The 72,089-nt window shown below is 44.9% G+C and overlaps 3 long non-coding RNA genes across 3 annotated transcripts; 2 read left to right on the top strand and 1 right to left on the bottom strand.

The window, feature by feature from the left end:
- Nucleotides 1–21,461: 21,461 nt before the first annotated feature.
- On the top strand, nucleotides 21,462–34,640 carry LOC119402472 (uncharacterized). Its single transcript, XR_005185808.2, has 3 exons — nucleotides 21,462–21,567; nucleotides 30,717–30,824; nucleotides 34,535–34,640. It is a non-coding gene; the product is annotated as an uncharacterized LOC119402472 (long non-coding RNA).
- Nucleotides 34,641–35,789: 1,149 nt separating this feature from the next.
- LOC119402473 (uncharacterized) lies at nucleotides 35,790–43,081 on the bottom strand. The gene is made up of 2 exons (XR_007417271.1): nucleotides 42,870–43,081; nucleotides 35,790–35,962 (listed from the first exon to the last, which is right to left on the bottom strand). It is a non-coding gene; the product is annotated as an uncharacterized LOC119402473 (long non-coding RNA).
- A 17,767-nt stretch (nucleotides 43,082–60,848) lies between these two features.
- Nucleotides 60,849–65,530, top strand: LOC119403037 (uncharacterized). The gene is made up of 3 exons (XR_005186083.2): nucleotides 60,849–61,012; nucleotides 63,454–63,673; nucleotides 65,374–65,530. It is a non-coding gene; the product is annotated as an uncharacterized LOC119403037 (long non-coding RNA).
- Nucleotides 65,531–72,089: the final 6,559 nt, after the last annotated feature.

The raw sequence follows: 72,089 nt of genomic DNA, 5'->3' as shown, positions 1-72,089 counted from the left end.
CAGATGTTTTCTAAGCAATGGTTTCCTAAACAATGTAAAAATTCACAGCGTTCATGTAAAATTAAAGTGCGCTGCAAGTCGTCATAACTCATCGAACCTTTAGTATAAACGCGCCCGATCTCACGTCGGTGATGATGTACTGGGCAGAATTCACGGAATATTCACGGTTTACCGATGAACCTCCGCAGCTTCGCCCACGACGCCCCTGACAACGACGAGCGACCCAGCGGTCGAGCCGACATCCTCGAAGCTCAACGACTCGAGCGACGCACTGTGGCACCACCTCACCCGAATCTGAACAGAGAGCAATCGAGAGACTGGCGCCGACTGCAGACGAACACGTACCCCAACCTACACACACTTTCTAAGATACACCCCTCCGAATATCGAGATGAATGCCCCTGGTGCGGAGGGATACCAACACTGACACACATTACATACAGCTGTACCTCGCGTCCTGTTGCGGCAAACTCCACGCTCATAAAAACACACACATTACCACACTGGTCGTGGGAGGCGCGACTCTCGGATCAGGCCTTGGGAAGCCAACTGGCAACCCTGGACCAGGCCCGGCGAGCTGCAATAGCCAGTGGAGCACCGGACGAAGGGCCCCACCCACTTTAGGTGCTAATTAAGGAATATTTAATAAAACGTTTATTCTCTCTCTCTCATCATCATTCACTCCGTGGATATGCTGTGATTTTTTTTTAAGTATTCAGATAATTTATGAGTTCTTGGTGGCCAATTCAGCCAAGACACGCGCGTTCTTTGCTTTTATAGATAAAGCAGTTAGTTAAACACCGTTTTGAGGATATATTCAAAGATGGAGATACAACAAAAAGTTTCATGTGTTCGCAAAATGGATGGGGCTGTGTGATGAGGGCATCACACATCAAATTTTTTATCCACGTTGTTTTTTATTTTTAGTGAAGATTTTGCCCATTTCGCTGTTCCACGTGCCGATGATTATAGCCCCTGTTTTTCCTGCATTGTTCTTTATTTTTGCTACTTGGTTTTCAAAATGAATTTCAATTGAGAGTCAGCACGTGTTCTAGCTTGTTGTTGACTTTTCTGTCCAACTCGTGAACGCTGCACGATATTCTTCATTAACACCAACTATCATAGCTTACCATCTGAATTTAGCGAGAAAGTAATTTCCTAAGATATTTTTCCAGAAGCAAACATCAGGCTAAGAACACTAAGAGAGAAACAGCACCCCACAACTGCGGTACTTTTTAGCGCGAATGATGTCTATTGTTATATGTTAACAGAATGATTCCTTCTCCTTGCAAATGCAGGAGCAATACATGGAGGACCAAGACGAGAAGGCTAGGAAGGCTTTGTGGCGGCCCAGACGAGAGCCCCTGTCTACCATAAACACTCATCCTGAAATACCTTCAAACTGGTTCGTCAAATCATACTTTATACAGGCAACTGCACGAACAGGAACCACTGCTTTGACTGAAAGAAGCACTTGTTCTTTCTTTTTGAATGAAATTAAATGAAAAAATTTATCTTACTACAAGATACTCTTCAATATTTCTCACATAAATTAGTACATTTGAATACGTAATCGCAGTCTAACTGCAATATTGAGGCAACGAGCATCACAGATAATATATTCCTTGTTCATGTAGCTCAGTATTTCGTCTCGATATAATTAAACAATAAATATTAAAGACATCAGAGCGCGCAAACAAGGTGCCTATCTCATTGCCAGTTAGAACATGAAATGTACCAAGACATGTCCTGTTTCTTCTAATGCCAGTGTCACAACTGTGCTTTCGTTAAAACCTACCCTTTCCTATTAGTATTGTGGTAATAATTATGTTGAAATCGTAACAAAGCGAGCTTCAGTTTGGATGGTGCCGTAGTATGGCGCTTCCTGCAACTATTACGTCATGCTGTAGGACTGCTGAAGTGTGATTATTGTTGGCCACGAAGCTTCGCCTCTATGTTGACGTGCTCTAGCTAACTTATGGGAACAAACCTGAGGTGGCGTCTTCGAATGAAGGCTCGTTTGTATTTTGAAGAACAGCCATTGAAATATTAGTTCCTGCTTCAGTTTTCTGGATAAGCAGTAAAGGGTGAGCTACGGTGCTATCTCACGTACGAAATTCACAGTGGAAGACGACACGGCAAGTGTTTAATGGCATCAAGCATAGGCGGAGTTCGAAAAAATGAAACGGGTATTTCAATTGTATGATTACTGTAGTTGCATGTTATGCTTTTTTAATAATAAAGTGTTCTAAACCTAAACCATCCACACAAGAGATGCGCTTGTTTAGCATCACGCTCTGGGTTGTTCACGTAAGCTACCTATTTTTGAAACGCTTTTCTGATTCTTATTAATGAGAAATAACAGGCTATAATGCCAAGGAAAGTATAGGGGATTTTTTGTTGTTGTAAATATGAAAGAAATATGAAGAAACTAAAATGGATTAAAGGTAACTTGCCGCCGGCAGGGACCGAACCTGCAACCTTCGAATAACGCGTCCGACGCTCTACCAATTCAGTTACGCCGGCGGTCATCGCCCCGACCATTTTGTTGGGTATATCTGTTGATTTAAACCTGGAACTGTAAGCGCGGCTTCGTTTGAGCTGCCGACTGTGGAAGCTCAAGCGAATGGGCAAGGCGTCGGCTATTTTAGGAGTGCTGTGTGTCCGTGTGTCTTCCTCTAGTCCGTGTCTATACTAGCGCTACCCTTCCAAGGCTATTTTAAGTTGCGCTAAGGCCTTGTTCACACTAGGGAACAGCAAGACACCGTCAACGCCTAAACGGGTGGAGATTATTTCCCGCGCTTGTCCACTCTTGCAGTCGCTGCAGCCTTCGTCACTTTTACCTACTCATCATTAGTGAATCAAGAGAATGAATGCCACTTGATTTTTGTTTCTTACTGAAAATTAGGGCTATGCAGGCTGAACACCAACAAGAAAAATAACTCACGGGTACTGTTATGCATTGCCTAACTATGACCATTTTTTACCATTTCTGTTGACGACGACCACAACATTGACGTTCACTTTTCCCATTTGCGGAGGCATATGAAGCTTTCCCCATAGTAGTTTTTACCATTTTGAGCTGTTGTTCACAGGAGATGCACATGAGTCGACAACGCGGTAGCGGCAACAGCGGATTCGCTCGGTTGGGACCAAACACGAGATAAGTTGGGGCACCTCACTGAATTCATACTGCACCTTCTGCTGACTCCCGTCTGCTCCGCAATATTTGCCCTAATGCGAGCTTCGTCGAGCCGCACGTGTTTTTGCGACTGTAGACTCCTTGGCCGTCATTTTCAAATTGTCGCCCGAAGCCGAGACCGTGTGTCGTTATGTTAATGCAACCAAAGTACGTCTTCCGCAGAGGCGGAAAAGTGTTCCGCTATCACCGTGGCGAACAAACTGGTATGAGAGCCACGGTGCTCGCCATGTGGTTTTCCGCCCATTCAAGCGTTGCATCGCGCGGATTTCCAGCGAGGTTTGCTGCTTTCGCGTGCTTTGAACTCTGGCATGACCTCTTCCCTTTGATGCCATCGGCAGTACATGACGATGTGTTTAATTCAATTGATTGGTGTTGCGACCACCGTAATAATTCCAAAGAGCAAGGTTTAGTCTGGAGTTTCGTAAGTATTGCGATTTTCCCGATATCAGTGTTTGGACCGCCCGGGACTGGAACCACCACCAGCAATTTTAACGCGATAGTGTTAAAGAGCTCGTATCGCAGAAATTCCGTCGTCGGTGTCGGCACCGTTGGTTGTGAGCGAAAAATCATCACCTTGTCCGTGACCGAAAAATCGAAAAAGCTGCAAATTAAAAGAAATAATATAAAAATGTTGGGTCCGAGTGAGAATCGAACCCAGGCCGTTCTGCGTGTCAAGCAGGTGTTTCTACAGCACAGCCACGCCTCTGCTTAGAGCTGCAACTGAAGGAACTTTCATGCTTCCCAAAATACGCGTCCTGTATACAGGCGTCACACCATGTCAATATCATAACGACTTCGTGGTTGAAAGACAGCCATCCATTACGAAGGCACACTCATTACTGCGCGGATTACCTTAAGACCACGTAGTGGGTCCATCGCAACTTCGAAACGTTTCTCGTCGCGATAAGTCCCCTGGTTTAAAGCATGCTACCCATTACAGGAGGCACACACCTTATTGCGCGCATTCTGTTAAACACTCGTAGTGTTCAAGTGCGCACTAGGGGCAGGATATCGCTATCGCGTTCAAACTCTTAAAGGCGAAGCTTAAGCGTTCCCCAATTTTTTTGGTGCCTTCTCGGATTCAATACAGTTCAACGCTTCTCTTTGTCACTATTTCAACGGTAATGTGAGACTCCTCCTCATATGATACACCTGCATTTGAGCATAAAAAAATGGATATATAAACGTGTACATAATAAATTTATTTGACTCTAACTTGCCAAGTGTTTTTCGGAAATATTAGAAAAAGAACTGCGAAAATGAGCACGCCTATCAATTCTCACTCATTCATGCTTGACGTGTAATGTCGCCAGGATTACTGACTGTAATACCGTGCAACTTCTTCCAAAATAATATCGCCAAATAACCGCAGACAAATGAGCATTTAGCTAAAACGAATGCTTAGCCGAGTTGGTTCATACTTAAAATTATAAACAGCGCAAAAAGACAAAAGACGTAGGGAGACGCGCACGCACAAGTGTTCGGCCTTTTTTGCGCTAGTAAAATCTTAAAGAAAACGAGTACTGAAGTTAAATACTTTGTTACTTGTTGTCTTCATCCAGGATGAGCGACTTCTTTCTGTATTCCAGAATAGGGTCCTCTGTGCGAGTTATTTTATTAGGACAGCTTTGTGCAATTTTCAGCAGCGGAGCTGTTGAGCTTTTCTTCAGGCCATGTGGAGTCACCAGAAAGTTATCATCATCATTATCATCATCATCATCGCCCTACTTCATATTTTGTTTGCGCCCCGAACACCTGCGCCCAGTTGCTATCTTCCTCTTCGACCTGTTGTTCATCTGATGCATCACTCTCAGAACGCGTGCACTGACTGTGCGGCGTGGGGTGCAACAATTTGATGCGTGAGATAATGAGTAGTGAGATAAAGATAGAGACAGAGAAAGAAAGAAGAAAGAAACTTTCTTCAGCAAGCCCGCGAGGCGGCGAAGAAGCAAGACCTCGACGTCCCCACGTGGGAGGGCCTAGGCCAAGGCACTTAAATTGCTGGTTCCTAATAAAGCTTATTCCTCCTCCGCGGCTAAAAACTTTCTTTATGAGGCGGGATTCGAACCCGCGTACCCACGATCTGAAAGTGAGCGTCATAACCAATTGGCTATCTAGGCACGCTAGTAGTGCAGACAATAGCCTTGTACAGTGTAGTGTATCAAGGGTGTGGGAAAGGGAATGAGGGTGGGGAGGAGTAAAAGGAGGAAGAGACACAGTAAAGCATAGAACACAATAAAAGTAGCAAAAAGAAATTCGCAGCAACGAAGGGTAGACAGAAAGAGAGAGAATACAAAAAAGAAGCATGTTAAAAAATGGGAGGAAAATACAATGTCATAAAAGCAGAGAAAGTGAAACAAGTTTCCCCTATGATCTCCTATATTCCCTTATGAAGCATTTTTTCTGCGTGGGTTATATATATATATATATATATATATATATATATATATATAATATATATATAATATATATATATATATATATATATATATATATATGTGTGTGTGTGTGTGTGTGTGTGTGTGTGTGTGTGTGTGTGTGTGTGTGTGTAGATGGAGAGAGAGAGATAGAGAGGAAACGGCATGGCGGCGCCGACGGTTACGGAAAAAAGCCAGTCGAGCGTGTCATATAATTGGCATCGCGAAAATTATAGCTTGTCAGGATCGGTGCAATTCCTCATGGATCCTACATTCAAAGCATGTGGTGGACTCGCATGCTGACCAGTTGCTTGAACCTGCAACAGGGCGCATTTGCTGGAGTACCAGGCAAGACCATAGCAAGCGCATTACGTTCAATAAAGTGGCGGATTGATTGAAATAACTTTATTTCTTAAACACGAGGGATAAAGGCAGCGGCAAGGGTTGGTCCCTATGCCAGGACTCGAGTAGCACGTTGCTGCACTCCCTTGCAATATCCTGAGGCCTTCTGTGTCTCCAAGTCAGCACGAGCAAGGACGGCCCGCCAAAGGCTTTCTGAGTAAGGTCCCCTGTCCCAGATGGGCGTTTCGTTTGGTTAGCCTAGACACTGGATTTCCGACATAATGTGGAAAGAGACGGCCACCCCCCATGCCATGGCCATTGACTGCAAGCATAAACGTCGGCAACACTGCGTGCCCCTAGTCCAAGTGCGGATCGGTGTTAGTCTGGATTTTTTCTTCATTTCCGAGCGTGTCCTACTCCGAGCTGCGGATGAGGACGCGCGTAGATTTGTCGTTCGCGGCGCTGATGCTCCAGGATGTCGCGCGGGTTGTGGTCTTTTCGTATCTTACTCGGGGAGTCGTCTGCTCAATTTGCTAGTTCGCCAGCTGATGTGTTTGCCCGTTCGTTTGCTGGGATGCCCGATTGCCCCGGACATCGTGTAATGTTGTGTGATTCACGCAGAACATCGCCTGGTAGCTTTGGACTTATGTGCGGTACACATCCGTTTATGAACATTCAGCACGATGATTGTGAGTCCGTCATCACCGCTATTGAGTTCCAGCTTGCATCAAGCTGTTCTATTTCCTAAAGCTGCTGCAGTTGCTTCAGCTGTGCTTGTGCAATGGGTGCACACTGAGGCCCAGATTGTTAATTGGAGTGTTTTGAGAATTTACTCTCGTTAGAATGTCACGATGTTCGGACTTTACGAAGTCTGCGTAAGTGGCGTCACGGTGCCCCCAGAATCTTTAGTGAGTTAGCATTAAGCTCCTACGATGTTCTGACTTTACGAAGTCTGTGTAAGTGGCGTCACGGTGCCCCCAGAATCTTTAGTGAGTTCGCATTAAGCTCCTAGAAAGCGTTATGAAGTTCGAGCGCTTGTAGTCTCTGAGTGAATGTGCTGGGTGGGAGTCCCAGTACGCTTGATACGCTATCCGTATGATCGCGCTCACGGCTTTTTTTTGCCATGGCTGAGCTCTTGATACGGTAGGCTATACGTGAACCTGCTGAACAAACGCATCTACTAGTCGGATGACCTGCGTTTCCGTTATACCTCTGACTTTTCTCGCCAATCTGTCATGCGAGCTTCTCAGCTTTAGGTGGTCGCTTTCAGCGCTTTGAGAGTGAAGTCTGCTCTGTTAGTTTCTTAAAGCCAAACACCTTGGACTCGAATTCCTTGTTTTTCTTGGATTTCCGTGTTGCCTAACCATAGACTAACGCTTTGATAATTTCGATAATTACGGCCACGAAACCTTATCCATTCGGATTTGTTTGGTAGGAGACACCTCTCCACACAGGGCATATTTCTCAAACTTAAAGAGGAGCTCCTAAGCAATATACATACGGAAGGGGAGCAGATGGTAGTAGCGCTAGACCTCAAAAGTGATTTCGCCAGCATGATGCACACACTCCGACTCGAAGAAACAGATGACGCGAATATGGGAAGAAAATGTATAATTACATGCGCTCTTTCCTCACAAATAGACAACCCACGACCGAAATCAAAAACATAGTCAGACAAATTCGGCATGCCAGGTGTGGGTACACCCTCAAGGAGCTATCTTCTCGCCCCTTTTATTCAATTAGGCATGGACAGCTGGCGATCCGATTAGAGCAAATTCGAGACCTAAAATTCTCGCTGTATGCGGACGATATCCACCTTGGACGACAACATGCCCTCTAGGGTACAAAGCAGTCTTACAAGAAGCAAGAGAAGCAGTAAAGTAAGGCCGGGCAAAATGCGACAAAAATTTGAAAATAGTGAATATCTTTTTTTATTTCACTCGTTATCATAAAATGTCAACACAGGAACTTTCTTTCGGGTACAAGGTATGTGCTACATAAATATAGCCATGCTGTGACGGTTCAAAATATTATTTTAAAAAGAAACAAAAAATGCACCACATGTCTCATTTTGCCCCAACCTGCAGGGCAAAACGAAACGCTGCGTCAGGCAACACGAGACAACTTGAAAAATTTTATCCTTTCAGGTCTTGCAGTAGAACCACTTCAAATTGGCTCCGTGGGCCGCCACGCAGTCTTCATGCGCCCAGTCTTTGCACTTCACGCATTGAAGCCACACATAACCCGGCGCTCTGCTGCCCCGAAACTACTGAAAGGCATTCAGTGCTTTTTTCATGTCGTTTGCCTCCCAGGAAACTCTAGATGATAGTCTCTTGTACTTCCGCACCATCTTTTACAAAAAAATATCATATATAATGAGCGTAAATAATTGGTTCACTTAATAAGAAACTCTCTAAGGCAATTCAATGCCTTTTTGTCGCGTTTTGCCCCTCTCACATGCCCGAATTAAAAAAAATTTCCCCTTTTGCCTACGGCACCAAACGAGCTAAACTTTTGGTGGCATGTAGCTAGTAGTATAAAGTAACAACATAAATAATTACATTGTTTACTGATGCCGGAGTAGCTTCATTCACGGATCCGAAAATTTGGGCCGAACAGAATTTCGCCCCTTTTTGGCGGGTCACGAACACACTGACATCAGCCGCGCAATTTTTCCCGCGCGAACGCTGTGAGCAATCATCAACTTTTACACATAAAATGACGAAAACTACCGGCCTCTATCGCTGAAATAGAGAAACAAAGAAAAGGTATTTTTTGTATTAGCTATAGAGGGCGGCAAGTCAAAATGTCGCGTTTTGGTCCCACGTCTCATTTTGCACCGCCTTACCCTAAATTATTTTGCAGAACAACGTGGTATGGAGTCGTAGAAACTTCGCAAAATGACATGATGATCCTTAAGATGCACGAGAGTGCGTCAGATAGTAGGCGGAAATAAAAGTATGGCAACCAAGCTGTGCGCAAGTATTTGCCTTTAACGCCTACGCTTGCTTCTAAAGACTTTGCTGTGTTGAAGGCATGAGTGTATACGCAGTGATTGATCTCATTAGAAGAAAAGGCTAAAAGGCGTTGCCTTAATGCGAAATTGTTTGCAGCTCATCTACAATTTGGCAAATTCCTAGAAGGGTCTTCTTTAAAGGGCCTTCTTCTTCAGAGATCTTCTTCAAATATTCGACACCGTAGGCATGTATGATAGCACGCTTGTGCCATTAGCAGTAAGCTAGAAAGATAGGCAAGTTGGAATCGACGAATTGTCGTAAAAAACAGCGCGAAGACGATGGAAAACACACAGAAAACGAAAGATGCAATGCTCGCCTTGTGTCTTTTTTCCTACGCGTTCTCCGTCGTATTGGCTTTGTTTTTTTTTTCAAATATGAAATTCTGACGCTCAAACGTACTGGCCACAATTACGCTTTAACAGTGGAGCTATTTAAGCTAGCCGTAATTTGTGCGGCCTTCTGTTATGTGCAATGCGGCCTACGCGAAAACTCTCATAAACGGGTATGTGCTAGAGAAGTTGGGTAAATGCCACTACGTGCCACTGGTCCACTAAAAATGAAGAAAACTATCGTCATCAAACGGGTATATCCCGCTGTGCGGCCTATCAGAAAACTGTTATCCTCATGAACGGGTATGTGCCACAGAAATTGGGTAAATCCCACTAGTCACCGCTGGTCTACTAAACATAAAGAAGGGAAAAGTTGGCCCAACAAATGACTACGAAGCGGCAACTGTGAGCCGAACCCCTATCCCCGCCCCCTAGCACGTGCAAAAAAAGAACGCTAGGGAACGGGAAAGGCAACGGCGGCGGCCAGAAGACTTCGAAGCGATGGAAATTCTACGCCAACGATGACGTGCCCGTACTTCTATGAGAGGTGCGAATGCTTGGCTTCAGCGCGAGATTCTGTCTCTGAAGTTTGGACATCCGTGTCCTGTCAGTGTCATTGTGGTTAAACTCGAACCTCTCAGCGCTGAGAAATCAACGTAGAAAACAACCTTGCCTCACCTAGCTAAAGCCTAACAACAACCTAGAAGCAACCTAGAAACAACATGCATCACCTAGCTAAGGCCTAGAAACAGCCTAAAACCAACGATCTTAGTTTTCAGAATCGTCCTTGCGCGGCTTAGTACAAGGTTCTCAAATTTTGTTTTATTTTGCTATCCCTCAACAAACGTTGAGCCACAGGGAACGGCAGTGACTGCGGAAACCGAGCGTCGAGTAAAGTATTTCCTTACTGGTGAGTATTGAGGGTGACCATGTTGCCATCTGGTTGGGACGGCAAACGACGTGAAAATCAAGCCGGTAAAGATGAAACATTTTTTCACTTGGTCGAGCTTGCACCCACGAAAGGAATACTGACAGCACAAGCACACTCGCTGTGCACTTATAACGGTGATCACAGTTCGTCGGTCGTCGGTAATCTGCTCACACGCAAAACGCGTCGTCTTTGATACTCAACTGATCGAAAATTCCAGCCTTATCGCTAGCGCTCGTGTTCGCTCTAGAATGAACTCGACTACTCGCGTCATGCGCGTAATATTATCAAAATAGTCTAAAATAATCTAGAAGATTCGCGTGCTTCTAAGGGATCAAGACTATCCCTTATTACTAGCAGAAGATCGTTAATCTAAACATCTGAATGAATAAAAGGGGAAACATCAAAAAGAACAAAATTATCCACATAGCTCAAAGATTTAAGTACCTTTGTACCCAGTAGTACTTCCGAGAGCTTCACACGAACGTGGGCTAAACAAAGGTCACTGAGCTGGGAAGCTAGGCAAGGCACAATGCAAATACCGTTTCCTTGCAGCTGTGCGCTATCCTCCTATAAAATAAAGGTACGCTTTTCGTAGTAGCGCATCGAAGGTTTAGGAAATGTCCACATGAAAGGTCATCTCTGCTCTAGAAGCTAGCTGCGCCATACTCACCAACGATATTTTTAAACAAAATAACAGTTTGTCATAAGGCACTGAACGAATCATTGACGTCAGTAGGCAAGGCCTGGAAGCATCGTTTGCTGAGGGCAGCGCGACCCGGACTGAGGACTGAGAGACACGTACACAAACAAGCGCTGACTGACAGTCCGGGTCGCGCTGCCCTCAGCAAACGATGCCCTCAGCAAACTACCAACTCGCCCAACTTGCCGTTTTGAAGGCCTGGAAGTAGCCTTCATGTTTACGTTTTATGAAATCAACAACGTGTTGATTTCACAACAAGGAATGGGTCACAGAGCAGTGAAATACCATGCTTTGCTTGCAGAAACAACGCTACTGGTTTTCTAACGGGTCTTACTCTGGGAGTATATTAATCTGAAAAAAAAGGCACACCTACTTTATGTGTCGTTGCTTCTAACTTTTTTTCTAGCTTCAAATGATTGCCATGCTTCTTCGAATCAGTTCTTATTTTCGGAAGGTACACATTTCTGTGGCTGTTAAACACCGCTGAGATCATTCCAACAGCCTTAGCTCTTTACTGGATGAAGGGAAATATGGCAAAGCCGCCTTCTTTGTCTGCTGGAAAGGCACACACGAATAGCAGCCAAAATAATTAATAGAAAGTTTGGAAACGGGCGGCATACAGCGACATACGACGTCAGCAAGTTCTGACACAACACGGAGCGTTTCCTCTTCTGGCACAGCCTCCTAGACCTTTCGAAGAAGATAATCTCGAAATCTCCGCTTTTTTTGTCTGCAACGCGGCGAAGAATCCGGTCAACTCGCCCGCCAGCGTATCAAGAACCTGCAGAGGGCCTACAGCCGTCACTGCAATCTTCAGTGACACCACATAGAATATCAACATCCGGCAACCATGTGTGGGGATTAACGCCGATACGCCGGCACAGATTTAGCGAGAATCTAAATATGTCTGATATTTCGGCGCATTTGACTGCGAGGCTATCCCCAATGGCATTACGAACTCCCAGTGGCGCCATGCACTACGTCAAATCATCCACGTCAAAGCATCCCTAAAGTCTTACTGCGTGCGCTGCCGAACTGTGGAAATTTATTGAGAGCTTATTGGTTAGTTTCGTTTGCATGTATTTTTACCTGACTTCTATTTTCAGCATCGGGGTGATGTTCCTTCATAGGTGGCATTGCTGTAGTGTTTATGTATTTATTTTTGTGCGATAGGGTTTCACGCACATGAGCTCTTGGCACCCCTTGGCGCGGGCTCCGAACCGTGTTTCTGGGGCTACTCCATTGTTTTAATTCTGGGCTAGTTGTTCACACCTAACACTGTGCCTTTATCCCGCGTTTTCAGTTCTGCTACTCGAATCAGTGTTAGCCATGAACCGGCTAACTCAGTGAAATGCTATTTTGGCGTTTCTTCGTAGTTCTCGGAGCATTTGTACATGCGACGTTCACCAACTTGATTACGGCGGCATTATTTTCTACCATCCCTTCGCCCTTTGTTTTGAGTTCCGCTGCTCAAAGAACTGTTAGCTGTGAGCCAAATAGCTTCGTTGAATACCATTTTATCAAATAATAGTTCCATCTGCAGCGTTGCTACTTGTTTCACACCTTTTCTACAAATATCATCAAATCTAGAGAACCGAGCTTCTTTATCTGCGTCCGATACACGTATCATACACATCACCATACATCCGATACAAATTCTATACGCATCAGTAAATTTTTTCTATCGGTAATGTTTTAATTCTTATTTCTGCCATACTTGTCCAACACCAATTTCACAAGTTTTAGACAGTTGCTGCGGACCCGTTTCGCATTACACATATCAAAAACTCCTTTATTTCAGTTCATCAGTAATTGTTGCAACATTTTATCGTTGCTGTCTGGTTCCTAGTGCTTCTTCTAATACAAGTTTTTGACATATCAAGGTCAGTGTATTTTTCTGTACATTAACGCTTCTTAAAATACTGTTCCAATTATGTTCTTAAGAGTTAATGCAGGAATAAGTCTTTTTATAATCCTTCCTTCCGGAGCCGGTCCATGCATTTTAGCTGACCGCGCACTTCACCATATTTGGAAGAAATAGCTGGAAATCATACGTCAATAAAAGACCAAAATTTAGCAACTCTTTGTCGAGTGTGCATCTTGCAAATGCCTGTATTTTTCACGATGTTGCACCATTTTAATTTACTGGTGCTTTATTATAATGTTTTGTGGCCGTAGCTTTTGAAATGCGTCTATCTATTCACTGCTGCCTTTAAACTACCTGACCCTTCTCTTACATTGGGTCACTTAATAAACACTTCAGGCTTCCCTCATTTGCCAGCAATTATCTAATTGCCTAATATGGCAGTGGTGAATATTATTTTCTTGCGCTCTTTGGTGGCACTTGCAGTCAATGTTGTATTGTTTACACATAACTCTCATGCAACAGTTATGTTTATCTATTCATTGCACATATCCTGCATTCTTTCACACTATCGAGAAAGCAGTATTGGCCTCGAGATCTTGGAGTGGCGACCTCTCGCGTGTGACGTCAGAGCGGGGGCTCCGCTCTCAACCGCGCTGCAGCAGCCGCTGCACCTGTATGCGGATCGTCTGCTTCAGGCGGGAACTTTGTCGAACGAACAGCCTCGCGACGGTCAACTAACGCCTGCAACGAATGTTTTCGAGTGTAATCTTGAACTTGTTTTAGTTGCGGCCCAATCGACAGGGCCAAGAAATCCCCCGGATGGCCGACGAGTGCGCCGATACCACCGGCCGCATTGCTGGTTAGAAAGTGAAACTATGTGTGAGTGTTCTCGCTCGTTATCTTGTTTCCGCCGTACGATACTTATTAGTTTGAGTGGTACTTTCGATATTTCAGTAAGCGTGCCCTTCTCCAGCATCTACAAGTATGTAGATAAAGCTTGTGAAAGGTAGCGGTGCTCCATCGAGGGTGAGGCAGTGTACGACGCAGGCCACGTTGTTGAATGCGCGGTCGAGGCCGTCAACGGAGATCGCATCACCGCCGCTGCTTTCGTCCTGCAAACAAGTGCGCAAGTGCCGCCTTGCTGCACGCACCCCTGCCGATGCCCATGATCGCAGTTTGTCCCGTAATGTTGGTTCAGTGAGAACGATATTACGTCGCAGTTCCTATTAATACCGCCAAGGGCCATCGCATGGGTATTAGAATATAACAAATAGTTAATCGCTGATTATACCACGCACAGGGCCACAGAGATTAACGTGGCAAAGGCAAGCTGGGTCCATTTCACGCCACGCGCAGCCTAACGAAAAGCTTAAATAGCTTGGTGGTTCGGGAGGAAAAGGAAAAAGGCACCTAATTTCTGTCTGCCTATAGGCGACACGGCGTAGTGCCTTATAGGGGTGGGCTAAGGTGGGATAAAAGAAATTAGTAGAAAGAAAATAGGAAAGGAAGTGAGCGGATGTCGACAGGCGCGACGAAGAGAGAAGAGGACAGGAAAGATTGGGGAGCCGGTCACAGGAGTTCACGGACGGGACCACGATTCAGCTAGGGGCACGATGCACGTCGGTGACGAGGCGGCGAAGGCCCCGCCGATAAGAGGCGCACGGCATGGCGGTCGAGGCAGCCGTCACAGAGCGTCGACGGCGAGAGGCACGAGCGCATCCTAAACGGGCGAGCGGGGCATCGCGGACGACACGTCCGTCTCGCGTGAAATCCTCCGAGCAACTCCCTACTGTAAGAGCTCCGCTTTTAAAAAAGGGTCTGCACTGCCTCAGGTGAAAACTTTTAGAGAATGTATACTAAACAGCGGCAACAGGTATCGCTTATGACATTATGATAAGCAGTCCGCTAGGCGCGCGCTTGCCTTCATAAGTAAAATACGTATGTACGCCATCCAAATGCAGCCGTAGTCTCAGATATCCTGCGCCGCTCAGATGAGCTCACGAGATGCGCTTTACTGCGAGGCGATTCGGAGGCCGCGTCGTCGGCTGTTTGTCTAGGGGCCTTCGCGGCAGGTTGTGGGACGGCACCACACCTGGTGTAAGTTGCCTATGCTTATAGCCTGCGTGCAATAAACGCCTTAAGTATTGGCGGGGCGCTTAAACAAGGTCACAAGCTTACCTAAGAGTCGCGCGTACGGTGGGTAGCAGAAGTCACTGTCCGCGAAGCGCTTGCTGCACACGGTCGATGAAGGCATGGAGCGCTTTCCCATTCTGAGCTTGCGATGCACTTCTTCTTCAGCTTTGGGTCCTTAGGGTAGTTGTGAAAGCTAACGCCTTTTTCACGAGCGGTCGAAGTACACTGAGGCACAGAGCATTACTTCACCATTGCGCAGCACTCGCCGCGGCGACAAGCGGCCGCAGTTCTAAAGAACCAAGAGTTGTAGTTCTAAATGAACGTTAAAAGCAGTCCCACGGTTGTTCGGACAGCGTCAGTAGCCACCATACGCAAGATAACCAATTGAACAGCTTTTTTGTTGAGATTTACCACAACGGTAGTTTCAACACGGCGCCGGGCCTACGTAGCAGACGAAAGCGCGCGAATCCCCGCTCTGACGTCATACAGTCGCCGTTCGCAGCGCCGCCATCGGTCGCACACCAGGCCAATATGCAAAAGAATGACTTAGTAAAGGGCTTTATTGACATAAACCCGATGCTGTCAAAGAAGCCCTCGTGGTCAGAATTAGTCCGGTAGCCTTCGCCCCACTGCCCCTCGTGTCCCAGCTGGAATTTTTAATCTTTGTTCCCATTCAGCTAAACATTCATTCGCGCCGCATCGGCATAACATGTGCTCGGAAAGCGACGGCAGAACGCGCAGCATCTTTAGTGGCAAGAATATTTGTCATATGATATGGTCATTGTGAGCAACCGTGCATGCCAATTGTTATACTTCAAGTTCCACTGCCACAGCTACTTCCACAGGCACTGTGCAAAGTAGCAGAAAAGCAACCTATCGTGTGCCTCCTCACCATGGTTTAGCGGTTCTGCCGTTGCACCGCGATAAAGTCAGATCACTGGTTCGATTTATGCAGTGGCGGTCACATGAAGGTGTTGTGCTAAAGCACTTATCTACCATGCATTGCATACACATTAAATAGCTCCAGGGGATGAAAATTGTTTCACACTCCCCTGCTTCGACGGTCCTCGCCATCAGACTTTGCATTTGGCATGAAATAGCAAAAGAATCTAATTATTGTGCTGCGCGGCTAAATCCTAGTGTCGTGATCCGAAATGCATCTCACAGAATTTGTCGAAAGTCTGTCGCCCGGCGGTTTAGAGTTGACTGACCTACTACTACCTTAGGGACATATGGAGTAGTTTATCTGCTAGCTCTCTAGTGACATTTCGATCATCTTCCGGTCGATATTTGCCTTAATGTCGTCATTTGGACGACATTAAGGCAAAGCGTCATTCGGACCTTCTTTTATCCAGCACAACTGTGGGACAGCTCTTTGTATTGGAACTCTAAGGTTTGAAGCGACAACCCCTTTCTTTTTCAATATTTTTTTTCCAACTTGACCTTTCAACCAGTCACCAAGGCGAATTGTCATAGGCTGTATGCGTGTCCAATATCTCTTCCGTGTAGGTTGTCACAACTAGCGTTATGTCCAGAACTAGGTTCTTGCCTTCTGCGAATTTGTGGACCATAAGTACCATGTAATGTGATCAATTTCATCATTTCTGCGTGTGAATGACACTACCTTTCCAAGAAAAATGTATCACCTGTACATGCACTCTGAAATCTGCCATAACACACGCGGACAGAATAAATGCCTAAAGATAGACACACAGCGCTTGACGGCCAGCTGTAAATTGCAAAGACCTCGGAGGCAAACCATTGCTTGACAAGTGCGCAGTAATTGCAAAAACCCCAGACCTGCGTGTTCACATCTTAAATGTACACGGCGCTTATTTCTTAGAATAGCTTGTGATCCCAGGCTTCCTAAATGTTCCCATTGATGTGAATATTGACGCGGACAAATATTGACATGGATATTCTAGGAAGTGGTAGCTTGCCTAAGTCGCAGCGTCGACCTGCCAGATGTTCTCCCAAGTGTTACTTTAATGTATGCGACTTCCTTGTTTAAACGCTGACGTCGAAGGAGTTATGCGCGCCTGCATTCAGCGCGTGGCCCTTAGGCGCCTTGTGTGAATTTCAAAAATCTATAGCCGTGCCAATAGATATAAAAAGGTCCTGCCCGTGGAGAAGCACATTATGAAAACCAAACAATCATTGATAAATTTTGCAATTTAAGGTTAACCTTTTCGTGATCGCGGAAAAATCCTCTGTTTTTTGGCATTCCAGTAAACATAGCTTTTTCCTGCCACGCAAATCGGTTTATGCTATTTATTTATTTATTTGATTTGTATACATACAAGCACAAGGACACAGAGAAAAGAGGGAGAGAGCAAGCTGGCAATTGCCACCAAGAGGGGCACAACGCCTGCCTGCTCTTTCGGGAGGAGAGAAGAGACAGAGGAAGGAAGTTAGGAGGAGAAAAAGAGGAAGCTAATGTGTACAGTATCAAATCATAGAGAAATAATTTGTGTTTCTAACAGTTTTGATTCGAAAGAAGAGATATTTTTGGTATATTTAAAAAAAAATGCCACACGTTTACGGGGAAAAGTATTCAACGACATCCATGACAGCTATATCATGAGCTCCAACTCATGATCTGTCATCCCTCTTTGCACTCATGCTATCCTATGCCAATTTTCGTAGGCACTGTGTTTAAAGTAACCGCCAAAAACGACCTATAGAGCACCCAGGCTATGGTGGTTTGATAGATAGATAGATAGATAGATAGATAGATAGATAGATAGATAGATAGATAGATAGATAGATAGATAGATAGATAGATAGATAGATAGATAGATAGATAGATAGATAGATAGATAGATAGATAGATAGATAGATAGATAGATAGATAGATAGATAGATAGATGCGGCGAAAGTGCCTTTGGTACCCCAAGAAATGCAACGCGACGCAGACGCCCCACTGGCACCCCTTCATGCTCCGGCGGAGCCAGCCGGCGTGTTTAATCTCTGCTTGAGCCTTCGTGAGCTTTCGCTCGCACATAGAACATAAAACGCGCGGAACCATGTTATCGATATGGACATCATACAGAACATGACGGTGACTGGACAAATGCGCGCTGAATGTCCATATACTTGCTATGGCGAAAGGAGATTCCAGGAGATTCCACGCATTGTCAGAATCACTTCCATGCGAAGCAGTGAGCGGGTAGGTACCTTTGTTGAACTTTTACCCAAGTTTTACTACGCTGATCGATTTGTTTGTAGAATTTAGTAGTTGTATACGTGTCGTTGGCTTACGATGCACGTTAGTTACAATGGCGTATGAAGGGTACCTTATTGCTGACTTAACGGTGGCGCTCACCTTATAGGACAGACGTTACAGTTATCCAACCGAAGTGGAAGCAGCGTTCGCTGGCCTATTCCTGCGTGAACGAGCAAGACTAGACCAAAGTTTGTTGCCTCATGGAGTACACATGTAAGCACTTCATTGCTAGATCACCAACTCTAACAATGGTATGTTTTGTCTTGTTTAGTCTACGCAAAGTGCATTTCAAATTTCGCAATGCTATTTTCGCTGTCGTGTGTTCACGAAATCTGTAAATCACCTGTGGAGCATACTGTGGACGACAGAAAGTTGTGCGAGTTGATTGGAATTCATACTTCAATAGGCGTGGAAAGGCAGCCACAAAAGAAAAGCGGGGCACGTTTGCTCTGCTGTCAGCATGTGTACTGAAGGACCAGCGCGAAATGACAAGGCATGCAGCGTGAAACACACCAAGCATTTTGTGCCTTGCGCAGTAGGCATCGTCTACACACTGCCCCTATCATGCTAGATGGTGTAGGCCGGGCAGACCGGAAGTAGCCTGAATATACACACTTGCGGGAGCACCACTGCTCCTTGATTGGTAGGCCTTTCAACACTTGGCGAAGTGCTGCAAGGACAGCAAGGAGACCTGACGCATTTGCCTGCTCAAAAGGGCTACAGTAGTTTACAGGCCTCAAGAGAAAACTCAGTGAGATATCACCAAAGCCTGTGATATCAGCCGGGAAGATTCTAGGTGCATAAGCCACCCCTCTATCAGCATACATGAAACACAGATAAGATCCCTAAGACACGTGCTAGCTGTTAACGTTCTGCTTTTAGGTAACAGTCCTTTATTGGTCGTCATGACGGGGAGTCACCGGCATAAGCGTTATATAAAAATATTTTAGTTGTTTGTAGTGCACCATTCTGGTTTTTTTTTCGCCTTTCTTTTGTGGCTGTCTCCACGCCTTTTCATATAATAATGCCATGAATCGTGGTATGCTGGTGCGCGCCATATAAGACCGTGGGAAAGGATTTTCTGGCGTACACGACAGACATGTCATGTTATTCATGTGACCTGTCAAGCATGTTTGTCACACGCGGATATATCAGTGACATTTTCGGTTTATATCGAGTGAACAAGGCGAGTACGAGGGAAACAATGCCTAACTGGCTAAATCGATCGATATAAATGGAGAATCGGCCTTTGGTTTCTAAAGAATCCGGTTACAATAGGTGCAAAAATAGAATACGGTTCTGAATATTTTGCATTTACCAAAAAGCTATTGCATTTCTTCGGAAGGTCAGCGAATGGTACCTTGCAAAAAACAAGAGACAAAACAATAAATTGTGCACAGCTCTATCGTGTGCACTATTCGTACATAAATCTGCATAAAGAGGCTCATCACTTTTTTAAGGGAACATACGCGCTCGTAATAGACGTGCAATGGAATGCAAACTTCTTGAGACCACGGGTACGGTGCCAAACTGAACCACTGTGCCTTCCAATGTCTTCATGGATAAGATCGGGAGCGTGAATAGCGCGCGTGAGCCATTTTATAACTTCCAGTCAGCCCTTTACTCACTCAACCGGGACTGCACGCCTTAACGTGAGACGAAGCGTGAGGTGCCACTTTTGCAGTTGATGTAGAAACGCCGAGCGATTACATCATGAAAGACAACTTCGCTTCAACGAATGAAAGATTTCGGTCAGAATACACATTGGCGGCTATACATGCTGTCGGACGCGTGCTTTGGTCGTTCCAAGAATATTTTCACTCGACTGTAATCGAAAGCATTTTGGTAAAGTTGTTATGGGGTGCGCGACGGCACGACTTCTCTTCGTTGATACGGCGTCGTATGGCGAAAATAAGAACCGCACAGACGCAAGAGCTCTTCGACTGAGTCGGCAACTAACTGGCGACCATCATTGCTCATAATATCACCAAGGGCTCTATGATGCAGTATGTCGGAAAACCGGAAGAATGTCGAAACTTCAAGAGCCACGGTCGTTTGCCCATCTGGTTTCAGCATAATACGCCACATTGTCCAAGTAGACTATAACCGAATGTTTTTTTGTTGGTGAGCCCGTGAGCTGATGCAGAAGACCCACACCAATCGTTTCGTGAAGGGATCATGAAGCTGCCACTGGGTAAAGCAGGCATACCGCATGATAACTAGGGTGTTTGAGTTACTGGCACTTGTCACAACTGGCGTGATACTTCGCTATCATCCGTCGCTTACTAGGCTAATTGAAGTTACCTTCATTTCGTGGTATGTTTGGTGAAACATACAATGATAGCGTCATCATGCGTAGCTTGGAGTGCAAGTGATCCAACTTCCTAGAAAGCACTGAGGCAAAGCTTGCTAATTATAGGAGTGCTTATCTAAGCTTTTCTGTGCTAAATTGCGATATATAAAAAACAACATGTGTTTCTCCTGTTTAATGTACACACAGTATCTGATGAAGTTCTCAATGTCTATTTGCATTGTCCTGAGTGAATAATCTGTGAATAACATGTGGCGTATACCGTGGCCTGCGTTACGCGCATATGAGCCACTTGTGACTCGCATACCATGGCCCCTGCTATGCCCGTATGCGCCATGTGTGAGTGTGGTAAATAGTTTCAGGACCTACAAAACACGGATGTTACGTTATTCATCTCGTGACCTACAAACCGTGTCCGCCATATATTCACGTTCTCCTGTGCCGATTTTGGCATTACAAAGCTAAGGAGACGACAACGAGAGCTCCAATATGTAGGCGGCTAGACAGACAGACAGACAGACAGACAGACAGACAGACAGACAGACAGACAGACAGACAGACAGACAGACAGACAGACAGACAGACAGACAGACAGATAGATAGATAGATAGATAGATAGATAGATAGATAGATAGATAGATAGATAGATAGATAGATAGATAGATAGATAGATAGATAGATAGATAGATAGATAGATAGATAGATAGATAGATAGATAGATAGATAGATAGATAGATAGATAGATAGATAGATAGAGAAAGAAAGAAAGAAAGAACGAAAGAAATGAACGGTGAAGGACCTTTTAGTTTGCAAAGAAATGTCACGCATTTAGAAGCCGGTTATTTTTCAACAGGAATGCGCCTTACTAGGCTTGATAAAAAGGGCACTAAAAGTCTCCACAGCTTTATCGTGCGTACTTGGCCGCGCTCATATCTTTATAAAAGAGCCCGTCGCTTCTTGACGGAACATACAGCTCCATGCGAGCCTCGTTAAATATGGGAAAGTTCTTAAGCTTATGCTTTTTGCTCTTAGTCACCGCATTTATAATTATGGTCACAATACAACACTACAACAGCTGTCTTGTCCTTGCAGGTAAGTGTTAATCTGCTCCTAATTATTCTCGTAATTCTCTTTCAGATGATAGTGGCAGTCAAGAATGCCCGCCTGTACGAGCGTTAGTTGAATAAACAACTTCACAAGCGTTGCTATTTTTGCCGATATTGTACGAATATTCAGCTACCTAGCTGTAAGTTCCCGAATGCGTAAGCGCGTTGAGGTGTGCGAAACAGAGCCGTATAATAAATGATGCTTGTTGAATACAAATTATGCTCATCGAGCTTACGTAAATATAATTATTCCGCTTTCCTCTATGACGCATGTGGAGCAGAACATGCCTTTCGAAAGAGGCAAGGCACGCATATTTTAGTCCAATGAGACCATATTTGTTATGTACCAATGGGGGCTGCATGGCAAGTTTAGTGCACTGCATTTTTAGTGTCCCTACATATCTAGGCTTGAATCCCCGTAATTTGTGTATTTTTTAGATGCGAAGTATCTTAAGGCGGAGCTCAATCCGGTGGTGGTGGTGGTGGTGGTGGTGGTGGTGGTGGTGGTGGTATGCGGCGTGACCACCCTTACTGCGCATGCGCATACCCTCTCCACACACCTCCTCTCCACTCACCCACTCCCTTCCCCACTTTCCCTCTTCCCTCCGCCTTTCCTCTCTTCCTCTGAAAACGGGCTAGACATGCCGAAATTCTCTCCTGCGCAGCGCCGCGATGAGCTCGAGCGCATGCGCGTCCCCTCCCCTTCTCTCTCCTCTCCTACGCTGCCCCCCTCTCGCCCGCCTGTCGACCGCGTTCCCCGCTCGCCCTGTGAGAATTAACGGCCAGGCTAGATGGAAGATACGACGCGCGTAGCGTCCCTCTTCGCGTTCCACGACGCGAGGTCTAGAGCATGCCCATCGAACGCCAACGGAACGCGATCGTGCAAGTGCTCCGGCTTCGCATCGCCTCATGGTCCCCTTTAGCGGGAGATGGTGTAATTTTCTTTTTGTTTCCTCTGCTGTTTCTTTTCACCTATTTTTATTTCCTATATGTCCACCTCCCGAAAGAGTGGGCAAGCGTTTAATCCATGGTAATAAGAAGTTTCAGCCTTCTTCTACATTTCCTGTGTGCCCTAGTGTGCTCGTAGACATTAATATTAAACATTGATCCCCCTAAGACTGTAATGAACACCGATTTTATGGCGTTCGCAATCTAACAACGAAATTTCACTTCTCCAGCCAGTATTCATTGGTCTCATTCTTGTGATCAATCTCAATTACCGAAACGAAGATAAACTCCAAACCCGAATTAACGGAATCTTTCGGGCAGTAAAAATTGACTAAATGAATAAATGAATGAATGAAAAATTCAGTGATTTATTTCTATGTCTATCTGAGATACGGCATTAGTGTCGCGTTTTCCGCGGACCGGAAACTGGGCCATATTTGCTCTTTTCCCAAAGCGTGCTCAAGAAGCGGCAAGGCATGCAAGGCGTGCAGCGCGAAATACGCCTAGCGCCGTTGGCGACGTGCAAAGACTGAGTCAATCATAAAGGTTATTGTGCGTTGCGCAGACCGGAAGTTGTCGGAATATACGCTTACGGGTGTAGAACAGATCTTTCATTGGTAGGTCTTTCGTGCGACTGGCCATCCACTGCAAGGACTGCAAAGTGATTTCCCAGGACATTTAACTTGCATATCCATTCGACATGTTTTTTTTTTGTTTTTTCCGGCTTTTTATATGATACGTAAGCATACTCAAAGTGCATAAAAGCGAAAAATCTATTCCCAAGAAACATTTCCAGTGCGCAAATATCATTTGGAAATGATCACGCCGGTGCTCCACTAATACTTAACACAACAGTTTCCGATTTCAAAGACGAAATTAGTGCGAACTATGGCCGTTGTTTCGACAATTTTTTGCTGTTCGTTTTAATACGCGTCAGCGTCCGTAACATCAATGCTTTCCTTATGCTATGCGCAATATAAAAAAAATCGAAAAAATGCAAGCACGGCCCAAAAAAGTACAAGATTTACCAACTTTGATGCACCCTGGGCCGTTTTGCATTTGACACAGAAATATAAAAAAAATGTCAAATATAGAACCAAGCATTTAGAACATTGCGGAGGAAGGTCGTCTTACTACACAAAATGTAAAAAAAAAACGAGGTAAATAAAGAAACAAATTTTTCGAGGAAGGTAATTTTCAAAATTAAAAGAAAAAACCCTGGTCCCACAGTTAACGAAAATTTTGCATCCAAGACTGCTTTTAGCTGAAACATGGAATCAGTATTGTGTGTCCACAGTTTCTTTGTTTACAAAATAATCGCGCCAATGTGGCCTATACTGAAGGTGGTGAATCCAGTTCCTTTCATTGTTATCAGCTTAGAATGTGCGTAAATCTAGAGTCACATTTATTTTGCTGCATTAGACCTTCGCTTTGGTGGTTTGCCTTCAACCAAAATGTATTCTCAGATTTTATTTACCTCTAGCGTGGGCGGGGGTGGGCTGGTGCCGCCATCTGAAGAGCTAACGCGAACACTGTTTGCAGCCTGCGCTCAGCTCCAACGCATTCTGCTTTAATTATTAATCGTATCACGCGCGTTTTGCTCTTCTTCATGATAGATGTTTTTTTCCAGGTCGGGCGAACAGCACGCTGAAATTTTCCCTTCTGTGCGTTGTTAGCATGCTCTCTGAACCAATCAATGACGCATCTCGCAGATTAGCGAACATCAAAAAGAAATTTCGCACACTGTCGCTTCCGCACATTGAACAAAGGCTGCCCGTGCTTTGTGTACCAGACACGTTGCTTGGTTGCTTCGGAATCGGTCATTATGCTGAGCTTTAACAATCTGCAGGGTGCAGTCAATAGGGAACCAGCGCTGGAGTTTCCGCGGCCGCCCTGGCGGTCAAAGCGCGCATACTCCAGCCGCTCCCGCGGACGAGAGTGGCGACTGGTTGAGGCGATGCGGGCGCGTATCGCCGAAACAAAACTGAAGGATGCTGGCGGTACTGTTGCGCATTCAACTGCCACAATACGTAGAAATGAGGGAGGACGTATCCTTCTATGTTTTTCCTTCTAAAACATATGAATATGAACGGATGCGGCGTTGCATCCCGGCAGTCAGGCGAGCACAGTATGTTCTGCTCTTGCTCTACTGTCTAGTGGCGTCGGGCTGGTTTCTAAACCGAATTGCGCGTGTCTGCTAGATTTATTCGATAGTGAGGGCCACCAGTGGAAACCGGGGTCAACGAGAGGAATTTAATCGGTGTTTTGTCGTAAAAAAACGTACATATTATGCAGGATGCAGCATATGTAGCAATTTTTTCATCTGACCACCACCAAGTTCATTTCTGATGCCACCGCGTGCAATGAATGATACGATAGGCAGGTAGTCTGCATCATTTGCAAACAGTTACGCAGAAGGAAAGCTGTCTGTCTACGAGATGTGTACGGGGGCAGGTTCGCCGAAGCCGCTGCAAAGTTATAAGAAATACGACCGCGATGGATGCCTCCGTTGAACTTTACTTGTGCTACAGACAGAGTTGTCACGAACAAATCAGCGGACTACTCAAAGCTTAGCTTATTGGAGTCAGCCGATGCGGTAAAGCTTCTTTGTGTATTGGCTGCCGCGGCGAAGTGCCATCGCAATTATGCCTCGATCGCTAGAAAAGGATCAAATATCTTGGATTTTTACTCGCCGTTTAATTCGCCTAACGTACTGTGTTAGTTTTTTCGCTTGCCTGTGCCTGCTTAGAATAAACGTGTTTGATCAACATCGACACTTGCTAGCGTTTTACGTGCCAAACAAGGTATGATTATGAGGCACGCCAAAGTGTGGGAATCAGGATTAATTTTGACAGCCTGGGGTTCTTTATTGTGCACATAAATCTCAGTACGCGGGTGTTATTTGTATTTCAACCCCATCGAAATGCGGCCACCGTGGCCGGGAATCTGTCCCACGCCCTCGAGCATAACAGCGCGACACCGTACATGCTTTGCTAGCACGGTGCTTTGCTTGAACGTCCGCGTGCATACATACCGCAGGCTGGGCATACATACCACGGCAGAAAAACGTTGACGCAGATACCCCTTGCCTCTTATTATTATTATTTTTTTTTACTGCAGTAGTGGGCAGCTGGTATCGACGCAGCACGTACTTATCAATGGAGGCTTGTGAGCCTGCACTAGCTTGTCACAAACACAAATCCCAGGACGCAACCAGAAAATGGTGACGACGGAGTCGCCACCAAGGCACAGCACTGTCTCTCTGACGCCGTATGCACAGACGTAGTCTGCTTTGTAGGACTTCTCTCCGTTTTCCAATGCTTTCCTGAGAAAGTAGCCTTCATACAAAGTTATTTTTTTCTAAACCATAGAGCAGTATTACTGGCGCAATGGCTGCTCGAGCTGTTCGCGCCAAAATGAAGCACGGGAACGGCACACGCGCGTGCGCTCACCGCGGTGCAGTGCGGCCGGTCGTTTGAGTGCGAGCGGCATGGCCTCCGAGATTAGCCGGCGGCGCGGAGGCCATGCGAGCGGCGGAGTTACGTCGCGACTCCCCGCCAGGCGCCCTTTTTCGGCGCGCCACCTATCCAGCGCTGGTCTCCCATAGGACATTCATCTCCTACAGCTGGGCCGCCTTCGTAATAGTGTGACATTTCAAGCGTAGAGAATCACAGCCACGGTATGCTTGCGCGGCTTCATATTTAGATTATGTTGCCCAATTGCTTGAGAAGGCCCTCCGCGCGTCAGTACTCATTTATTAACTCCAGTCGCAAAAGTTGTACTCACGCAAATTTTAGACATTTTCGTATTGTTGGTCGGAATAAAAGCACTGCTGTTCAGGACGCTAAAGAGGGTATCGTAATGCGTCAGAATCATTCAATATATTTTAATACCGTTACATGAAACGCCACCTCTTGTTTCGATGTGCACACTTTTAAAAAAATGTTACTAAAGAGTAGGTAAGCACATCTATTTCCTAGTTTCGAACCTATTTTCCTTCCTTCGCGACAACCCTTTACTGGCCAGCAGCTCGTAAATCTAGAAAATGTTGCCGTTATTAACCAGGGAGTGTTTCTTATTGCTTTTAACAAAGTAACCACTAAGCCACCTATGTTGCCAGACACTTCGTTCATGGCCCAGCATATCACGGCGTAACTGTGATAGTCTTATGCAAAATTTAGGCAAACTTTATTTTCTTGATTACATTGCAACAATCATTGTGCTAAGCGATGCAGACTTGTGGATAAACAGGACACAAGATAATGGACAGAAAACATCAATTATTCAACGATATTCAATGGCTGCTAGCAGGTACACGGTGTGCTGCGCCAAAATTGGAGCATAAACAGCCTTGGAGTTGCTGTTAGAACATAGACCGCGTACGCCGACGTCTTGAAAATCTCTGTATGCGTCAGTGTGTTCGTTCTTGTTTGTGGTCCATGAATACTTCTAGGCACGTTGTTGTGATGTGGACTTACCTTGTTTATTACCTAATGTAATTATCATTAGTTAGTGCAAGGAGCCAATGCCATGGTGTTATTTTTTTATTATTTTATCGTGTTAGAAACAACTTGATATACAGTCGAAACCCGCGATAACGAAATCCCGAGGGAACGAAATTCTCACCGCAACGAAATATTTTCGAAAAACCGGCGAACGCCCATAGGAGTCAATGTATTTCGTAACTCGCGACTACGAAAGATATTCATACCGCAGTCCCTGATTAACGAAATTTTTGAAACAAGAGTGCGCAAATAATCTATTCTCGCAACATTAACTGCATTCGAAAACAGCTGAAATACATTCATGCTACACTTAAATTGTACGAAACTATCGCTACAGCGCACTTAAGAAGCAGCCGCCATCATTGTTTGCAAAAAAAACGCAACAAAAACATAAAGCTGGAGACAATGGTGATGATGATGGCTTGACGAAACACCTGCTCGTTATCGCGGACTACGTAGCCGAATCCACATTCCTCATGGAGTTTCGCTTGTTCACTTGGCTCAGTGCTTGGCTTTGTCGGCTTCGCGCGCACATGGTCGGGTGTGTGGAGCCATTTGTGGAGCGTTCGCTTGGTCGCTTGGTGCAACTTGAACTGTGTGTTGCGATGGCTTCGTCCGATTTCGCTGCCTGCGAGGATGCCGCCTCCAACGAAAAAGCGGAAGTTCGTTACGCTGGAAGGTAAGGCTGCAATCATCAGTGAGGTGGAAAATGGCAGGAAAAAATCGGACATCGCCGAAGAATCCGGCGTTGCGTGCAGCTTGCTGTCCACGATTCTGCGCTGATCCAACGGAGCCGGAAGAAGGTTCGCCTGTAGGCGCACTCGATGACGGTACGGGTGACAGCGCAGTGCTGCCGTCACTGACCAGTGCAAGGGGCGAACTTTGTGCCGTGGCAAATGTGATTCCCGATCGAGAGGCATGAAATTGCTGCATGGTAAGGTCCGCCAAAGCAAACTTACTGACTTTCGGAAATAAAATGTGTTTTTTGTAAATTTCATGTCGTTTCTGCCGCATTCTCGCGCCAACGAAATTCCCGCAAGAGCGAAATTTTGTGCTTTCTCCGCCGATCTCGTTATTGCAGGTTTCAACTGTATCATGCACACGTACATAAAACCGAAATGGGCAATAAATCCTGGTTGGATAATAGTACTTCACCTGTGTTGGAACGGCTACTGAGTCGCTCGGGCGGCTGCTAGGAACTTAGTGACCATGTAACCGTTCAAGTTAGTACTTTTTCACCAGGTAGCGACTGTCACTACCTGCATTTTACTACCTTGACTTACTAAGACGTTAGTGCTATTTGTGACACGTAAATGGTTATTATTCAGTTAGTGAATATGCGAGCTTTTTTTTCTATTTCAAGTTGTGATCACAGCGCAAGGTAAGACACAAGAAAGAGATCAGCGAATTATTTTTTTCTGAAAGTGTAAGCGGTAGTGTTGCAATGACGTTAAAGGAGTCTCACGTAGGTCTACGTCACGGGCGGACAGCAACCCCCGATGCATTACCAACAGCTCTGTCGCCTTGTGTGAATAGCACGTCAGGCGCATAAACAACGATGAGTGAATTTCCCTTCTAGCACTTTACGCGATCTTGGTGAATAAAGTACAGTACCCGTCGCAGATTCAAATGCAAGTAGAATTTTAAAGGCATTAGGCTTGTGAACGTGGACCTCGTTCACAATTATAGATAACGGCCTTTTACTTTGCGTTGTCTCGGGCTACCGGCAGAGCAAGTGCAGAAAACAAGGTTGCCCATTCTTCTGTTAACAGTCGACGTGGTATTCCGAATATTCAGAGGATCGAAGTAAATAGGCAGAATCGGTTTGTTTTTGCCATGGTGATGATGGAGGCGTACCGCGAAAGGTTAATTTATAGGGTTCATTTGAATGCGTATTCAGATTCTTGGCCATTCAATTTTTATTTACTGTAATATATCGCTGCGGCGATTCTGCACCAACGGCTCGACTGCTTTAGGGAGCGAGTACGCTTTGGTCACGAGAAGTTAAATATCAATTTCTTTTCTCCTAGTAATCCTGCGGTATGTTTACTTGAGGATAAAAAATTTTGAATATGTGATTTCGCGTTCGCTGAGCTCACCTTTCCAATGCGAGGCCTATTTTTGCCACGGTCATAATAATCACCGAACAAGAACCGCTATGTAAATAGGCGATGCAATGCGCGCATATGAGGCGCAATCTGTGTAGTATTGCTGCCCACCACATGAATCACACCTCTCAGTTCCGAGCACGTAGCGGGCATTTAAACGCGCCTCGGATAATGAGTCTACCGTGAAGTGTATACTGCGTGCCGTAATTTGATTTCTGCATAATGAATGCCGTGTAGCTGAAATTCATTGACAAATATGAAATGTGAGCTGCACAACATTCACGACTGCCAGCAAGGTGAGGCAGTGGTGTAGGAGACTTGAAGGAGGGCACACAGAGGCTCATTCTGCAGACTGACAGTGAAGGAAGCGATTGTCCACCGATGATCTTGTTTAGCGAGCGATGAGATGATTCGACATATTGCGGCCTCACAGTTTTATGTGATGAGTGATTTTGTACTAAGTGATGACGACCTCGCTCCCTCTGCTTAACATATTCTTGCTCACATGAAACGCTGACTTGGATGGCGGCCGTTTGACTGGGACAGTGAGCTATAGACCCACGTACAGAACTAGTTGAATGCACAGGCTGCTACATTCTACATGACGGTTAGAGACGTTGGTGCCATGCTTCGACGAATGTCTCAGTAGAAGCGGCAACTATGTCGTGAAGTAGCCGGTATGTGTGTGTGCCTAGGCCTTTTAAAAGAAGCAGTTTTAATTTCGCACTTTCTTTCATTTCGAGACCGACCAGACCTCGAAAACTATGTTTTGAAGAAGCTCAAAGAACTCATAGCTTTGGCAAAGTCCCAGAAAAAAGCCCTTCGTGTTTTTTCAGGAACGTAAAAATCTCTCAGCGTAGCATGATCACTTAGGCAATTACACGTACATTATTTGCTTTCATAGAAAGAGCAGTTAGTTAAACATCATTTTTAGATATAGCTGAAAGCGAAGATACAGGAAAAACTCATTGACTGTTAGCAAGGAAGACTAGGCTAAAAAGAGACATGGCGTGCAAACACGGACACAAGAAGAGACACAAGAAAGAGACAACGAGACTGAACTTACAGCGAGACTTTCTTGTGTCCGTGTTTGCACGCCCTGTCTCTTTTTAGAATGAATACGTACCAACTAGCTCAGCTCTCTGTTATTCTAAGACTAGGCTATTTGATGAGGGCATGATACTTGAAATTTTTATCATTTTTTGTTAATGAAGATTGTCCTAATTTTTTTATTTCACGTGTAGGCGATTAGAGCATGGATGTCCTTGAACTTTTTTTCTTCTTTTCTTCCTTTCATAATAAATTTTACTTGAGACTCAGCACCTGGTGTCGCTAATTCTGCCTTCTGTCCTACTCATGAAGTCTCCACGAAATTCTTCATTAACCAAACCAAATATCTGACCCTATCATATGAATTTAGCAAGAAACTTTTTCCTACTATATTTTGCCAGAAGCAAACAAAAAGCTGAGGACGCTAAAAGAGAAGCAGAACCCGACAATTGTGGCCCTTCATAGTGCGAATCATTTGTACTGCTGTTATATTAAGACAATATTTTCATCTACTTGCAACACAGGAGGAATACACGGAGGACCAGGACGAGGAAGACTAGGAAGACTTTGTGGCGGCGCAAACCAGAGCGCCTGTCAACCATAAATATTCACTGAAAAATACTTTCAAGCTGGTTCGTAAGAGCATAGTTTATTTACGCAGCCAACTGCATTACAGGACCCACTACATTCACTGAAATAACTATTACCTCTTTCTTTTGGATTATACAAAATTGAATAATTTAGGATACTACATGATATTTTTGAATGTTTCTTATATTAATTGGTGCACTTGAACATGTCTTCACAGTCCATCTAAAAAATTGGGGCTCCAAGCGTCACAGATGATGTATTTCTAGGTTGGCTAGCTGAATATACCCGTTCGATATAATTAAACAAGAAAATCCTAAACACATAAGAGCACTCAAGCAGCATGGTTATTTCGACGCCAATCACATTACGAAATGTACCAATACATGTCCAATTTGATCTAATGGCAGTATCACAGCTGAGCTTCCGTTAAAACCCGCCCTCTCCTAATGGCGTTGTAATGATAGCTACGTTGAAATCGTAACGAGGCAAGATCCAGCTTCGACGGTGTTGTTGTGTGGCGTTTCCTGCTACTATTACGTCGTGTGTTAGGGACTTGCTGACATGCGATTCGTATTTCTTCAAAGAAACTCTTTTGATAGTTTGCGCTCATCTGTTGTTTCCCTCGCGCATCTATCTATCTAGCTCTTGTGTCTTCGCATAAGTTGACGCCACTCGCGCAGAGAGCGAGGTTCGTCAGCTTATGTAACTCTAGCGTAGCGAAAAGTATTTTCTTTTTTTTTAGGGGGGGGGGTTTAAGCGTACTTTATGTATGTTAGTGCGCGCGTTTGTATGTGTGTGCGTGTATATATACACGTGCAAAACTGAAAGATTTGGACGGGGGTTGGAAGGGTTGAACCCCCCCCCCCTCTGGCTGCTACAGTGGTACGAATTGTGGCACGACATCTTGAAATGCGTTTTCGTGGCGGCATTGGGGCATACCAGATGATATCGTAGACAAGGACCTCGTAAAGTATGCATGTCTCTATTACAAAAAGCTTTCAGGTTGCAATACGCTCAAACTTAGGTGTTTTGCATTCCATTATTCGTACTTTTTTGTATATATGTTTTGCGCTCCAACCTTCCAGATACCGAAAGCACGCTTCATGTGCCCTGGTGTTTTCGTGCTCAGATATAATTTGCTCTGTGATATTGGAGTATGGAAAATAATAAAAGTAACACCGATCTTTTGGAGAATCGGGGATTTACGAAAGAGCAGGTTTCGCTTCTCTCGAGTATTACTGATAAATAAATGGACAGGTCACTGCTAGTTACTATACACGTCTGAAGATTTTTTCTGCAGTAATAAATCGACAGAAACAATGTCTCTACAAACAAGTAAATAGCAACGTTTCTCGCCGCAAATGCCACAGGGGGCTTTTGCGTCATGGCTGAGAGTGGACGCCGTGAGCGCAGTGAAATTCAATGCGAGACATTGCAGCCACGTTACGAGGTTCTTTTTTAGTTCTTCGTGCATGTGTGCGATTAAGCTCATAGATGAATCGTACCGCTCGCTGGCGTTGCGGCATGAGCACTGCTCCTCGGCTAGAGCAAACGAGGTGGGCGGACCCAATATTCTCTGCGGTCGTCTGTCAATTAAACTGATTGACGCGCGAACTCGGGTATAAATTCGTTGATTATGAACAAGCCCCAGTTCAACTCGTGACCGTCATAGTGCCGGTGTGCCTGTCAAGTGTTTCATGCGGTGGACGCTAAGCAGCAGCTTCCTTGCATATAATATAATTTGGTCAGCTTGCACTATTTGTACAAGGCTGTAGCCATCGGAGGAGGTTGTGACCACCGATGTTCTTCCAGCTTTTTTCGTGGCTCGTCTGCTCAGTCTGCTTCGGAGTGAAGACCACGTCAGTTCGGTCTCAGTTTTTATGGTAATAATTAGCAAGGTCTTAATTGGTAGTGTTCTAGTAAACACGGCATTATTTTTCAGGTTTAGTTAGCAAAGAGTAATTAGCAAGGGGTCATGTAACAATATTTGTGTAACTAACGTAATCATAATTAGCACCATCCTAATTAGCATGACCTTAGCTAGAAAGGTCCTTTTAGGGGCGAAGCTCCTTAAGCTGTGGGTAGTGCGTCCTCGATGTATGTAGTAGCCACCTCTCGTTTAGTTCGTGGAGTGTCCGCTAGATGGCGGTACTTGTATATGATGAAAACACGGCTCAAGGGCCGGCTAGATAACTGAGGACGACGAAGTGGAAGCTCGAGCAGCAACCACGATTTCTCTGAGAAAGACGACGCTCGGGTCTTTGGTTCTTCGGACGTGTTCAAGGCCGGCTGATAACTAAGGACGACGAAGTGGGAAGCTCGAGCAGCAACCACGATTTCTCTGAGGAATACGACGCTCGGGTCTTCGGTTCTTCCTTCAGCGCCTGATGCTCACCACCCCTTCACGAAGCGGTTCTGCCAGTCCGATCCCGCAACCCGTTCCTGCAGTGGATACTCCTGTCCACCGCTACAGTCGCCGACTGCGAGGCCTTAGTCCCGAGGCCCTCCCTCTGGAACTTTCCAGCCAAGCCCTACATCAGGAGAAATGGCCACCACCGGCGCTTCACAGGTGACTGTTGAGCAGCCGATGCGAGATGTTATAAAGCTATACTTGTAGTATGATGAAATATGATGAAAAGATGTGATGTTATGAAAACATTTCACCGATCACAAAGCGTTGATAATGAAGGGACCACGGAAACCAACAATAAATGTTTGATGTTTAACATTTCTCACGTGTTTACTTTAATGGGGCGAATCACTCGTATTCACGGTTTACCGATGATGCCCTCCGGAGCTTCGCCCCACTCATCATCATTCACCCCGTGGATATGCTGTAATTTTTAGAATGGTTTTAATTAGCGCGCCCCTAATTAGCGTTGTGTTAATTAGAATGGTCTTTATGACCTCGGTCTTAACTTTACACGGCTTCATTAGCATGGTCTATCAATACGTAGATTAATTAGCTAAGTCATAGCACGTCCTGACTTAAGATGGCAGTCCCATCCAGTGGCAAGCGCTCGACATTTTAGTCATTGTTTACTGGTTTGCTCACTGGCGCACTGGCTTGTGCACTGTGCTTGTTGTGCCCAATGGATGAATATGAGTTGTATTGCATTAGAAAGTTTACTTTTTCCGCTTTTTAATGACAGCTAGTACTGTCGCCTAGTTTGGAGCGTTATTTCACGACAATGAAAACAGCGTTATCAAAAACAGCGTTTTTGCTTTTCAAGCCTCTGTTGTACTGTTAATGCGGCAATACTGTTCAACGCAACGACAAAAAGTTTGCTAAGCCTTTCAATTAAGCGTTATGCAAGGTTTCTGTAGAGACATATTACCAGTAAGTAATTAGAAATTGATGGAGGCTCCAAAAAATTGCGCGAAACAATAAAATTCATGACTAAATAACTTTTTTTTTCTGTTCTGTGTAGAACAACAATATTGAATGGGTTTCCAACCTACAATATACTTTATGTCTACGCGAACATGTTTTGTGTTCTGTTGAACAGTTCATAAATTTTTCCTACTTCAATTCGACAATTTATGGCTCTACTTGGTCAGGCATTACCGACGAAAGGAAAAAAAGTATCCAAGCTCTGAAATCTTCAATATTTAAGGAGCAAGCTTTTCTCTAGGTATCTATGAAGAGAAAATTGTCTTAAGTTAGAAAGTTTATAGGACAGCAGTGAATTTAGCTTATATTTCTGATTGCCAGGTTCGGTGCAAATTTACTTTCTTTTTTCTTTGACAGGCTAATTCAAAACAAGTATTACACATTAGCAGGGCAATGTGGCGTCTTGTACTTACCTGTACTCACCAACATTACGAAGCAGTGCTTGAAGCAAAAGATTTTCAAGAAATAATAAATCTCGGAAACATTTTTTGGTGGTGGCGCCATCTGTGAAAAAAAATCACAGCATATCCACGGGGTGAATGATGATGAGTGGGGCGAAGCTACGGAGGGAATCATCTGTAAACCGTGAAACTCTTCCGTGAAATGCGCCCAGTATATAATATAAAGAGTGTGAAACATCGTGTGTATATTAAACATCAGACTTTTATTGTACTGTTGGTTTACGTGGTCCCTTCATTATCACTTGTGATCGGTGAAATGCAAGGAAGAAGTCCGCTCCCGAGCGAAAGAGCGCCAAGAGCGACCGCATTCCCCCGCTCGCCCTGTGCGAATTAAAGGCAAGGCTAGAGGGAAGACAGGACGCGCGTTCCACGACGCGAGGTCGGTAGCATGCCCAACGAAAGCCAACGGAACGCGATCGTGCAAGTGCTCCGGCTTCGCATCGCCCTCATGGTTCCATTTAGCGTCCCAAAACCAAACATATTGCTCAAGGTGTGCCTTGCGTTTTTCGTAGAAATAATTCTTTATCATGTACATTAAGACGAAAAGTTGAAAGCTCACTAGAGTGTATCGCCCGCAAAGTATGTCTTTTAGTGTGATTTAAACTCTCGTACGGCAGGGTCCTCGCGCCGTTGCCGGTCCACCTCGCCCGTTGACGATCGGGCGAGGTGCTAAATACAACTACTACTACTACGCTTTAAGAAAAACATCTGGCGTTCTTTCGTTCTGCTTTTACAAAACATCTGGCGTCTTTCGTTGGTTTATTGCATCAATCAACGGCGTTTTGAACAAAAGTTTTATTGTTTAATCACGCACAGGAGAAATCTCACCAGGCGCTACCTTGGAGGTAAACAATGGCTGCTAATGGCAATAAGAGACAGAAGAAGTCGGCTTTTAGCTAACACTTACACTTCTACTTCTACTAACGTTTCCTACTGGAACATGCCAATGGCTGCTAATGGGGAATGAGAGACAGAAGAATTCGGCTTTTAGTTAACGCGCACGCTGCGAATTTTTTATTGTTCAACAACGCACAGGAGAAATCTCCCACCGGCACCACCTTGGAGGTCAAAGCGTAAGACTTGTTACTCATTACTACGATCACGACGACTACGAGGGACGAACGGGTGCCGCCTTAAGGAGCTTCGCCCCTAAAAAAAATATCAAGGTATTTCACGTCAGTTTCTACGTTCGTGGAAGGTGGTGATGCAAAACATCACTAAGGCGTCAAAACATGGATGGGTTATTTCTCCAGACTTCAGTATTTAGCCCAGTGGCTAAACCTAATCTCCACGTCTTCAATCCACAATGTAAGCTTTGGGGCTGCTGAAAAAAAAAAGAAAGAGAGGAACAGAGAGAAATAAAGTAGGGAATAAAGCGTGCTGCACAGTACATCGTGAATGCATAGCCAGAAGGTTAGGCTATTGTGCCGAGGATTCCAGGCATTGCTTGGTTGCTCGCCTTTGTACTCAGGTGGCTGTAGAAGCATTTTTGAAGTTCGCGAAGGAACTTGACCTTGCCTTCTCATGTTTTTGAGGCTCGTATGGCAATACCTAGAAACCTGCTTTCCGGAAACCACGCGATGAGGTGGCGAGTGCATGGCAGTGTGTGTTTGACTATTTCACGTGAGGTCGGTTGAGAGATAGAATTGGCAGCCAAACAATTTAAACTGAATGCATGGATGCTACGAGCGTCTCCTTTATAACCGGGCGGTGACAAGAGTGCCAGCAGGCTCGACAAATAAAGAAACTTTTTCCTTCTTTTTCATGTTGGCCTAATGCCTCTACTTCCCTCACATCTATCTTACTGCAGAAAAACAAAACGTAAATTCAGAAGAAACAAAGAGGCCAGTGTCGTCTACGTATCAAGGATCTCTACACACGTCAGTAAAAGGCAAGTCATTGACGTATATTTTGCATACAATGAGGCCCAGTGTTAACCTGGGGCAGGTCACTCAGTATTCGAGCGGCTGACGTATAACTTCTTATATTTACGCACTGCGGTCGATCAGAGAGACGCGAGCGCGATATTGAGGAAACGAGACCACGTGTACTCTACGTTGTAGATTTAGTAAAAGTGAGTCATAATAGAGCGACTCAAATTGTTTGCTGTGAGGAATCTAGATTCGGAGAAAACTTTCCCATTTCAACGTCTTTGAGAATGGGTTATATTTAGTGCGTAAAAGCAAGTATGATTCGTTATCAGAAGAAACAAAGAGGCTAGTGTCGTCTGCGTATCAAGCATCTCTACACACGTCAGTAAAAGGCAAGTCATTGACACATACTTTACATACAATTTGGCCCTGGATGGGTCACTTAGCATATTCGAGTGGATGACGTGTAACATCTTATATTTACGCGCTGCGGTCGATTGGAGAGATGCGAGTGCGATATTCAGTGAGCGACACCACGTGTACCATAAGTTGCAGATTTAGTGAAAGTGTGTCCTCATGGAGCGAGTCAAATGGTTCGCTGTGATGAATGAAAAATTCCGAGAGAACTTTCCCGCTTCAACATTTCTGAGAATGGTTTTTTTACACAGAGTTGTGAAGTTCAAGGTTGGCCGTGTGTCGTGGATATAAAGTTATCATGCCCGCCACCGTGGTCTAGTGGTTATGGCTCTTGACTGCTGACCCGAAGTTCGGGGGATCAAATCACGGCCGCGGCGGCTGCATTTTCGATGGAGGCGAACATGTTTCAGGCCCGTGTACTTAGATTTAGTTGCGCGTTGATGAACCCCAGGTGGTCGAAATTTCCGGAGCCCTCCACCACGGATGTCCCTTATAATCACATCGTGGTTTTGGGAATTTAAATGCCAGATAACATCAAAGTTATCATCGTCATGAACTGTTATGCGGCGTCATCTTCGCCCTCTTCATCATCACCTTCCTCTTCTGCTTTGCTTGCAGAACACATGCACCGATATCTCCGGCGTCGGGTGCAATTACTTTGATGGGTGAGAGTACGAGTACACAGAGAGAAAGAGAAAATGAACAGAATAAAAAGAGCAAAAGAAACAAATGATGAAAGAAAGAAAGAAAGGAAGAAATAAAGAAACTATTTCTTGGCGAAAAAAATTCCCTAGACGAGATTCGAACGTGCGCACCCACGATTCGAGTGAGAGCGTCTTGCCAATCGGTTTGGTGAAATGCCTATGATATGTTTTTTCCTCATGGCTAGGCATAGCTTATCGAAGACACTTATGGAAGAATGTAACGCAGAGACCACCATTTCTACAAGAACACACTTTATCGGAATGGATATTCACCTAATGGATATTTATGAGCGACTAGACATTACGGTGGACTGGTGGTATTCTATCTCCGATTTCACCTCACCACCTTTCGTTTTGTGCAAACTCTGGCTCTTCTACTGCACTTTATTAGAGCCGTCGGGAGTTTCCATTGTAGCGCTTGAGCGCTTATTGCGCTATGTCATTGTACTTTTATTTCATTCTCTCTGTGCCATCTTAATGTGCATTCTAATACTCACTTTGTTGATTACCATGAAAAAAATAATCTGTCAAGGTATGCTTGAGTAGAGCGTATTCTTCTTTATTGTAGTACAGCAATTTTGTGGGAAAGGAAGGTGGTGGTGAGAAGGAGAGATGTGAGGGCTAGGGGGAGGCAAAGAAGTACGGGAGATTTAGTGGAGAGGGGGTAGATAGAAACAAACAGAAACAGAGAAATAGATAGAAGGAAAGTGAAGAGACAGAGAAAAATAATGGCAGAAACCCGTGTACAGAGAGACAAAGCGAGGGAGACATATCAGAAAGGAGAGAGAGAGAACAACTTCATGAAATGCCTGCAGAGATGCTGAGGCTCCCTCCACGCAGGGAGGACGAGCTTTCATCGCGAAGCGGCCATTACGTCAGTCTCGAGCGTTGTGCTCTTCGAGGCCTTGCTCCCGAGCTACTCCCGCGGGTGCGAGAGGGCCGCGGCAAGAAAGATGAAAAAAAGATAGAAGCTGAGAGACCAGCTACATTAAAATACCGACAACGAAATAGACAAAGAGAGAAGAAGTTAGGAAGTAAGAGATAAACACAGAAAAATATAGAAGGAGACAGACCAACTACAGAAAGATAGAGACCGAAATGAATAAGAAACGGAAGAACTAGAGAAAAGATAGAAAGTGAGAGATAGACTACATGAAGATAGATATACAAACGTAGACATAGCAAGAAACAGAAAGAGACAAAGGAGAAAGAAAAGAGAAGAAAGAGGGACAAAGAAAGGAGACGGAGACGATTAGGGAGAGAGCAATATATATAAATCAGCATACACACAAAATAAAATAAGTAAGGTGGTCCAGCACCGCACTCCCCACAGGCTTGATACCAATAGTGGTACCAAGCCTGTTACCATTGTACCAATAGAACAGCATAGCAAGTACTGTTTGCCTTCTGGCGTAGAAAATTGGCATCTTCATAACCCAGCACGCGGTGTCATCGGTATCTTCCTCACCTTCGTGTTGTCTTAAGAGCGGATATGTTTAGGCATTCTTTAGGCATTGTGTTGTGCCGGATAGTGCCGATAGTAATTATCATCATCATGAACGGCTATGCGCTCGCTTCGTCCGTTTGAACTTCTGCTTCGCTCCCACATCACGTGCGCCGATTTGTCGTCGACATCTTATCCTTCACTACGAAAACACGTGTACAACTTTCCCCAGCATGGCTTCTAATAACCCTGAATGAAACCGAGAGACAGGAACAAATAAGTAATGAAAGAAAAAGTCTTGCCAAAAAAATTATACATAATCTCCCCCTACGGGCAATCGAAGGTGGGATGCGAAAGCATCGGCGGGGGTGCGCATCGAGTTTCCGTTTCTTTTATGTGACTTATGAAACAGTGGTTGTCGAGGCGTTTGAGTTACCGCTTGCCGACGCTGACGTTTACAACTGGCTTCCCGAGTCTTCCTCTGCTCCGCGGCGGTGGCGCTGCCGCTGCAACTAGCGCCGACGTTGTTCATGGCGTTTCGCACACCGTTGTACAAAGAGAGAATGACGGAAGCACAGCGAGTGCGCGCTTTCGCAGCCTCGCAGCTTCGAGATTCGCTCGCTGGCGTTGCCATTTACGTTCAATTTCGCGAGCGTCCATAGCAGCGTTGAGAAGGAGAGTGCAACGGGAGTGAGCGCGCGCCGCTTTATATAGGAGCGCACAGCTGTGGCGGAACGAGAGAAACGGGAGAGGAGAAACGAAGCGGAGGCAGCGCTCACGCCACCTCCTCGCGCTCACGCGAGGAGAAGGGGGAATAGTTGGCACATGCGCAGAATGGGTGCGGACGCCGCGGAAAAAACACTGCCCCTAAATAGTGCTGGTGAAACAGCGGGATCCGAAAGCGAGCGTCCTAACTACTCGGGTATCCAGACACGCTAGCAGAGCATAGCACAGACTTGTATAGTACAGTATTGCAAGGTGGCCGGAAAACAGAATTGAAGGTGAGGAGGAGAGATGTGAGGGGGAGGAGAGAAAGGAGAGTGTAAGGCACAGCATAGAGAGAAAGAGAAAAAAGGGATAAAAGACAGAAAGAGAAAGTGAGATTGAGACAGATTTTAGCACATGGTCGTAACGTTGACGAAGGCAGCACTCAGCGTTTTCAAGATGAAACTCTTCAGTAGGGCGAACCCGTGCCCGGGAAATGAAAACCAAAACTACAGTAACACACACTGTACACTGACAGCGGCGAACAGAGCGTCGGCCGCCGATAATTTGATGTACGGATAGGCGCGCCAGCATTTATGCATGTGGCATAGAACGCTCGAGTCTCGCCGGTGCAGGCTATATAAAGAGAGGCGGTATAACGTGGCAGCATGAAGAGAGAGAAAGAAATAAGACCAAGAAGGAGAAAGTAAGCGCGACAACACAACGAAGTACACAGAGACAGTAAGGAAAATATAGAGATATACAGAGACAAAAATGACAAAATAAACACAGAGGTGGAAGAAGAAACACAGAAGAAGAAAGAAATAGAAAAATAAGGTGAAACAAATAAGGTGGTCCAGCTCTGCATTCCCCGCATGCCTGGTACTAATAGTGCGAAACATCACGTAATAATTAGGCACGTCGTGTAGTGCCACGTAGACACGCAGCCACGGTGGTCTAGTCGTCATGGCGCTCGACTGCTGAACCGAAGGTCGCGGGATCAAATCTCGGCCACGGCGGCTGCATTTTCGATGGAAGCGAGAATATTTGAGGCCCGTGTACTTAGATTCAGGTGCATGTTAATGAACCCCAGGTGGTCGTAATATCCGGAGCCCTCCACTACGGCGTCTCTCATAATCATATAGTGGTTTTGGCGCGTTAAACCCCAGATATTATTATTATTGTACTCACAACACAAAAAATATTGTGCTTAGCTTTCCTGATTGTATAGGATTAGGTTGATTATCATGCTTACTGCTGCTCCAATGAGACACACATGGTATACATATTATGTGGCACATGTATATGTATTTTGCCAGGCAAATACTTCGGGATATGATGAATAAAGCTTCTCCGCTCTTCTGCGCCATTAAGCAGCATTTGCGCTCTCCTTCTCTATGGCTAAACCACACTGGCAAACGCCAGTCAGAGGCGCTATCAAACGGCTCCAGCGCAGTGTCAGACAGCGACAGCACAGCGAAGGCGAATAGCTGCGCGCGCGCCGGCGCCAGTACGTCTACCTCGGCTACGACGTCACTCCTCTGGAAAGCGCAGACCGACGGCAGCGAGTCGAGCGCGGCAGCGGCGGAGTGCGCGGGAGGTGCTGGCTCCATATGCGCCGGCTGTGTGACATCCCTGATCCTCACGCATGCGCAGCACGGCCGTTGAGGAGCCACGCGAAACTGGCTCGGCTAGGCCAGTGTAGTTAACGCTACAAAATCCCGCAACATCTTGCCACATCACTAAAAATACCGTAACATTTTCTCATGTCCCTAAAAGGTAGCACGTCGCGTAATAACTAGTCACTAGACATGTCCGCGCCAAAAACCACGTAACAGCTGCTCAAGTGACATGTTCCCACGAAAAACCACTGAACTGCTAGTAACGTAAATAAAATCACAACACCTAACATCTAGTCAAGTGTGATGTCTAGCCAGGTATAGCCATGTCAAGGCATACTTAGTACTATTAGCAAAAGCTTAACCGTTCAGCAAAAGCTAGCAATAGAAGCAAAACTTAGGTAGGTCGAACACTAGCTACGGTGATCGTTCCAGCTTTGCGCCATTAGTGCAAGCTGCGCATGTTTTTTTTTTCCACTTCTGCATCAAGCCCACCAGCTCTGCTGTGACCGAGCCTTGGGCGACATTGCGCAAGCTGCAGTAATTTTTTTAACGTAGCCTATTGATCAACCGCAGAAAATGCAGCATATTGAGTGCGCGCTCAATATGCTACAATGAGTGTTGCTATATGTGGTTTTGTCTGCTTTAATATCATCATCAATGTGCTCGAAAAACAAGGGGAAGAAGACATCTGTTTGGTGCGAGCGCGCCCTCATTGTGATGCACTTGGCTATGCTATATATTGTTTTGCCTACGTTGTATCATCATCAAGGCAATCGAAGAACAACGGCAAGACTTCTCTTTGGTGTGAGAGCGCGCTCAGATGGCAACGCTTCGCCTGCGTTACGCCAATCTACGACGAGTTCATACAATCACGGCCTACGACAGCCCGGCGGCCTTAAGTGCTCCGCAGTTAGCAAATTTTCAAGCACTTCTTATAAGCTGGCCATCTCAATATTCGTTAAATTGGAAGAGTTAAAAACTTCATCATTATCGGTTGTTTGGGCCTTCAACGAAGTGATATCTGAATTATTGGTACTGTTTTCCCAAATATTATTTGCATGTGGTAATATGTGTTCCTCGATGGCTTCTGGTCAGTCCAACGATGAACGTTTGTCTCTGCGTTGTAATATTTCCATTATCGGGATTGCTACGTCTTTCATGCATGCAAAAGGAGGTTGTCAAAGCCACATAGAAGCTGTCGCATTCACAACACGTTGCGCAATGAATTGTAATAATACGGCTCTGCGTAAGAGTGCACATGATCTGTATGTGACCTCACTGCATTGTAAATAATTTTGCAGGACGCCTCCAAAGCAAATTGTAGCTCGATCCAGCTTAGAATATTGAGCGATTCACACAGCTATAACTAAAGGATGGCTTAGGCAGAAAGTTCACGAATCGATGCCAGGGTAAGCATTCCTCCGATAAAAAGAAATGTGTTTCGAAATGGTGAAAAAAATTTGCTTACGTTTCCCTGATATCGCTGCCCACAAAGAGTCAACGTACACGATGAATCTCAGGTGCTCACATACACATCGCAGAATGGATTGCAACATCAAGAATGAATTCTCAAACATTGTTTGCCGTCTGAACCTACATGTGCGCACTGGATAGTTTTCTTTCCTTGGAATGTGCTTTTCATCTGAATGCGTATGTCGGCAATGCACTAGGCACTTTATTCTTAGAATAGACTGAGATCATTTGTTGGCTAACTTTTCTACTGACGTGGATATTGACGGAGGCAAACATTGACATGGATATTCTACGCAGTTCTAGCTTGACAATTCGAAGCGTCGACATGCCGGATGATCTCTGACGTGCTACATTCATTTATTCCCTTACTTGGTTTAGCGCTGGCTTCTAAGGAGTGATATTCATCTGCTTATAGCGCGCTGCTCTTAGGCGCCTACAGACAACAACCAAACTCCATACCTGCGCCATTAAATATAGAAAGAGGCCATCTGGTAAAAAGATAAAACAACCAAGCAGTCATTTGTAATGGTGATCATCCTAGATTAAAGAGGGTTTTTTTATCAGTACAAATTGAAGGTTTACAAATACCAAATGTTCGTAAAGTACTGCCCCAACGAGCTAAGAGAACGAATATTCTTGCCGAGTTCTGAACGCCAGAGCACATACCTTTTCAACACCAACATGATAACCATATAATAGCTTATGGCACCCATACATAAGTTCATAACTGTGAAAAGCTTACTCGGCGTCCGTTATATGCTGAAGCGCCATCAAGATTCGAGGAGAGAATGCTTGTGGATCGTGTAAACAAATATAAGCATCCTTCCCAAAGTCGGTGCTCTTCATAAGCATACTCACGCAACAGTATCCGAACACTTCTAATTATTCAAACAAGGTTTAACCTCTCAACAACAGATTCCTAGGTATTGTAAATTTCCCGGATATCGATATCTCATTGCGTCACGATCTTAGCAAAAAAGCGGTGCCTCGCTAACAGGGAAATCCTGAAAGCCTTCAATGCGCAAAAATTTTGATTTCGTCGTCTTTCGATTTTCGCCTTTGTTCCTCATTGATTTCTATCCTCCCAAGAAAATTGATGTTTGTTACCGCACTACTTGCAGTTACACTTTTTTTATTTGCTACATAAGCTTGCCCTTACGGCATAATATTTGTTTGTATATTTGTATTAAATGTGCGCCGTTAGGCCGGTGTTGTGTATGCAGTGAAGGAGTGTCACTGCAAGGGTTTTGTGAACACATTCCCCAAGACACTTGCCGTGACACTCCTTCATGTACACCAAGACCACTAGGATATGACCCATAATTTAATCATGTCGTTCATAACGTCTCTTTGGACTTTCCTGGTATAATATTCACGATAAAAATGATCCTTTCATTACACGTGGCGCACCGCTCGGTCCGTGGTGTGCGCGTATGCGCCACACGTGGTCGGAGGAAATTGTCTCACGACGTACGTGATTAGTCTATCCCGTCATAAATGCGAATCATTTATTAGCGAACCAAAGGCATTTTGGGCGTTTTTATCTAAGTATCTAACTATGTCGCTATCTAGTCGCCAACGTCTGGGTGCACTCGTCATCGGCTCCTTAATATGGCTTAGACCAAAATCGGTATGGGAGGGCAAAAGCTCCTGAAGAATATGACCGTCTGGTCAACACGTCAATAACGTGTAGACCTTAGTGCAAACTGCCAGCATTTATTTGAGCAAGAAAGACTGTCTTTCTCTTTTTTCTTCATTCTCTTTTTTTCTCCATCTCTGTTTACTCGCTCTCTCGACCATGTAGCAGTGAAGCAGAAGATTAGGAGGCGGGCGATGAAAAAGGATAAAGGTGGCACACACCGATTAACGATGACAATAATTTTCTATCTACGGCACACGGCCAACGTCGCCATTAACAGCTCTGCTGTCATAATGGAGAAACCACAGCCATGTATAGTGCAGTGTAGCAAGTACAGTGTGCCCTGTGGCGTAGAAGTATGGTGACTTCATATATACTCAGCACGCGCTGCCTGCAGTGTCTTCCTCACCTTCGTCTTATCTTAAGAGCGGAGCTCTTTAGGCATTTTGTGGCGCCGGATAGTGCGACCAACAATCATCATCATCATGAACCGGTATGCACTCGCTCCGTACTTTTCCCTCTCCCTCGCTCCCACAACACGTGCGCCGAGTTGACCTCTACATCATCTGCTACGCTACGCAAACACGTGCGCCAATTGCTCCAGCGTGGCCTCTAGTAACCATGATAGGTGAGAGGAAGGAACGAGTGCAGACGGAGAGACAGAAAGAAAGCGAGAGACGGGAACAAATAAATGAAGAACGAGAAAGTCTTGGCGAAAAAAATATTCTGGTGAAGTGGCGGGATCTCAAGGCGAGCGTCCTAGCCACTCGGGTATCAAGACACGCTAGACGAGCATAGCATAGACTTGTTTAGTACAGTGTATCGAGGTGGCGGGATAACAGAATTGAAGGTGAGGAGGAGAGATGTGAGGGGGTGAGAAAGGAGGAAAGAGAGAGTAAGGCACAGCATAGAGAGAAAGACAAAAGGAGAGACAGAGAGAAAGGAATATAAAAAACAGAAAGAGAAAGTGAGATTGAGACAGATATGCCACGTGGTTGCAGCATAGAGAAAAAGAGAAAGAGAGAAACAGAGGGAAAGAAAGGGATAAAACACAGAAAGAGAAAATGAGATTGAGACAGATATTGCCACGTGGTCGTGACGTTGACGAAGGCAGCAGCCGGCGTTTTCAAGATGAAACTCTTCAGTTCAGTAGGGCGAACCTGTGCCCGGGAAATGAAAATCCGTTTACAGCAATACACAGTGCACACTGATAGCGGCGAACAGAGCGTCGGCCGCCGATAATCTGATGTGCGGCTAGTCGCACCGACATTTATGCATGTCGCATAGAACGCTCGAGTCTTATCGCTGGAGGTTATATAAAGAGAGGCAGTATAACATGACAGTATAATGAGAGAGAAAGAAAGAAGAGCAAGAAGGAGAAACAAAGAGCTATAAGACAATAAAATACACAGAGACAGTAAGAAAAAGATAGAAATATACATGGACAAAAAATGACATAGAATAAACGGAGAGATGGAAGAAGAAACAGAGAGAGGAAGACAGAAATAGAAAAATAAAGATAAACAAGCAAGGTCAACCAGCTCTGCATTCCCCGCAGGCTTGGTACCAATAGTTCGGAGTGTCACGTAATAACTAGTCACGTGACCAAAATCACGTAACATCTTGCCACATGACTAAAAATCTCGCAACGTTCGGTCACGCGCGTAACAGGTAGCACGTCGCGTAATAGCTAGTCACGAGATATGTCCGCGCCACAAACCACGTAACAGCTCCTCAAGTTACGTGTTCCCACCAAAAACTGCGAAACTGCTAGTCACGTGACTAAAATCACAACAACACGTAACAGGCAGTCACGTTACATGTCTAGCCAAGTCTAGCCATGTCTAGGCATTCTTAGCACTATTAGCAAAAAACTTAGCCTTTCAGCAAAGCTTGGCAATATTAGGAAAACTTAGGTAGGTCGAGCACTAGCTCCAAGGATGATTCTAAGCCTTGCGCTATTAGTGCAAGCGGCACATTTTTTCCTCTCCTCCTTCCATCCCAGCAGCTCTGCTGTGACCGAGCCTTGGGCGATATTGCGCAAGCTGCCTATTTTTTTTACCATAGCCTGTTGAGCAACTGCAGAAACTGCAGCATATTGAGTGCGCGCTCAATATGCTACAGTGGGTTTTGCTGTATGTGGTTTTGCCTGTTTTAACATAATCACCAAAGTGCTCGAAAAACAAGAAAGTTTGAAAGTTTATTTAACATAACACATGTATTGGTTACAAAAAACACACTTTTGGAACCCAACAAATTTGTTAAAAGGTCCCTTTAGCAAGAATAGATCTCTTTGGCACGAGTGCCCTCCAATATGATGCACTTCGCTATGCTTTATGTTGTTTCTTCTGCGTTATATCATCAGCAAAGCACTCGAAGAACAACAGGAAGACTTCTCTTTGGCGTAAGCACCCGCTCACATCTATACGCCTTGCCTGTGTTACGCCCCTCTACGACGAGAGCATGCAATCACAGTCTACGATAGCCCGGCGTCCTCAAGTGCTCCGCAGTTAACACATTTTTAAGCAGTTCTTACAAGCTCGCCATATCAATATTCGTTAAATCGGAAGAGTCAGAAATTTCGTCATTCTCGGTTGCTTAAGCCTTCAACGAAGTGATAACTGAATTATTGGTACTCTTTTCCCAAACATTATTTGCGTGTGGTAATGTATGTTCCTCAATGCCTTCTACTCATTCCATCAATGAACGTTTGTCTGCGCATTGTAATGCTTCAACTGTCGGGATGGCTATGTCTTTCATGCATGACGAAGGAGGTTTTCGAAGCCATATTGAAGCTCTCGCATTCACAACACGTGGCGTAATGAATTTTGATAGCACGGCACTGCGTAAGAGTGCCGATGATCTGCATGCCGCCTCACTGTATCGTAAATAATTTTGCAGGATGCCTTCAAAGCAAATTGTAGCTCGATCAAACTTAGAAAATTGAGCAATTCACACAGCTCTGACTAAAGGGTGGCTGAGGCAGAAAGTTCCCGAATCGATGCCGGGATAAGGAGTGCTTTTGCAATGGCTTGCAAATTAAGAATCAATGCTCGAGCACTGTTTACCACCTGAACCCACTTGTGCGCACTGGATAGTTTTCATTCTTTGGAATATGCCATTCCTCTGAATGCGTATGTCGACAATGCGCTAGACACTTTATACTTAGAAAAGAATGTGGTCATTGTTTGGCTAACTTTCACACTGACGCGGATACTGACGGGGATACTGACGAAGTTCTAGCTTGACATTTCGGAGCACCGACATGCCGGATGATCTCTGACGTGCTCCTTTCATTTATTTGCGTTACTTGTTTTAGCGCTGGCTTCGAAAAAGTGATATTCATCTGCCTATAGCGCGCGCCTGTAAGGCGCCTACAGAGAAATACAAAACTCCAACACTGCGTCATTAAATATACAAAGAGGCCATCTGTTAAAAAATACCACAACCAACCAGTCATTGCTAATGGTCATCATTGCAGGTTAAAGAGAGAGTTCTTTTTTACCGGTAGAAGTTCAATGTTTACAAATACCAAATATGCGTAAAGTACTGCCCCAACGAGCTAAAATCAACGAACAATCTTGCCAAGTTCCAAAGGACAGAGCAAAAATCTTTTCAACACCGATATGATAAACATATAGTAGCTGATGGCACCCATAAGTAAGTTCGCAACACGGAAAAGCTTCCTTGGCTTCCGTTATATGCTGAAGTGCCATCAGGATTCGAGGAGAGAACGCTTGTGATTCATGTAAACTAATATAGGCATTCTTCCCAAAGTAGACGCTCTTCATAAACGAACTGACGCAACAGTATCCGCACACTTATAATTACTCAAACAAGGTTTAACATCGCAACATCCGTTTCCTAGATACTATAAATTTCCCCGGATATTGATATGTCATTGCGTCATGATCTTAACAAAATAGCGGTGCCACGCTAACAGGCAACCATGAAAGCCTTCAATGAGCAAAAATTATGACTTCATCGTGTTTGGATTTTCGCTTTTGTCCCTTGTATTGATTTCTATCCTCCTAGCATAATTGATGTTTGTTACCGCACTACTTGCAGTGACACCCCTTCATGTATCCTAAGACCACGAGGATGTAATTCCATAATTTAATCATGTCGTTTTCAATGTCTCTTTTTACTTTCCTGGGATAATATACACTATAAAGATGGTCCTTCTATTACACGTGACGCACAGCTCAGTGTGTGGTGTGCACGTATGCGCCACACGTGATCGGAGGAAATTGTCTCACGACTTACATGACTAGTCTATCCCGTCATTAAATGCGAAGCATTTATTAGCGAGCCAAAGGCATTTTGGGCGTTTCTATCTAAGTATCTACCTATGTCGCTATCTAGTCGCCCACGTCGGGGTCCTCTCGTCATCACCTCCTTAATATGGCATAGACCAATATGGGTATGGGAGGGCAAAAGGGTCTGACGAATACGACCGTCTGGTCAACACGTCAATAACGTGAAAATCCTTCGCCGTGCGAAGCTTTACGCGCCTTTGTGCTAACTGCCATCATTTATTTCAGCAAGAAATACTGTCTTTCTCTTTTTTCTTCATTCTCTTTATATCTCTCTCTCTCTATCTCTGTTCACTCGCTCTCTCGACCGTGAAGCAGCGAAGCAGAAGACGAAGAGGAGGGCGATGAAAAAGGGTAAAGGTGACACGCACCGATTAACGATGATAATAATTGTCTATTTGCGACACATGGTCAACGTCGACATTAACAGCACTGCTGTCATAATGGAGAAACCATAGCCATGTGAAGGGCAGTATAACAAGTACAGTTTGCCCTGTGGCGTAAAGAACGGTTTGTTTGTTTGTTTGCCCTAAGGATACTGGCTCATACCCACGAGGGGGATTGGCCGACTTCATAACCCAGCTCGCACTGTCTTCGGTATCTTCCTCACTTTTGTCTTCTCTTAAGAGCGGAGCTCTTTAGGCATTTTGTGGCGCCGGATTGTGCGAACAGTAATTATCATCATCATGAACCGGTATGCTCTCGCTTCTTCTTTTCCACTTCTGCCTCGCTCCCACAAGACGTGCGCCGATTTGTTCTTTACCTCATCTGCTTCGCTACGAAAACAATTTCTCCAGCGTGGCCTCTAATAACCCTGGTGGGTGAGAGGAAGGAACGGGTACAGACAGAGAGACAGAAAGAAAGCGAGAGACAGGAAGAAATAAATGAAGAACGAGAAAGGCTTGGCGAAAAAAATTCCGCTGAAGCGGCGGGATGTCAAGGCCAGCGTCCTAGCCACTCGGGTATCAAGACACGCTAGACGAGCATAGCATAGACGTGTATAGTACAGTATAGCGAGGTGGCTGGAAAAAAGAATTGAAGATGAGGAGAGATATGTGGGGGGAGGAGAGAAAGGAGGAAAGAGAGAGTAAGGCACAGCACAGAGAGAAAGAGAAGGGTAGAAAGAGAGAGATAGGAATATAAAAAAAAACAGAAAAAGAAAGTGAGATTGAGACAGATGTTGCTACGTGGTCGTGACGTTGATGAAGGCATCAGTTGGCGTTTTCAAGGTGAATGTCTTCAGTAATGCGAACCTGTGCCCGGGAGATCAAAACCCAAACTACAGCAACACACACTGTACACTGATAGCGGCGAATAGAACGTCAGCCGCCGATATTCTGATCTGCGGGTAGGCGCGACGGTATTTATACATGTGGCATAGAATGTTCGAGTCTTATCGCTGGAGGCTGCCCTAGTTTCAGAACCAACTCAAGTGTTCGCGCTTGCGAGCTCAGACCTAACAGAAGATTCAAAATTATATGGAAGCTTCCCAGACACTCGGGCGTGGTTTGCAAAAGGCAGTGGCTATACCTGTAACGGATCAGTTACATGGAAATACAAAAACGAGAGTACGTTGCAGTAAAAAGAAAAGAGATAGAAAGAAAAAGAAGTTATAAATAGAGAGAGTGACAGAGAAAGAAGGGCAAGAAAAAGAAAGAGCGAGAAGACAACGAAGTACACAGAGACAGTAAGAAAAAAAATAGCGACAAAAATCACATATAATGGACAGAGAGATGGAAGAAGAAGAAACAAAGAAGGGAAGAAAGAAATAAAAAAATTAAAAAGAAACAAGTGAGGTCGTAAAGGTCTGCATTGCTCGCAGGCTTTTTACCAATATTTCGAAGCATACCGTAATAACTATTAACGTGACCAAAATCACGTAACATCTTCCCACGTGACTAAAAATCCCGTAACATTTTGTCACGCCCGTAGAAGGTAGCACGTCCCCTAATAGCTAGTCACGAGACATTTCCGCGCCATAAACCACGTAACAGCTGCTCAAGTGACGTGTTCCCACCCAAAACCATGTAAAGCTAGTGACGAGACTAAAATCACAACATCACGTAACAGGTTTGTCACCTGACATGTCTAGCGAAGTCTAGCCAAATGTAGGTATACTTAGAACTATTAGCAAAAAGATAGCCTTTCAGCAAACGCTTGGCAATAATAGCAAAACTTAGATAGTTCGAGCACTAGCTCCGGTGAAGCTTCCAGCCTTGCGCCATTAGTGCAAGCTGCGCATTTTAGGAGCTGGCTTGCCAGGTACTTAACTGGGGCAATGTCCCGCGTCGTAAGCGTAACCTTTGTTCCATAGGCGACCGCTACAGACGCAGCTCGCGCGAAAGAGAAGTCTTCTTCATCTTCTTCTTCGAGCGCCTTGGTGATGATAACGCAGGTAAAACCACATATTCGCCTTTTCGGTCGGTTTCAAGATTGCCATAGCCGCAGCAGGTGTTGCACCCAAGGAACTTCCGGTCACTTCAATTATCACTCTCTAACACCGAAGCAGAAAGCATGCTTTTGAAGTTGTGCCAGAGTAAGGAAAGACTCTTTTTCCGCTTTCAGGTAAAAAGAAGGCGCTGAAAGTGAAGGACTAACTCTTATAATGTTGTGTGTGCAGCTCAGTAAAATATTTTATAAAATATTTGGCCAGACACAGGGAGAAAAGTGTTGAAAATGTGCCGGTTACTCGCTAAGGCTTTTGTTCCTCGCCAACGCTACTCGGCTACTCCGGCGCACAAAACAGGAAGTTGTCCAGCAGCTTTGTTTGTAAACAGCGAAATGGTCTATAGCATAGTCAATCGTAGTATGTGCACGCTCGCGCGAAAGAAAAGTCTTCATCCTCTTCTTCTTCGAGCGCCCTGATGATGACATTAACGCAGGCAAAACAACACTTCCTCGATTTCCTCGACCACACGTTCGGCCACAGCTGCAAGGCCTGTGACCGCGTGTGGTTCGACAACCACCTGACCACAATCGCTACTATAAAAACGTGTGACGTGATTATGTGACATAAGAGAAAGTGTATGGAACATTCACATTTTACCCCATTATCTCCGAGCCAGTTCCTCAAACATCATTCACTTTGTGGATATAGCGTGATTTTTTTTCCTCTTCTGCCTCAAGCCCACCAGCTCTTCTGTGACCGAGCATTTGGCAACATTGCGCAAGCTGCAGTAATTTTTTTTGAGCGTAGCCTATTGAGCAACTGCGGAAACTGCACCATATTGAGTGCGCGCTCAATATGCTACAGTGGTCTTTGCGATATGTGGTTCTGCCTGCTTTAATATCATCATCAAATTCCTCGAAAAACAAGGGTAGAAGGCATGTCTTTTGCGCTAGCGCGGACTCAATATGATGCACTTGGTTAGGCTATATGTTCTTTTGCCTGCGTTATATGATCATCAAGGCACTCGAAGAACAACAGGAAGACTTCTCTTTGGCGTCAGCGTGCGCACAAATGAATATCCTTGCCTGCGTTACGCCAATCTACGACGAGAACATACAATCATAGCCTACGACAGCCCGGCGGCATTAAGTGCTCCGCAGTTAACACATATTTAAGCTGTTCTTACAAGCTCGCCATGTCAATATTCGTTAAATCGGAAGAGTCAGAAACTTCATCATTCTCGGTTGCCTGAGCCTTCAACGAAGTAATAACTGAATTATTGGTACTCTTTTCCGAAACATTATTCGCATGTGGTAATGCATGTTCCTCAATGGCTTCTAGTCATTCCCTCAATGAACGTTTGTTTGCGCATTGTAATACTTCAATTATCGGAATGGCTACGTCTTTCATGCATGTCGAAGGAGGTGGCCAAAGCCACATTGAAGTTGTCGCATTCACAACACGTGGCAAAATGAATTTTGATAGTACGGCACTGCGTAAGAGTGCCCATGACCTGTATGTCACCTCACTGTATCGTAAATAATTTTGCAGGACGCCTTCAAAGTAAGTTGTAGCTGGATCAAACTTGAAAATTTGAGCCATTCACACAGCTCTAACTGAAGTGTGGCTGAGGCAGAAAGTTCACGAATCGATGCCGGGGTCAGCAGTCCTCCGACAAAAAGAACTGTATTTCGAAACAACGAAACCATTTCATTTACACTTCCTTGAATATCGTTGCCCACATAGAGTCAACGTACATGATCAATCTCACGTGCTCACATACAAATAGCAGAGTGGATTGCAACATTAAGAATTAATTCTTGAGCACTGTTTACCATCTGCACCCACATAGTCGCACCAGATAATTTTCTTTCCTCGGAATGTGCTTTTCATCTGAAAGCGTATGTCGGCCATGCACTAGGCCCTTTATTCTTAGAATAGACTGAGATCATTTGTTGGCCAGCTTTTCTACTGACGTGGACATTGACGGAGGCAAACATTGACATGGATATTCTACGCAGTTGTAGCTTGACAATTCGGAGCGTCGACATGCCGGATGATCTCTGACGTGCTACATTCATTTATTCCCTTACTGGTTTAGCGCTGGCTTCTAAGGAGTGATATCCATCTGCTTATAGCGCGCTGCTCTTAGGCGCCTACAGACAAAAACCAAACTCCATACCTTCGCCATTAAATATAGAAGAGGCCATCTGGTAAAAAGATACAACAACCAAGGAGTCATTTGCAATGGTGATCATCCCAGGTTAAAGTGGGATTTTTTATCAGTACAAATTCAAGGTTTAGAAATACCAAATGGTCGTAAAGTTCTGCCCCAACGAGCTAAAACCAACAAATAATCTTGCTGAGTTCCGAAGGCCAGAGCGCAAACCTGTTCAACACCAACATGATTAACATATAATAGCTGATGGCACCCGTAGATAAGTTCAGAGCTCTGAAAAGCTTACTCGGCGTCCGTTACATGCTGAAGCGCCATGAGGATTTGGTCGTGATCGCGGTGACGTGGGATCCATGTGTAGCGAAGTATAGTAGAGCTGTTGGAAATCGTGAATGCCCCGGTCATGTCTTCTGTTGATATAGCTGGCGACATGTCCAAACCTGGCTCGCGTGGTGAGGTATACGCCGTCGAGGCTGGTATATGCCTGGATAGTGCTAGACGACCAACATCAGTTGATGGCGCTTGTCGTTTCGTATACTGTCTTGCCGTATGTCGTCTACGTAGCCTAGTCTAAAAAGCGGCTGTCAGTCAATCTGGCATCGTCCTCTGTCAGCATGAGGCCATTACCCAGCCTCGTAATAAATGAAGATGACACTGCGTCGTTCTGGCGGACTAAGTGCTCTTTACGGTGCGATGATGTAAATATCACGTAACTTTCGTTCGTGTATTCTTCCGGGGTCGAGCAATGCTTCAATATTGCTTGCTGAATCATATGAATACAAATGTAGTGTTTATTAGACTGCTATAAAGCGGAGCCAACACTGAAACCACAGACGTCAATCTAATATGACGCCTCTATTGTAGTGCACATCGTAGGAGAATCATTTAGTGTTTACAGCTTTTTTTGCAAAATTACATAGCCAGCACCACAACTCCAGTTGACGTTGCACCGACATTACGCCTGCGTAGGCTGTTTTTTCAAACCAGTTTATAGACCTGGCGTGACTCTGTGGTAGAATACCTGATTGTCACGCAAATGCTTGGGTTCAATTCCTACTGGTATCCCAGTTTTTTATTCTTTCAATTCGTCGGGTCAGCGCTGCCGATGTCGGTTTTTCTTAACGCTCTCGCATTAAATTACCAATGTCTGTTCTCGCCGTTCCTGGGTAGATATAAGCTCTCAACCACCTGTGCCGCATATCCGTACATGGCGGCCCGTGGTAACGGATATGTGCCACTCGTATCTGGAGGAAACGGTTTGACGACGTACGCGGCAGGATTGCTACGTTATTCATTTCATGACCAGACAGTCATATTCGTCAAATACTCTTGCCCTCTCATGGCAGTTTGGTCTACACCAAATTAAGGAAGTGATCATGAGAGCACCCACACGTAGGCGGCTAGATAGATAGATAATAGATAGATAGATAGATAGATAGATAGATAGATAGATAGATAGATAGATAGATAGATAGATAGATAGATAGATAGATAGATAGATAGATAGATAGATAGATAGATAGATAGATAGATAGATAGATAGATAGATAGATAGATAGATAGATAGATAGATAGATAGATAGATAGATAGATAGATAGATGTGCAAAGGTTCGCCATGCAATGCTTCTCATTTAAAAGCCATAAAGCAGCAAGTCGTCGATCTGCTGCACAACTACATCATCCAGCCAGCTAGGAGTTATTGGTCTTAGTGACGAAAAAGGACGACAAGCTGCGGTTCTGCGTTGATTATGGCCATTTGAACAATATCACTGAGAAAAAGGTGTGCCCTCTCCCCCGCACGCACGTCACGTTGGACGGGCTGTGCAATGCGAGCAATTTCTCGCCTATGGGCGCAGTACGACGGAGCCAAGTTGCAAACAGGGCGAAAGTGCAGAAAAAAAATTGGCCGCGTATCTGCGTGCTTCGCTGCAAATGTCGTGTAAAGACGATAGAAGAGGCGCTGTGTGAGATATGGACGCCATCTGGCAATACGTCGGGAAACATGAGTGCTGTGTTGCGTGCTGGTAGTCCCGGCGCAGCAGCAGGCGAAGACCGGCGGTGACCAACGCGACCGGCGGGGACGCCAGCCAGCCCGAAAAAGCGGTTTGGCGCGAAGCGCTGAAGCAGAGAAACGTCCGCACTCAACGAGTACTCTCCACACACTCTTTTATTTACCCATCGCCTGGGTAAAACAGGAACGCCAGAGCGGCGCCCACAACCGGCAGCCTGAAGGCCGCCCACAACGCTGCTTTTTTCATTTTTTAAATATTTTTTTTCACCTTCTTGGCCTTCTCAAAACTAAAGTTTTTCAACACCAACCCATGGCATTCGTACAGTGCAATACAGAACCGAAACCGAAACACAACCATGAGCTCGTGCGAAGGGCACGGAGGAAGGCAAATTTCAGCTCAGTCGCATTTTCACCTTTGTTGAAACAGCGCTCACTAGACGACGACGAAGTAAAAGAAGGCACAGGACAGGCAGCGCCTGTCCTGTGCCTTCTTTTACTTCATCGTCGTCTAGTGAGCGCTGTTTCAACAAGATGAACGCATACCAACTCGCTCAAGCTTTCATTCTTATGCATTTTCAGCGCAGCTTGAGAAACTAGGGTCCTTAAAATTACGTATGTATGCATTTTCTATTAAAGGAACACGCCACCTAATACTTACCTAGTGATGTTGCACCTCAGATATGCATGATATTTACTTTTTGATCGACAGCGTTCACAAGTATGAACAGCCGTACCAGTTCAAGACGGCTGGCCCTTGGGCAAGTGGTTCAACTTTGGCCGAGTGGCTGAATCGAGGGACGTGCCGACAAACAGAAAGACAGACAGACAGACAGAAAGACAGACCAAAATTTCTGCGTTTAAGTTCCCCAAGAAGACTATCGTCTTTAAAAAGCATTTGCGTCGCCTGATCACGGCGGACGCGAAAGACGCGCGTGCCAGATAACCAATGAACTAACCACATTTGTCAGCATATCTCATGCGCGAGGGCGTGCGACGGCTGCGGATTTCATTTTCTCGGTCGCTTGCTGAACTTCGGAATATAAGATACGAGCAAGACGCGCTGCCTGTTCGTTTAAACTGAGTTAATGCAGAGTGACGGTTCCCGCGAAAGAACAGATAAGGAGACGATGGGCCCAGCTGAGCGCGCTTCGTGGGCATGCGTTTATTCTCGCCCTGTTTGCAAATTGGCTCCGTCGTGCGGCGCTGACGCACAAAAAAGTCGGCGCTCGCGCACGATAGTGAAAGATTTGGCCGCTGGTACCTACACACTGGCGGAAAGCAGGCCGCGGCGGCGTCCGGCCCGACGGAACCTCCGCACGACAAGCAGCGGCCCGCTGTCCACATTGCCGGCGCGAGAGTCACGAGACAAGGGCTTAGGGCAGGCATGTCGAGGCGCGCGCGCCCGCCGGCTCGCTGCCGGCTCGTGATTTCTCCCCGAAAAACGGAGGGGGGTGGCGCGGGTGAGAAGAACAATGTCTGGTTGCTTCGCATCTGAAACTCAACCAATGCGCATTCATCTTCTAGGCTTATGCATCGGTTGCTGGGGGCAGCAATGCCGAATACATACACAAAGTATATCTAACGATGTCTTGTTCTTACTTTCTGTTTGAACGTGCCATGCATATATGTATACCCAGCTGCTTGTGACAAAGCGAATATGTGTGCGTAGCTTTAAACATCAGTTACACATGTTTCCTCCACGTCTTCCCACACACCGAGTTATGTCTGTGAGTGAAGCCTGTTTTGTGATCCTCGTCAATCTATTTCTGGTATGAAGATGTGTTTATCTGTACTGATATAAATCGTGTGTGATATAACAATTCCTTTTCAACACAGTATGAAAAGCGAAATATTTTGTACCCTTATCTCGCAACTGAAGAGCCTGTGCTGCGCAGGCGGTGTAAGAGACATCGTATTGTTGTGTCGCGCCGCGGCCGTACGGGACGCCGACGCCGCACGAAGAACAAAGGGCCGGGCGCCCGGAGAGCCGGGAAGGAGGAAAGAGCAGCAGCCGAGACCCAAGCGGAGCTGCTTTTAAATACGAAGCATTTCTTAGCGAACTGTGCGAGTTTGAGCGTATCTATCTATCTATCTATCTATCTATCTATCTATCTATCTATCTATCTATCTATCTATCTATCTATCTATCTATCTATCTATCTATCTATCTATCTATCTATCTATCTAGCCGCCTACGACTTTGTGCTCTCCTGGCCGTTTCGTTTATCGGATGTATATCAAAATTGGTATGAAATAACATGACCGCATTACGAACATAAATGACAATTCATAACATGAAAATCATGACATGTATGTCATGAACAGCATGATTTACATTCCACGGCCTTGGGGCTCTCGCGGCCATTCCGTTAATTTCATATATACCAAAACTGGTATGACGTGACAAGAATTCATGGCGAACATAATGACAGGTCCTACGTGCAAATCATGACACGCATGTCATGTGCGGCGTGATTTACATGACATGGTCCTCGGGGCGCTCGCAGCCGTTAAATGAAGGGATATATACGAAAACTGGTATCACGAGACATTTCGGACATGACGAACATAACTGACACGTGGTAACATGAAATTATGACACGCGTGTCATGCACGTCATGATTTACAGGCCACGCTCATGACGCACTCGCGGCCGTTTCGCTAGGTTGATACACATCGAAATTTGTATTGCGGCTGTGACTGTATGAAGAACATGAATAACAGGTGGTAACATGAAAACATGACATGCATGTCATGTATGTCATGATTTACATGCCAGGCTCATGGTGCATTCGCAGCCGTTTCGCGGCCTTGATATACACCAAAATTGGTATTGCACGACGCGACTGTATGGCGAACGTTAATTAGAGGTTGAAACATGAAAATCACGACATGCGTGTCATGTACGACATGATTTACATGGCACGCTCATGGTGCGCTCGCGGCCGTTTCGCTAGATTGATATGCACCCAAATTGGTACTGCGCGATGTGACTGTATCAAGAACATGAATAAAAGGTGGTAACATGAAACCATGACATGCATGTCATGATTTACATGCCACGCTCATGGTGCATTCGCGGACGTTTCGCGGGCTTGATATACACCAAAATTGGTATTGCACGACGCGACTGTATGACAAACGTAATTTAGAGGTGGTAACACGAAAACCATGATATGCATGTCATGTATGTCATGATTTACTTGCCGCGCTCATGGCGCACTCGCGGCCGTTTCGCTGGCTTGATATACACCAAAATTGGTATTGCGCGACGCGACTGTACGATGAACGTAAATTAGAGCAGGTAACATGAAAATCATGACACGCGTGTCATGCACGACATAATTTACATGCCACGCTCATGACGCATTCGCGGCCGTTTAGCTAGGTTGATATACACCAAAAGTGGTATTGGGCGATGTGACTGTATGAAGAAAATGAATAAACGGTGGTAACATGAAAACCATGACATGCATGTCATGTATGGCATGATTTACATGCCACGCTCATGGTGGACTCGCTGCCATTCCGCTCGTTTGATATACACCAAAATTAGTATTGTGCGATGTGACTGTATGGCGAACATAAATGACAGGTCTTAACATGGAATATGTTAAGTATGTCATGTACGGTATAATTTACATGACACTGTTATGGTGCGCTTTCGGCCGTTTAGATAACTGGGTATATCAAAATTGGTATGGCATGACAGGAGTGCGTGATGAATATAAATGACCGGCCATGCAGTGTATATAGCAGAATATACGTTTCATTGGCATGGTATATACCACATTGTGCGTTCACGCGTGCATGGCAAACATGTGATATATGGTGAACTAGATGCCATGGCATGAATGATTTCATTTGGCTCAAAAATAAACAAAGCGATGTATGCAGCTCTTTGCTGGCTGCTTGCATTACATCGATTCCCACAGTGCGTGGGATCTGCCGAATTTTTTTACGCAATGCACCGAATATATACATCTGTGCAGCGCCCTCTAAGGGTGTCATTTCTGTATGCGAAAGCGAAACCGAACCCGACACCACACCACACCCCTTGTTTGAGGAAAGGCATGCGGGGTCGTACATTCTTATACAATTCTGAATGCAGATAACTTCACATCCTTATATACCTTTGAATGAAAAATACACACCAATCATCCCCCCCCGGATGATGAAGAGAATGTGATATCATCCTTGTACATTAGAAATAGGGACTACACCACATGAAGAGAATGAATTGAAGTTTAGACAACACAGGCACATTGTTCACCCAATATGACCTTATGAAAATAAGAAAAAGCACAGAGTACAATGCACTTTTGACACTGAATAATGAATAACATTGAACATTGAATAATGAAGAATAATGAAAAAAAATCATGACACAACGTCCTTAAACTTGAAAGGTTTTTTTCGCGATCGTGTAGATCGCCGAGGCACATGTTGTGCCGAAGCACTCTCTTGCGAAACAGAAAGTAGTGCATGTTAGGAACTTGAGCCTTCCGGCTCGCTGAAGCGCTGCTCAGGAACATCTGAAAGCGGGGAATAATGGGAGTCCGAAGACTCGCTTAAGCGCCCTTCAGCGTTGGCTGAAGACGGAGAATGACAACGCGATGCATGGGAGCCTGACGGCTCTGAATCATGCCCATTATTGTTAAAAGAATTATCTGCATGGGGACTGGGCACGGCAGTCGAGCATTCGTAAGGTGCCTCTAAAGAGTCCGACGACTCTGAAGTGTGCTCGGGGCACGGAGGAACATTATGGGGGCTGGACACCACAGCCGAACGTTGACAGGGTGCCTGTAAGGGGCCCGATGGCTCTACTATGCATTCATTAGAAGTACTGTGGCTGGGCACCACAGCCGTACTTTGAATTGGTGCCGCTAAGGATCTCTGTGGCTCAACTAAAGGCATACGAGAAGAAAAAGAAGCATTTTGGCTGGGCACCGCAGCCGGACATTGAACTGGTGCCGCTAAGGAGCCCTGTGGCTCAAGTACACTGTCATTAGCAGGAAAGGAAGCATTGCCCTTGCAAGAACCGTCAGAACAAGTATGACAACAATGAGCATTTGCAAGATCGGTATGCATGTACCGTTGACTACACTGTTACAAAACACCGTACATTTACAGGAGCGCGCTACGGGACCGAAGCCGCGCGAACGCCGTAACGCCAGCATCCCGTAGCGCGCCTTAACGGTTCCCAACCAATTTCCCAACAGAATTTTGTTAGGGGCACGATAAGTAGTTACATTTACTGTGATTGGTCTTAGGTGAGTGTGGTTGCATTCTACGATTTACAAGGGCCCGTACCACAGCGATTTCGCTTTTGCAGCATTAAAACTTCGAACGAACTACTTCTTTGTTCGGCGGAATCCGCGCCGCGACCGTTTCACGTCATCGCGCTCAAGAACACTTAGGAGACGGCAATATTGCGCACGCGTTGTTGCGACGGTAGCAGCGGTAGTTTGAGATTTGAAATTTCACGAGCAGGGCGGCGGCTTTGTTTTTGACCTTCCCGCACTTTTTTCGCTACGAGAGCAAGGTCCAGCCCTGCAGCATCGACGATGTCGCAGACGCGACGGCTACTCTCAAGGCATTGCACGGTAAGTTCCAGTAACTTGATGTTTTTCCGGTGTCAGGGAGTTGTCTTTATGGCGTGCTTCCTCGCTGCAGGCTAATCTCGTGTGAGTTGTTTGGCGACGTTCAGCCGCCGTTGTTATTTGTGGTCACGTAGCTGAACCGCAGAGCTTGCTGTACAGTCAGGCTGCATGAGTAGTCACCCTGGGAACATTGTCGCAACTTTGTCGCCGAAATGCGTGCCGGTGCTCGTTTCTTCGTTTGGCCGTGGTGATTCGCGTCGTGTATGGTGTGTCGTTGAACGAACTTGTGTCGGCACATCCGCGCTACACTGGGAAAAAAAAAAAAAAAACATTTGGACGGTTCAGCTGCGCACGCTACTACGGAATATAAGATGAAAGGATATTTTCGCGGACAAAATTAGTCAATCACAGTGGGCTGGCATAAAGCGTAGAGTGTTATCCGTTGGGCAGCCTCTACGTCTCGCTACCGCTGTCGCCGATCTCGTGAAAAATTCATCTCGTGAGCTGCGGTTATCACAGCGCGGCTATTTTGCGAAGCGCGCCAGCCGACGCGGATCAGATGTCTTGATCGCCACTGCGCCGACGTCCCGGCGATTTCCTTTCGCCCTTGAACAAACACGCTTTATGTTGCCGCGCGGTGTATGTGATATATGTTTAGTTCTGGTCAGAGATTGTAGGGATGTACCGTATTTACTCGATTGTAACGCGAGGGGTGAGTTTTCGTTCCGTCCAGGAAGAAATAATAGCTATTTCGGTACTCGATTGTAACGTGAGGGTCGACTTTAGGTAGCAAAAATCTTGGAAAAAAAACTCGCGTTAAATTCGAGTAAATACGGTGGTACGTGCATGAGTACCTGTTACAGAGTGTGTGTCATAGCGGAAGCAGGGGTTAAGGAGAGTGCGTCGGTATCACTCCTTTGAATGAGTCTAACGTGCACAAGTGGGGTTGATATGCCAGCAAATTAATTCTGTACAACAGTGAGTAAAGGTGAATGCGGCAGAATGGACAGTTGTGAGCGTGGCAAGAAACATCAAACTCGTCTTCAATTGAAAAAAATAGCTGTGTACTACAGCATCATTCTCCGAAAACTGAGAATAGTAACGACCACTTTCCTTCTTTGTGCCAAACACTTTAGAGGTAGCTTCTGCTTTTAACTATATATTGCAAAATAATTTTAAATGTGCAATCTTACTGAACGTTTGTTAGTTCACTTTGGGTGTTTCCATCCATAATGATTGAGTAGCTACATAGACATGAGTGGGAGTCCTTCTCGTAAAGTAGAGTGAGCATATGCCTGAACATTGTCCCTGTCTCATTCTAATAGGAAATAATGTCTACAAGAAAAACGGGGAATTTTTTCCGGGGGGCTCATTTATATGTTGGACACATGCAAAAAAGTCCAACAAACAATTAGGCCAGGGAACACATAGAGTAGGTTAATCGATGTCTTAAATGTAGCGTGCAATTGTGACATAAATTGAAATGAATTGAAGTGGACGAAAAATCTTCCTTTCGGTCGGTGGGATTTGATCCCATTCTTTCATTCGTTCACGGGGAGGGCCTCGCCACGGTGGACTCAGTGCCTCAAGGCTGTGTAATAAACCTTAAGGGTTATTGGTCAGCTGCTGCCTCGTGCAAAGACCACGTGTCATGCGATGCCTGCTGGCAAAAAGAGTCTTCTGCACTCACTGCCTGGTCTACGAGCAGCGCTGGCTAACACTCCCAGGAATTACATGCACAGAAATACCCAATGACGTCAATGGGAAAGTATTCCATGATAGTTCAAATGGTAGAGAATTGGACGCATAATTCTAGGGTAGTTAGTTCAGATGCCACTGATGGAAAGAGTGATTTTTCGTTCTCTTGAATTCAATGTAATTCACAATACAATGAGTACGCCACGGTCAACAACAAGAATTACCATTCTCCATGCTTTCCCTGGCCTAATTGTCCGTTCAGTTCATTTGGTTGTGTCTGAATGCCTGTAGCTCAACTGAAGCGTGCTTGAAGTGTCAAGAATCCGGAAGCATACGGTTTAGGGTGAGCATTTTTTGGACTAATGATGCAAGAATATAAGTCGAGCAAACGCATAAGCTATTTGTGAGCCTGCTCTGTAGCTTGTCAAAGGGTCAGTGATGCCCTGATGGGAATGGCTTTCATAGGAAGCTGAATACTTGTAAAAGTGCAAAAGAGAGAACGAAAATACAGTTGTAACATGCACAGGTATTGCCTTGTAACTAAGCTTCCAAGGATTTTCTTGACATCATGAAGAAAAACCATGTTTGAATGCAGACATCATGCATGTGCCAAAACAATACAACAGGCTATGTTTGTATATGTATTCCAGTGATATAAAAATGCGGCCAGCTCGCAATTGCCCTACTTGTAAGAATTGTGTGTGGTTACATGGATGGTATTTAATGATGTGTTGCATCTTTTTTAGACTTACAGGTGTGCAACTGGATGGGAAGTTGCGTAATCTGCTGAAAGATATAGGGCTGCGGCCCCCGTCATTCTTTCTCTCGAACACTAGGAATGATGCTACCCTAGATAAATCAAGCTGAAATGAGCCATGGGATCAACGATGCAGGAACAGTTAGGCTAATACCCCTGCAGTGGCCTTCTTCAAAGATGACCTCAACCAACTCACACAAGTGCATGAGGTGAGAGGCACTGTTAACATATATACGTTGCATGTGAGTCGCATTTGTGCATAGATTAGTCAGTTCCCGGGGTGCAATGCCAGCAATGATTGATTGGTTAGCAGTCATTCTCTGATTTCCACTGCATAGGTGAAACATTGCTAAAGGCTTACTAGCGGGGGATGCAGGCAAATAGGCAGTTGTCCAAAGCGTTTGGCCAAGCAGGAACCACGAGCTCATGCTGGTGTCTGTTGCAGCTATCGAACTTAATAAGGAAAAGATATCTAGCTCGTACCAGAATGGAAACTGAAAATGTACATGGGAGTAAACTATTCTACCCTGAGCCACGCTAGTGCAAGCAAGTTGCCCCAGACAGTGATTTTGGTGGTGTCCTATCGCTCAAGAAGTAACGCATGTAACTGCTTAGTTGCCCATGTTTCTTCAAAGTTGTGCAGTATCCAACTAAGCTCTCGTGCATGTGAATTGTTTTGAAGGAGCCACTTTTCTGCAAATGGCTACGCGGCATTCATCAGCAGAACTGTTATCGCCAACCTAGTCATACAATTATGGTCGTCCAGCGACACATGTGCAGCTTCATAGGTGCAAATATCTAGTGCAGTTTTGCACCGTGTGTCATACCACAGGAGATGCTTAACATTGAGCTATACCGCTCTGAGCTCAGTACTTAAAGTAAGCATTATCAAACATATTTTGACGATCTCCTTGATGCCTGCTGCTCCTGCTTATGTAGTGACTGTGATGGGCATCTTGGACATGGAGGTATTTTACCATTGTATATGGTACAACCGCATACCATTCCATTGTCTGTGCTACACTTACATACACTATAGGGTGATTCCACCTAAGATCGAACAAACGATGGCTGGTCGGCCTCTTATATTTATTTCAAAATTTTATATATTATTGCCTGATTAATGGAAAGAAGAGATCAGCAATTTGTTTCGCCACCAAAATTTTTTTCGAAGCACAGGAAGTCAATAATGACTAAGAGGTGGAGTGGAGCACTCATCCGATCTGCTGTTTTGGCCAACTTTCGTTATGAATTGCACAAAATATATTAAAGTTAGGTAGCTGAAATTTCTTTAACTGAATATATGCATGTTTTTGCTTCTGCTCAGGTATTTTTAGTTTTTATGTGTAGTGTAGATGTTTTTATAAAAACCTCAAAAGGGGCCCAAGAAACGTTATCTTCTTTACTTTGAAGGTCTTGTAAAAGGAGTGGCCCACAAGCACCCAGCACAGGCATGGCATTGTTGTGCCCCCTGACCCCCTAATATTTCACGTCGTTAAAAGAATAACAGCACATTACAAAATGTACCACGACGCTGAGCTTGTCTCGCACTACTCAAGCGTGTCAGTACGAGAACGATGCCCTCAGCGGCACAGTGCATGTCACCACGCTGTGGCAGGTTTGAGTAGCCTATGAAGCTCTGCCCTGCCATAGCATGATATCGGAGTTTCGTGACCTGAAAAGTATTTAAGGACGCTGCTTTAAGTGTTCTGAGCCCTCGTAGCCCAACGTTCGTATTTATTTTCTCTTCTTTTCACAGCCTCACTTCCAGTTGCAACTGTTGGCTGATCTGCCTGTAAAACTTTACTAAAATAATTTCCTATTAACTTCCAGAGAATACACGTGCAATACTACTAAGCATGTGTAACATAAAATATTGTTTTCTTATTGCAAATTTGCTTTCGTCTAGGCCAGTCCATCTCCGAAGGTACCTGTCACCTGTTTGTGGTTACGGAGCTCATCTGCCAAACATCGCTTTGAAGCTGGCTGTTGAGTACCTGTTTGCTGTTCACTACTGCTTGAACATCAAATATGCTGCATGTGTGGGAGCGACACTCGAATTTCTTCAGAGGCGAGTATCTTTGCTTCTTATTCATTATGACAAAATTGACATTTTGAACAAAGCAGCTCTGATCAAGAAGCATATGTAATGGGGGTGCATTAGGGGTAGCCTCGGGTCATTATTGAGAAAAAAGCATGCATCTAACGTAGATTATATGTTGGGCTCTGTGTTTTTGGAGTTTATTTTTCTTGAAATTGGGATGGTGTTCTTCGGAGTTTATTTTTTTAGGAGGAAATGTGGCGTTATCAGAGTTTATTTCATGTAATCTCCAATTCTCTGAATTTTGCATTATAGTTGTTGCATTGTGTTCCTATTAATTTTATTTCCAATTACCTAAAATGTGTTGCAATTTTGCTGATAATTCTGTTTCTCCATCCTTTCATTTTTTCTCACTTCCTGTTCATTCACCCTGTTAATAAGGCTGCTGATGTGCACTGCTTGCTGTAAACTTGCCAAAGTGTACAGGCAGGTCCACTGTTAAAGGGAACACTTGTGTGCAGGACGTGTTTGAATTTCGCTCTCTTGCAAAAACATGATGGCTTATATTTGCATAAGACTACTGGTGGTTGACAGTTCTGCCTCTTCTTGACAGACTAGTGCGCGTGAGCAATGTTTCCCTGTCCGCTTGCTGTTAGAGCGCCAGCAAAATGAAAGGTGCTCATTGGAGTGTTCCCTTTAACAGTGGACCGTACTGTACATTTGGAGGTGGGGAAGGGGGCAGGAGCTAGTCAAGCTGCTTCTCAGCTTTTTGTCCCACCCTCTCTCATCTTGATGAAAAATAAGGGACCTATTTTATTTTTATTCCCAGTGCTCTCAAATCTTAGATGAAATTATATCTGAACGCGAAAACATGTGAACACATTAAGTGTATTTTAGATGTCTGGAAGGTTTGAACGCGCACACGTATACATGCAAGCACAAATATTTGAATACAAAACACCTACGTTTGTTCGTATGACAACCTTAAAGCTTGTAATAGATGCAAGTATATTTTACGAGGTTGCTGCCGCTGATGTAGGTGCGCTCCTTTCGATTGATGATTGTCAGCTTTGAAAATGCCCGTCGAACGGGTAAAATGCCCATTAATATTGACGTTTATCGGATAAATTCGAATTGTCAGAAATTTTACCGGACAATGTTTATCAAATTTTTTCGGATTTATCTGAAACACGAAGCCCTAATTAGTTATGGCAGTCAAAACTCAGCTCATTGTAACTAGTAAATGTTTCACATCGAGAACTACAGGTATGTGGTATCAAGTATACACCCTGCAGGTGATGGTCCATTTCCTTTGTTCATTGTTACGCTATCCACTTTAAGCGATATAGGTTAAACAGGAAATTTGTATGTGTTTAACACTTATATCTTGCATTGCAGTGTGCATTAGTAATATTATTAGGTTAGATGATCATGTGTCGCCACTTAGATCTGTATGTGGGTTAATGTACAGTGGTGGTAATGGGTTGAATGTTGTGCGAGTGAGGGGACCCAAGGCACTTCGCATGTGCTGGCTTCCGGTGACGCAGGATCTTTGAATTTTTTGAAGAGGGCAAGGTTTGTGTCTAGCTTGCAGTGCCATGACGCAAGTGCTAGGCAAAGGCAAGCTACGATGAATAATGATTAAAAGCTGGTACCGGAATTAGCCTTTGGTATGTATATGCTTTTAACTTTTAAATTAGAAGAATTTCTTAGTTTACCAAAGGCACTTTGGCCGTTTCCTAGCCGCTTACCTCTGGGCGCTCTCATGGTCACCTGCTTTACTTGGTGTATACCATAATTGGCATAGGAGGGTATCAGTGTATGACGAACCTGAATAACATGACAGCCTGTCTCGTACCTCATGAAACTCTTCTCAGGTCACGTGTGGCACATACCCGCAAACTACGGCCGTGGAATGTGGGTGTGTGCCACAGGTGATTGATTCACTGTTTATGTCAACCAAGGAAGGGCGAGAATAGACATTTCAAATCGTACGCGACATCTTTAAGGACCCATGTCAAGAAAATCCGGTACCAGCTTGGCGGCGATGTCGTTGAGCGATTCGAGTCGGAATCGAACCCAGGCTTTTTGCGTAGAAGTCAAGTATTTCTACTGCAGAGCTGCGCAAGTGTTTGAAACTGCCTTTATGAAAAAGACCATATGCAGGCGTGAGGTCATGGCAGTGACAATTGTGGTTGCAGTGTTGGTTATCAGCTTTCATAAAATGTAATGAATGATACATATGTATTTCCGATGAACTGGCAAGCAATAGCAAGCATGCTTGACCCTGGAGGAATACGCTAATGATTCGCTAATTATGACATGCGCATTCCATCACAACCAGAGCGTGCAATTCCTTACAACAAAAACTGATGTCTGCTCTAACGTGGGTCATATGACGCCTGACCACAAGCTACCTTCAGGTGCTAAGTGCAGTCAACGTGCCTGTAAGCCCACCACAATCTCTACAACCACTCAATTTACAATAAGACATCTATCCAACTCACAATGCTAACCTTTAAAGCAAAAATAAATAAATAAGGACGCCATAGGGAGCTACTCGCTGGGCTGCTCGCATTATATCAATTTTCACGTGTGGGATCTGCCAGATTTTTTTAGTAAAGTTGTGGTAATTGATTCGTTAACAATCACCATCAATTTTGCGAGTCCACATTACTTGCCATCATCAGCTAAGACAATCCTAGTTACGAGGTACGTTAGTCTACGAGCTTTTTCAAAATTGACTACCGATATTTACAAAACACGGGCTATTTTCTGGCGGGCCTTTGCTTCTATGCGCGAGATGGAAGAAAGCAATAGCCTATACTGCCATTTATTTATCAAGAACATTGTCAGTTTCGAAATCGGGTCAGTTTGGTCTTGGCCAAGAGCCGTCACTTCGATGGGTGCCGCCATATGTTTTGGCACAAAGCTTTTGGAGCAGGTTTTGGGGCTATTGCTAAATTCAAGAAATACCTTGCCCAGCGATCACCGAAATGCTTTTTGTGTCTCGTGCATGCAGTGGCTTGGCACTATTTTTTCGGGGCCCCTATCGAAAACCCTTGATTGTGTGGAATGCACCTTGGGTTGCACGTTAAGTGTGAAAATGATTGTTCTTTGCATTGCTGTTTTTGAGTGCATCTGTGACATGGCTGCCTCATGTTTATTCCAGGTATCTTGTTGGCATATGTCACGAAGACAGCAGGAGGCAGGGACCTATAAGTGACACAGAGGAGTCCATTCAAAGGTTTTGGCCGGCTTGCTCGGACGGTGCCATTTCTAAAAAAAAGATAGGGCTGTGTGAGCCTGTAATTTCTTGTTCGGCTGACTTGAGGTAATGCCTTTCAAGGAACAGTAAGCTCAATTTGTCCTTCCACGAAGTATGTGTAATCCACAAATATTCTATGTATTTATGTTCAAATACAATACAACTTTCAACTCACTTTTCCTGTGTTTCCTTTTTCTGTAAAACACTATCCTGAATTTATACTACCCTGAACCAAGATAAATTTGACTATGTGTAAAACATTTGAAGGTGTTTGAAAGAATATGAGAAAACTCATCATATGAGAGCCACGACTGTTTTAATAATATTATATTTGGATTATTCTAGCCAACATTTTTTTTTAGGGGGAGAGCTCTCAACAATATGAGTTCCTCTTTAGTTATACCACCTGACACAACTACAACACTAGTTCGCACAACAGCATAGAGGCCTACTGATACAAACGAATGCTGCATGAGCCAGAATAAAAAGTCACACAAAAGAGCGTCTGTTTCAGTCGCTGGTGTATGTGGTGCCGTCCCTCTCATCTATTTAGGTTGCATCACTTCATGGTACGTTGAATACTCATTAAAAGCTGCTGTTAGCACACAGAAACAATACAAATTCATTAGTTTCCATACAAGTGCACCATGGTTCACATGTTAGGTCCTGCATGTGCCAGGTATGGTACCAACTCCGAATTTGCACGCTACATTTATGTAACAATGTACCCATCGTACGGCATCAACAAGATCAGTACAGCCGTGGCCACGTCTGTGAAGAGCGCGCGAGCAGCCGGTTTTTGAGCTGCGGGGCGACACCTGAGGCAGTTTCGGGCTCTGACGTGGTCAGCCTGACTACAAGGCCGCACATGCTCTTGACACGCCACGTCAGAGCCCGAAACTGCCTCAAGGTGTCGCCCCGCAGAGAAAAAATCGGCTGCTCGCATGCTCTACACAGACGTGGCTGCGGCTGTACATAACGGATTTAAACAATTTTGCTTGTGATACAGTATTGGCAATGTTTTGAAGTGTGACGGCTTCAATAGCAGTTTGATGTGGTACGGCATCGCTAATGTTGATAAATAAGTACGGCTTCAGAGCTGTTTGCTTGTGGTACAGTAACCGTAACGTTAAGAAACACTACGGCTTCAATAGTACATCCTTGAGGTACGGCATCGGTAATGTTTGTAAGTAACTACGGCTTCGGTAGTGTCTTGTGCCGTAACGGGGAAGATGCTGGCATCAAGAGTTAACGTGTTGTTTTAGTGTATGATTACGGCAATTTTTTTAACAGGTATTTCGTCCGTGCGTGCGGTCGTTGTCGCAGTGTTTGCTTTTGCCCGTGACTGACAACGGCACAGGAATGACTGACAACGCTGCGACGTCTTTCACCTGCTCCGACGGCTGTAGGCATCGGGAATGGGACCCCACCTAATTCTAGGGTGACATGGACCCGAACGCGAGGGACGTGGGTGCTCATTAGACTGTGGGAGGACCACCTTAGCGAACTGAGAGGAGAAAGCACACCTCCAGAGTGTACGACGCATCGTCACATGTCTTGCACAGAGGGGTATGTGAGAACGCGCCGGCAAGTGCAGCACAAATTGACAACCTCACGCAGAAATACAGGTGAGTTCGCACACTGTTAAGTGCATACTGCAGATACGCACGTGTGTTGCTAATAGCTTTTGTGTGGTGATGTGTGCTAATAACCCGCGTGAGTTTTTGTTGGGACTTGCTGCTGGTGTTATCGCGCGCACTATATTTCGTTAGTTATTTTGAGGTGCTAGTTGTGTTTACATATTCTACCGTTGGCATTCTGTGATTCCGCGTGTTATACGTGCACTTTATTTATCTGGAATGATGTATTGCGGGGTACATCTCGTGCAGGTTATCTGGCTCTAGACAGAAAAAAAATACGTACATTTGGGTCACCAGAACATTGAAGTATTCGACTGATTACTTGCGTAAGCGCCCTATTTTCTCTTTGAGGGTGCCTAGTATTTCTAAGCATCTGAAAGGAATTTATGAAATCAGCTATATGGTCGAGCAAAATTGCGTACGCGAGCTACTAGTCTTTCTTTATTCGGGTCTTCATTGCGAAACATCAACCATACATAGAGGTTGCCTTGCCTACATTGTTCACAGTTTTCATTTTGGCATGAGCAACAGTACAGGCTAGCACCTCTAGGTGTACAGGCTGCTCCTTTTGCAAAGGGAAAAAAAAGGCTGCTAACCGTGACGCATAGCATGATACGAATGTATAACGCAGTGCATTCACTTGCTAGGGTAGGAACCGAAAGCTTTGTACACGAGTCCAGAGAGAATGTTCTTATTACATAAAATCACTGTTTTCCTAATCTTAAATTGTGTTATCAGGAAGGAATCCCGGGACAAACAACCGGATCTGCACCCAGTGCTTGGCCATTTTACACGGAATTGCACAGATTCCTGGGGACACTCCCCATCAATGACCGATCTCTCGTGCAAGAGAGTCGCCCGTCACTGAATAGAAACGTCGAGGAGGTTATGTAACTCAGCTGCAAAAGATAACGTCACCATAATAACGAATTGCCCGTGCCACAACCAAACTGCTTTTCCTCTCTGATACCATTAATGTTAGCAATTTGCTACGCTTAACGACTGACCTCATTCAAATCTGTAATTGTGGCTTGAAAGTCTGTAAATATGCCCTCACCATTCTCGCTTTTGGAATGCAAAATAATATTGCTGATTGCAGAATGCAACCTTCAAATGTGACAGTTTAAAGAGAAGCCTATATGCATTGTACATCGTGATTATGAACTCTGTTTAGGGGCATTTGATATCTAAAAGCAATGGTAAGAAATAAGATGCAGCATGGGACGAAATTATCGCAATAATAGCCCCGAAGAACAAATTTTTTGGCACAACTAATGTTTGGAGTGCGTCGTTTGGAAGCTACTTCATATGATTAGTTCATTTTTTTTTTGAATGTGTGAAATTACAAAACACATTAGGCTGAAAATAGCTAAATGCTATGGGAAACACTAACAGATAAGTGTTTGTCTTTCAGATCATTCTGAGCATGGAGACGGGGTCAAATCACTGTTCAGATGAAGACGAGGCTACTGAAAGTAGCTCCGTGACAGAGGGCTGCAAGCAGTGCCTCGGAGCTGCAACAAGAACCCACAGCCTGGCACCAGTACAACCACAAGCAAGCCCAAAGAGCAGCGCGAGTGCAGAAGCGAAAGCGGATATCAACAAGTGAAAAGTTTCAAAATGCGCTGCTTGAGCAGCAAGGAAGCTTATTTCAGCTCTCGAAAATGCCAGCAGGT

The sequence above is a fragment of the Rhipicephalus sanguineus genome, chromosome 8, assembly GCF_013339695.2.
Source record: "Rhipicephalus sanguineus isolate Rsan-2018 chromosome 8, BIME_Rsan_1.4, whole genome shotgun sequence".
NCBI classification, from domain to species: domain Eukaryota; kingdom Metazoa; phylum Arthropoda; class Arachnida; order Ixodida; family Ixodidae; genus Rhipicephalus; species Rhipicephalus sanguineus.
The sequence above is the reverse complement of the archived record's forward strand: the minus strand, read 5'-3'. Positions and strand labels throughout refer to the sequence as shown.